The sequence below is a fragment of the Oncorhynchus nerka genome, linkage group LG10, assembly GCF_034236695.1.
Source record: "Oncorhynchus nerka isolate Pitt River linkage group LG10, Oner_Uvic_2.0, whole genome shotgun sequence".
NCBI classification, from domain to species: Eukaryota; Metazoa; Chordata; class Actinopteri; order Salmoniformes; family Salmonidae; genus Oncorhynchus; species Oncorhynchus nerka.
This window is the reverse complement of record NC_088405.1, coordinates 25,982,934-26,055,022: the sequence shown is the minus strand read 5'-3', so window position 1 is coordinate 26,055,022 and position 72,089 is coordinate 25,982,934. Positions and strand designations below refer to the sequence as shown.

The 72,089-nt window shown below is 43.1% G+C and overlaps 2 protein-coding genes and 1 long non-coding RNA gene across 11 annotated transcripts; 1 reads left to right on the top strand and 2 right to left on the bottom strand.

The window, feature by feature from the left end:
• Positions 1-7,860: 7,860 nt before the first annotated feature.
• Positions 7,861-16,246, bottom strand: LOC135573669 (uncharacterized). The gene is made up of 2 exons (XR_010464825.1): positions 15,872-16,246; positions 7,861-8,602 (listed from the first exon to the last, which is right to left on the bottom strand). It is a non-coding gene; the product is annotated as an uncharacterized LOC135573669 (long non-coding RNA).
• Positions 16,247-25,228: 8,982 nt separating this feature from the next.
• On the bottom strand, positions 25,229-33,146 carry vkorc1 (vitamin K epoxide reductase complex, subunit 1). Its single transcript, XM_029671919.2, has 3 exons — positions 32,859-33,146; positions 31,751-31,860; positions 25,229-27,896 (listed from the first exon to the last, which is right to left on the bottom strand). Exons 1-3 carry the CDS (start codon positions 33,044-33,046, stop codon positions 27,685-27,687), a joined length of 510 nt encoding a protein of 169 aa, XP_029527779.1. The 5' UTR covers positions 33,047-33,146; the 3' UTR covers positions 25,229-27,684.
• A 2,838-nt stretch (positions 33,147-35,984) lies between these two features.
• Positions 35,985-71,725, top strand: LOC115135063 (pleckstrin homology domain-containing family A member 1-like). Of its 9 annotated transcripts, none has more exons than XM_065023167.1 (13): positions 35,985-36,093; positions 52,311-52,521; positions 55,203-55,259; positions 55,368-55,413; positions 58,032-58,129; positions 58,510-58,641; positions 58,781-58,918; positions 59,041-59,109; positions 64,937-65,001; positions 65,106-65,169; positions 65,322-65,411; positions 65,794-65,864; positions 69,742-70,051. In XM_065023167.1, exons 2-13 carry the CDS (start codon positions 52,381-52,383, stop codon positions 69,965-69,967), a joined length of 1,197 nt encoding a protein of 398 aa, XP_064879239.1. In that variant the 5' UTR covers positions 35,985-36,093; positions 52,311-52,380; the 3' UTR covers positions 69,968-70,051. The 9 variants fall into 9 exon arrangements, with proteins under 9 accessions (XP_064879239.1, XP_029525164.1, XP_029525163.1 ...); XM_029669304.2 differs by having other exon boundaries at positions 58,778-58,918; positions 69,745-70,051; XM_029669303.2 differs by having other exon boundaries at positions 58,778-58,918.
• The last annotated feature ends 364 nt before the right edge of the window (positions 71,726-72,089 follow it).

Sequence of the window (72,089 nt, the reverse complement as noted above, 5' to 3'; positions counted from 1 at the left end):
CGGAGCTCTCTGATGTCCAAATGCCAAGATGTTATGTACCATCCTGTGCTGACCAACTGGGATCATGCCTGGAACTGCATGTGTTCTGTGACGCTTCGGAGCGAGCTTATGGGGCTGTTTCCTATCTTAGAGTGGAGGATAAGGCAGGCCACACCCATGTCTCCTTTGTCATGGCCAGGTCCAGGGTCGCACCCAAGAAGCAGTTGTCAATGCCTAGGCTGGAACTCAGTGCTGCCCTTTCCGGAGCCCAGTTGGCCTCTACCTTGCGAGCCGAGCTCACCTTGCCAATCCAACGGGTCATCTACTGGAGTGATTCGACCACTGTATTGACATGGCTCAAGTCGGAGTCCTGCAGGTATAAGGTGTTTGTCGGGACTCGCATTGAGGAAATCCAAGACCTAACAGAAGTCCAGGACTGGAGGTATGTTGATAGCATAAACAATCCTGCTGATGACGTTACTAGAGGTAAAACCCTTAAGGAATTGGCTAAACCCCATCGCTGGAGCTTGGGACCACCATTCTTGTCCCAACCAGAGAAAGAGTGGCCGACAGCCCCCAGGCGTGCGGCCCCTCCGCAACCAACTGAAGCTCATGAGTTAAGGAAGTCCACCCAACGCTACAGCATTTCTACGGAACCAACAACGGCTCTCCCTGACCTAACACAATCCCAAACACTGCCGGATCTGATCACAGCCACAAACCAGACCTCAGATGGGGTGGCTTCTATACCTACCTCCCTCGCGGCAGAGACACTACTCCTCCAGCAAGCACAAGCAGTTAGCTTCCCTGAGGAGTTAAAAGCTCTGAAAGCCGGTAGGGAAGTGGCTAAGGACAGCCGTCTTCTCTCTCTTGCCCCAGAATATGATCCAATCCTTGGAGTGATCAGAGTCGGAGGGAGGCTGCGCCAAGCAGAGGTTTTGGACCCAGATGCTATCCACCCAATTATCCTTGACTCCAGACACCCTCTTACCAGGCTCCTCATCAAGAGTTATGATGAGCGGCTTCTCCACCCAGGGCCAGAGAGTGTCTATGGGGAGATGAGGCGGAAGTACTGGATAATTGGAGGACGAGGAGCCATTCGTAAGCACCAATACGCCTGCGTAGAATGTCAGAGATGGCGGGCCGGAGCTACGGTGCCCAAAATGGCAGATTTACCCCTGCTCGCTTGCGCCTCCTTAAACCACCCTTCTGGTCAACAGGAGTAGATTGCTTTGGCCCCTTGATGATCAAGTTAGGTCGTCGTGTGGAAAAGCGCTGGGGCATTCTATTCAAGTGTTTGACAACCAGATGTGTCCACCTGGACCTACTGGAAAGTTTGGATACTGAAGCCTTCCTCATGGCCCTACGGCGGTTTATCTCCCGACGGGGGAAACCCTACGAGATTCTGGCTGACAGAGGTACGAACTTCAAGGCAGGAGAAGCCAGGTTGGAGGAAGCCTTCCAAGCCATGGAACCCAGCCTCCAGGATCAGCTGATGGACCAACAAATCTCATTCAAATTTAACCCTCCAGGCGCTCCTCATTTTGGAGGAACATGGGAGCGAGAGATCAAATCTGTAAAGACGGCCTTACGAGTCGTACTAGGGGACCAAACTGTCACTGAAACTGTCTTGAGGACCGTCCTGATAGAGGTGGAAGGGATTCTGAACTCCAAACCCTTGGGATATCTCTCTGCAGACATTGCTGACCCCGATCCGGTTACACCGAATATGCGCTTGATGGGACGCCGAGATGCGTCACTTCCTCAAGCCATGTATGCTGATACCAACCTCGTAGGCAGACGCCGGTGGCGACACAGCCAAATCTTAGCTGACCATTTTTGGGCCCGATTCATTCGGGATTACCTACCAAGTATACAGCACAGAGGGAAATGGCGGAGAGAAATGGCCAGCCTGGAAACTGGCCAAGTAGTAATGATGGTGGACCCTCAGCTGCCTCAAGCCTCCTGGCCAGTGGACCGTATAACTAAGACCATGCCTGGGATCGATGGTCGTGTTAGATCAGTGGAGATCCAGGTGAAGAACCGGACATATATCCGGCCAGTTGCCCGACTGATTCCTCTCCCTGAGATGACAGAGGACGGGGAGCAATGAGCCTTTTTTGAGGAGTGTGGAATTTAACAAATTTCCGGGGTGGCCTGGAAGCTGTGGCCCATGGAGTTGGTGGAATACTCCTTTAATTCATTGCCATTTACTCAGCTGGGCCAGGGGCGCTTTAATTAGGTCAGGTGGAAATGTCCGACAGATCTCAACTCCATAAAAGGAGGAAATTGCCATCGCCTGATCTCGCTGCTTTCTCTTCCTTAACTCCATCTCATCCAGAAGTTCTGTGCGTCCATGAATCCACGTAAGTCCACCGACTCTGTTACCTTTCTGAATTATCTGTGGCGATCGGGAGAGTGGGCCATTCAGTTACTGTTAATAGTTATTACCGCGGAGCGCGGCTTGGAGCGCAGCTTCAAACATATTGTGTAATGTGAATTGTCAATGATCACGGCCCTACAGATCCTCATAGGCCAATCACGCAATCGATATGGTTCATGTGTATTGAAATTAATTATATGTACACATGAAGACTATTGAAAGCGTGAAATGAGAAACGTCATTGTTTGCTAAGTGATTGACTTTGATCATGGGGATTATAGATTGTATAACCATTCACTGTTTGTATTCTTTCATGATTTATGATAAATAGTTATGAGCCTAAATGACTTGCGGATGATTACTATTGACTTCTTAATGAACTGGACTGTTGAATTCCCTAACTTATGTTAATAATGACTGATATGATTTGATCTTTGATTATGAATTTGATTGTATACATGTTATTTGTTTCCTTTGTGATGCAGCACAGACTACTCAGTAAATATACCACTTTATGGTTAAAGGAATTCCTGCCTCAGTCTCATCCATTCCTCTCTCACCTGACACGTGACCACCTGTTCACCTTCATTGTCAGTCATCCTACCTGTCCAGCTACCCACACAGATTCCACTAATCTTTCACCACCCATGAGGCCAAAGAGGGTGCTTTTGGTGATTGACTGCAGGAAAGGGCTATGTAACATAGATGTATTCAATCTAAGCACATGGTTATGTACTTAATTCAATAATACATGTTTTATATGTTTTGTGTAACTATTGATGGAAACATGGTTGAGGTCAGTACGTTAGTTTTAGCTAGACAAGTATGATGTGGAGGGTGAATAATGGTTTAATAATACAGTTGTGGTTTTTCCATCTAGTTTGCGAGTGTAATTCTCAAGAAACCGATTGTCTCGACTTCATGACTAATCCGCAGTGTCATTGTTTTCTCAACACGCTGACGGCATCACCCTTCTCAGGTTTCCTTTTGTGTTGTCAGCTGAAATATTCAAGGAAGCAGGAAGCATTTCTAAATATGTCAACTGCCCCTACAACAAGTTGTTGTAAAAACACACAAAAAGTATATTATTAACTTTTATTTGAAAGATGAGCTTTGTGTTGCTTCCATCTTTTTGTTATGTAATGTTAGTGTGAGTAAATCTAAAACTGAAAACAACAATCTTCAATTAATGCCAAGTAGCATGTTCTGAAAGGAAATAACATTAATACATTAATTCAACTAGAGGTTTCATAATAGCCTACCTTAATGCAAATGTTGGTGTCTTGGTAAGACTTTGTACAGCACTGTAATTCTAGCTTACTGCTAAGTCACACAATTATTATTTTTCACTCTATGGATCCCAGCTTTGATGCACCTGTAATGTGACACTGGCTGCTTTAGATGTCCTGGAATGGCAGACAGTGTGCCCCCTCTTGATATTCCTGTGGTTGAGGTAGGTGCAGTTGCCATACCAGGCGGTGGTACAGCCCGACAGGATGCGCGCAGTGGTTCTTTAAAAGTTTGTGGGGGTCTTAGGGGCCGAGAATAAATTATTCAGCCTCCTGAGGTTGCACCTTCTTCACCATACTGTCTGTGTGAGTGGACCATTTTCAGATTGCCAATGATGTGTATGCAAAGGACCTTTACGCTTTCCCCTTCTCCACTGCGGCGCCTTCAATGTGGATGGGTGCTCCCCGATCAGCTCCTTCGTTTTTTTGAGGGAGAGGTTATTTTCCTGGAAACACTCCGCCAGGGCCCTCCTCTCCTCCCTGTAGTGGAGGGGTTGCTTTTATTTAACTAGGCAAGTCAGTTAAGAACAAATTCTTATTTACAATGACAGCCTAGGAACAGTGGGTTAACTGGCTTGTTCAGGGGCAGTGAGGCAGATTTGTACCTTGTGAGCTCGGGGATTTGATCTACCAACCTTTCGGTTACTGGCACAACGCTCTAATCACTAGGCTACCTGTTGTTGCCTACGCTCACCCCCAGGGGGCAGCCCGTCAGGAAGATCAGGAAGCAGTTTCCCAGGGCGGAGTTCAGACCTTAATGATGAGCTTGGATGGTACCAAGGTGTTGGATGCTGAGCTGTAGTAAATTAACAGTATTCTTGCATAGGTATTTCTCGTCGAGATTGGATAGTACAGTGCAACGGTGATTACGTCATCCTTGGATCTATTGGGGCGTTATGCAAATTGCAGTGGGTTTGGGATATCGGGTAAGGTGTAGGTAATATGATTCTTAACTAGCCTTTCAAAGCACTTCATGATGACAGTAGTGAGTGCTACGGGGCGATAGTAATTTAGTTCAGTTAGCTTCGCTTTGTTGGGTGCAGGAACAATGGTGGACATCTTGCTTGAAGGAAGTGGAGACAACCGACTGGGATAGGGAGAGATTGAATATGTTCTTGAAACACTCCAGCCAGCTGGTCTGCTGTCTTACTCACCTCAGCCACAGAGAACGTGCGCTCACAGTCCACGGGAGCAGTGGCACTGTGTTTTCCTCGAAGCGGGCGAAGGTGATTAGCTTGTCAGGGAGCAAGATGTCGATATCCACGACGTGGCTGGTTTTCCCTTTATAATCTGTGATTGTCTGGAGTCCATGCCACATACGTCTAGTGTCTGAGCCATTGAATTGCGACTCCACTTTTTCTGTGTACTGACGTCATGCCTATTTGATTGCCTTACGAAGGCCATAACTGTACCGGACTCGGCCATATGCCAAGTAACCTTGCCATGGTTAAATGCGGTGGTTTGTGCTTTCAGTTTTGCGCGAATGCTGCCATGATCAACGTTTTTTGGTTTGGATAGGTTTTAATTGTCACAGTGGGAACAACATCCCCTATACACTTCCTGATGAACTCAGTCACCATGTCAGTGTACAAGTAAATGTTATTTTCAGAGTCAACCTGAAACATATCCCAGTTTGTGTGATCAAAACAATCTGATGCATGGATTCCGATTGGTCAGACCAGTGTTGAATAGTCCTTACCACGGGTACTCCCTGTTTGAGTTTCTGCCTATAGGAAGGGAGGAGTAGGGTGGAGGCGTGATCTGATTTGGCGAAGGGAGGGTGGGGCAGGACCTTGTAGCCATCCTGGAAGGGAGAGTAGCAATGGTTGAGAGTGTTTGATACGCAAGTGGCGCAGGCAATGTGTTGATAGAACTTCGGTAGCATTTTCCTAAGATTTGCTGTATTAAAGTCCCCAGCTACAATAAATGTGGCCTCAGGATATGCGGTTTCCAGTTTGCACCAAGTCCAGTGTAGTTCCTTGAGAGCTTTTGTGGTATCGCCTTGATGGGGAATATACATGGCTGTGACGATGACCGGACAGAATTCTCTCGGGAGGTAATGCGGTCGGTGATTGATTGTGAGGTCTCTTTGCTGATGAATGTGACTTTGAATGTGAGTTTGCGTGACCTCAGCCTATCAGAAAACCGAGCCTGCTCATCTTGGTAGGGAGACCGGCTATTGCCCACTGATCAGTCAAAGGCTCAATATAGATTAATATAACAGAGACCATTTCCAAACATAAACAAATAAAAATATTCTTCATGGGCTGCAAGCCATGTCACCTTTTTCAGTGTTTTCTTAGATATGTCTGTCTGTCTGTCTGTCGATGTCGGAAGTTTACATACACTTTGTTTTACTATTGTAACATGCAGTGATGAGAATTCTATTGTCCAGGGTTTTGCCCTAGATGGTATAGTTCTTGGTATAGTTGGTATACTTGGTATAGTTGGTATAGTTCTTGTCTCTTGACCACACGATCTTGATATTGCATTCTGCTACATCGGTTGGCTACATTGGTGAGCGGGGTGGGATCCTTTCGATACAACTATGGTGCCTGGCCACACAAATTCTCCTAGAGAGGGGGGGGGGGGGGATACGGAATCATGGATTGATGACAGTTCTACTGTCTCCATCAGCGGCTCAGGCTTTTGGCATAGATGGTAAAGCTCTCATTTCTGGACTGCAATATTGAGAGGTTGTGCACTCCATGCCACTTCTCTCTCTATATACATTGATTGGTAGGTAACACAATATTTAGATACTTAAAATACTGCCTGAAAAGCCTTTGCTGTTTGTCTCCGTAATGGTGAAACAGTAAATGTGATGATGTTCTTTGTTAGAATGTCTATGCATGAAACATGCTTCACACTCCATCATAGAGGGTAGAAGAATAATGGATTGGCAAGAATAGAAGGTTAGTTAGAAAGTTAGCCTAATCATTTAAATCACCTTAATATATTCACATTACTTGGTACAGCGCACGCGGCTCGCCTTGCTCCCCCCAACAGTCAAACTAACGGTGAGATAAAGATTTTTTTCATGAATGTATTGTCAAGTAACGCGTTACTTTTGTTAAATATAACAAGTAATATGTAATGTATTACTTTTCCAAGTAACTAATCCACACACTGGCTATTATGAATCCTCTGGTTGAATTAATGTGTTAATGTTATGACCTTTCAGAACATGCTACTTGGCATTAACTGAAGATAATGTAGTTTTCTTTAAGCAATTTAAGCAATAAGGCACGAGGGGGTGTGGTATATGGCCAATATACCATGGCTAAGGGCTGTTCTTAGGCACGACGCATCGTGGAGTATAATGAATATTTACTCACACAATTTTTACTAGGATTAAATGTCAGGAATTGTGAAGAACTGAGTTTAAATGTATTTGGCTAAGGTGTTTGTAAACGTCCGACTTAAACTGTATATTATTAAACCATTTTCACCCTCAATATTATACCTGCCTACATTCAATACATGTTAGAATCACCTTAGGCAGTGATTACAGCTGTGAGTCTTTCTGGGTAAGTCTCTAAAAGCTTTGCACACCTGCATGGTATGATACTCGCACATCATTCTTTAAAAAATTATATCTCTGTCAAGTTCTTCTGTTGATCATTGCTAGACAGCCATTTTCAAGTCTTGTCATAGATTTTCAAGCTGATTAAAATCCAAACGGTAACTCGGAAACTCAGAAACATTCATTGTCATCTTGGCAAGCAAATCCAGTGTATTTTTGGCCTTGTGTTTAATTAAGGTTATTGTTCTGCTGAAAGGTGAATTTGTCTCCCAGTATCTGTTGGAAAGTATCTGTTGAACTAGGTGTTCCTCTATAATTTTTTTGCTTAGCTCTTCCGTTTCTTTTTATCCTAACAGAAAACTCACAAATCCTTGCCGATGACAAGCATACCCATAAAATGATGCAGCCACCGCCATGCTTGACAATATGAAGAGTGGTACTCAGTGATGTGTTGTTGGATTTGCCCCAAATACAGGACATGAAGTTAACTTCTTTGTCACATTTCTTGCAGGTTTACTTCAGTGCCTTATTGCAAACTGTATGCATGTTTTGAAATATTTTTTTATTCTGTACAAGCTTCCTTCTTTTCATTCAGGTTAGTATGTTTGAAAATATGAAAAGTGGTACTCAGTGATGTGTTGGATTTGCCCCGAACATAATGCTTTGTATTCAGGACAAAAATATAATTTATTTGCCACATTTATTGCAGTATTATTTTAGTGCAATATTTCAAACTGTCAAGATGTTTTGGAATTTTTTTGTTCTGTACAGACTTCCAATCTGTCATTTACTATAGTGGAATTGTAAGGGGTGCTTACTGGCGGCAGAGAAGTCAGACGCAGGAGAGCAAAAACTGTGTTTCCAACGGCGCAGTTGAATAATAATAACCCACCGGAAAACAGAACAATCAATAAATGGGAACATAACCCGACGCACACCAGACAATACGTGCACAAGCACTTACAAGAAACAATTCCGGACAAGGACATGGGGGAAACAGAGGGTTAAATACACAACATGTAATTGATGGGATTGAAACCAGGTGTGAGGGAAGACGAGACAAAACCAATGGAAAATGAAAGGTGGATCGGCAATGGCTAGAAGGCCGGTGACGTCGACCGCTGCCCGAACCAGGAGAGGGACCAACTTCGGAGCCGCGCGCAGACACTGGCATCGGGGACGACCCAGAGGGCGAGGTGCAGGGCGATCCGGACGAAGACTCCTACAGCATTGTCCTCGACTGGAACCCAGCACCTCTCCTCCGGAACTATACCCCTCCCACTCCACAAGATACTGAAGGCCTCTCGCCCAGCGCCTCGATTCCAGTATGGAGCGAACGGAGTACGCCGGGGCTCCCCCGATGTCCAGAGGGGGCGGAGGAACCTCCTGCACCTCAGACTCCTGGAGGGACCAGCCACCACCGACCTGAGGAGAGACACATGGAAAGAGGGGTTAATACGGTAATCGGGTGGAAGTTGTAACCTATAACAAACCTTGTTCACTCTCCTCGGGACTTTAAATGGCCCCACAAACCGCGGACCCAGATTCCAGCAGGGCAGGCGGAGGGGCAGGTTTTGGGTCGAGAGCCAGACCCGGTCCCCTGGTGCAAACACCGGGGCCTCACTGCGGTGGCGATCTGTGTTCTTCTATTGGCGCATCATGTCCTGCTGAAGGTGAACACGGACAGCTTCCCATGTCTCCTCCGCGCGCCTGAACCAGTCGTCCACCGCCGGAACCTCGGTCTGACTCTGATGTCAAGGCGCCAGAACCGGCTGGTACCCCAGTACGCACTGGAAGGGAGAGAGGTTAGTGGAGGTGTGGTGAAGTGAGTTCTGTGCCATCTCAGCCCAGGTCACGAATGCCGCCCACTCCCACGGCCGATCCTGGCAATAGGACCGCAGAAATCTGCCCACATCCTGGTTTACTCTCTCCACTCTCATGGTGAAACCTTGAAGTAAGGCTAATCGAGACCCCCAGACGTTCCTTGAACGCCTTCCAGACCCTAGACGTGAACTGGGGACCTCGATCAGACACTACATCCTCAGGCACCCCGTAGTGCCGGAAGACGTGCGTAAAGAAGGCCCCCGGAGACCGGGCAGAGGGAGGAAACGATCCACAACGACCAGGATCATCGGTCAGAAAATCCACCGACAGGTGCGACCAAGGCCGTTGTGGAACGGGTAAGGGGTATAGCTTACCTCTGGGCAAGTGCCTCGGAGCCTTACACTGGGCGCACACCGAGCAGGAGGAAACATAAACCCTCACATCCTTAGCCAAGGTAGGCCACCAGTACCTCCCGATCAAACAGTGCACTGTCCGACCGATCCCAGGATGACCAGAGGAGGGTGACGTGTGGGCCCAATAGATCAATCGGTCACGAACATCAGACGGGACGTACAGACGCCCAGCGGGACACTGGACGGGAGCAGGCTCTGCACATAACACCTGCTCACCTGTCCGTGTCCAGCTCCCACACTACCGGCGCAACCAGGCAGGAGGCGGGGAGTATGGGAGTGGGATCCATGGTCTGCCTTCATGTTCTGGGAGCCTGGTCTGTAGGAAAGGGTAAACACAAAACGGGTGAAAAACATGTCCCACCTTGCCTGGCGAGAGTTCAGTCTTCTCGCCGCCCAGATGTACTCCAGATTACGGTGGTCAGTCCAGATGAGAAAAGGGTGTCTAGCCCACTCAAGCCAATGTCTCCACGCCTTCAAGGCTTTGACGACAGCCAACAGCTCCCGGTCCCCATAGTCATAGTTTCGCTCCGCAGGGCTGAGCTTCTTCGAGAAGAAGGCACAGGGGCGGAGCTTCGGTGGCGTACCCGAGCGCTGAGAGAGCACAGCTCCTATCCCAGCCTCGGCCGTGTCCACCTCCACTATGAATTCAAAAGAGGGATCCGGATGGGCCAGCACGGTAGCCGAGGTAAACAGAGCTCTCAGTTGACTAAAAGCCCTGTCCGCCTCAGCTGACCACTGCAAGCGTACCGGGCCCCCCTTCAGCAGTGAGGTAATGGGAGCTGCTACCAGACCAAAACCCCAGATAAACCTCCGGTAGTAGTTGGCAAACCCTAAGAACCCCTGCACCTCCTTTATCGTGATGGGAGTCGGCCAATTATGCACGGCTGAATGCGGTCACTCTCCATCTCCACCCCTGGGATGGAAATGCGATACCCTAGGAAGGTGACAGACTGCTGGAAGAACAGGCATCTCTCAGCCTTGACGTAAAGGTCATGCTCCAACAGGCGACCAAGCACCTTGCGCACCAGGGACACATGCTTGGCGCGTGTAGCGGAGTATATCAAAATGTCATCAATATACACCACTACACCCTGCCTGTGCAAGTCCCTGAAAATCTTGTCTACAAAGGCTTGGAAGACTGATGGCGTATTCATCAACCCGTATGGCATGACAGATAGTGCCCTGAGGTGGTACTGAAAGCCGTAAGCGCTCCTGAGATCTAGTTCGGTGAAGAAGCGCGCCCAGTGCAATGACTCAATAGCTGTGGCTATGAGCGGTAGCGGGTAACTATACCTCACAGTGATCTGGTTCAGACCACGGGCGCATACCTCCCTCCTTTTTCTTCACAAAAAATAAACTTTAGGAGGCGGGTGAAGTGGAGGACCGAATGTACCCCTGACGCAGGGATTCGCAGGGATTCGGAGGCATGTGTTTCCATAGCCTCTGTCTCCGCCTGTGAGAGGGGATACACTTGACTCCTGGGAAGTGCAGAATCTACCAGGAGATTTTCTTCCGCAATCGCCCAGTCGATAGGGTGGTAATTGAGTCGCCTTCTTTTTGGAGAAGGCAAGAGCCAAATCGGCATATTCAGGGGGGATGCGCACGGTGGAGACCTGGTCTGGACTCTCCACAGTAGTAGCACCAACAGAATCCCCTAAACACCTCCCTGAGCACTCTCACGACCACCCCGTGAGAGCCCTCTGTGGCCAAGAAACAGTGGGGTTATGACAAGCTAACCAGGGTAGGCCTAGCACCACGGGAAACGCAGGAGAGTCAATAAGGAAGAGACTAATTCTCTCCTTGTGACCCCCCTGCGTCACCATGCCCAGAGGAGCGGTGACCTCCCTAATCAACCCTGACCCTAATGGTCGACTATCTAGGGCGTGAACGGGGAAGGGCACAGCCACGGGAACAATGGGGATCCATCCCTAAACTATGGACGAACGCTCTATCAATAAAATTCCCAGACACACCTGTATCGACGAGCGCCTTATGCGGGGAAAACTCAGGGAAAGTGATATACACAAACATATGTGCAACAGACGGCTCTTGGTGAGACAAGACAAAACCAATGGAAAATGAAAGGTGGATCGGCGATGGCTAGAAGGCTGGTAAACGTGGATTGCCGAATGCCGCCCGAACCAGGAGAGGGACCGACTTCGGCGGAAGTTGTGACAGGAATAACTACAATGTTGTTGATCCATCCTCAGTTTCCTCCATTCAACTTTAAAGTCTTTATTGGCAACTGAGTTAGGAAGGATGCCTGTATCTTTGTAGTGATTGGGTGTATTGATACACCATCTGAGGTTATTAATAACTTCACCATGCTCAAGGGGATATTCAATATCAGATTTGTTTTATTTGTACCCATCTAGCAATAGGTTCACTTCTTTGTGAGGCATTTGACCTCCCTGGTCGTTGTGGTTGAATCTATGTTTGAAATCCACTGCTCTACTGAGGGACCTTACAGATAATTGTATATGTGGGATACAGAGATGAGGTAGTCCTAAACAAATCATGTTAAACACTATTTAAACACACATTATTGCACACAGCGTGAGTCCATGCAACTTATTATGTGACTTGTTAAACACATTTGCCATAGCAAAGATGTTGAAAACACATTTCAGCTTTTCATTTTTTATTCATTTGTAAAATGGTCTATTAACAGAATTTTACTTTGACATTATGAGGTATTGTGTGTAGGCAAATGACACCAAATCTAAATGTAATACGTTTGAATTTCAGGCTAACACAACTAAATGTGGAAAAAGTCAAGGGGTGTGAATACTTCCTTCAGTGGAATTGCACCCTCTGCATACACAGTGCATTCTTCCATCACATGTGCAGTGTACTCTACCATCAAATGTACAGCTGATTCTCGAGATCTTGCACACTAATGGGATGCTATTGAGCCTACACTACTAAGCTGTCTGAGCCCAGGACTACATGCTTTCTGATAAGTTTTGATAACAATACTGGGTTGGGTGAATATATTTTAGAACATACATTATTTTTAGTAAATAGTACCCTACAGCAAAGTGTTTTTAGATCATTTCTAACTTGTTAACTATTTATGCTAGTTCGTTTTTGCTACCATGTGGGTTTTAGATTGCTTGATCCTGCTATCTGAGGGGTGTTAATTCACCTGTTTCCATACATGTTTCATTTTAAAACGTTTATCAAATAGTATGTTATTATTTGTTTTACACCTTTTTTTATCATCTTTAAAGGAAAATGCCACAAGCACTATCTGATGTATGGAGTCATTTCACTGTAGCTAATGTAGAAGGAAAAGCGGTGTACGTTTGCAAATATTGTGCCAAATCATATGTGAAGAATGCAACAAAGATGCAGAATCATCTGGCCGAGTGCACAAAGTTCCCTCAGCGCTCACAACAAGCAACTGACAAAAGTCCCTGTACTTCTATTCAAGGTGAAAATGATGAATCACACACCTTATCGATAGCAACAGCTCATGGTCCTCCTGGAATCAGAAGGTTTTTTGACTCAATGGAGGAATGTAGTCAGAGAAATGCTGATGAATGTCTTGCCCGAACTGTGTATGCAACTAGTTCAACTCTGATGCTCACAGACAATGTGTATTGGAAGAGATTTCTGAATGTTCTTCACCCAGCATACACCCCTCCAACCAGACATGCTTTATCTACTCATTTGCTGCATGCAGAGTTCAACAGAGTTGAAGTAAAGGTCAAGCAAATCATAGAGAATGCAGACTGTTTTGCAATCATCTCTGATGGGTGGTTGAATGTTCATGGGCAAGGAATAATTAACTACATCTCCACCCCTCAACCAGTATTCTACAAGAGCACAGACACAGAACAGAATAACAACCTATCCCTCAATGTAACCAAGACTAAGGAGATGATTGTGGACTACAGGAAAAGGAGCACCGAGCACGCCCCCATTCTCATCGACGGGGGTGTAGTGGAGCAGGTTGAGAGCTTCAAGTTCCTTGGTGTCCACATCAACAACAAACTAGAATGTTCCAAACACACCAAGACAGTCGTGAAGAGGGCACGACAAAGCCTATTCCCCCTCAGGAAACTAAAAAGATTTGGCATGGGTCCTGAGATCCTCAAAAGGTTCTACAGCTGCAACATCGAGAGCATCCTGACTGGTTGCATCACTGCCTGGTACGGCAATTGCTCGACCTCCGACCGCAAGGCACTTCAGAGGGTAGTGTGTACGGCCCAGTACATCACTAGGGCAAAGCTGCCTGCCATCCAGGACCTCTACACCAGGCGGTGTCAGAGGAAGGCCCTAAAAATGGTCAAAGACCCCAGCCACCCCAGTCATAGACTGTTCTTTCTATTACCGCATGGCAAACGGTACTGGAGTGCCAAGTCTAGGACAAAAAGGTTTCTCAACAGTGTTAACCCCCAAGCCAGAAGACTCCTGAACAGTTAACCAAATGGTTACCTGGACTATTTGCATTGTGTGCCCCCCCCAACCCCTCTTTTACGCTGCTGCTACTCTCTGTTTATCATATATGCATAGTCACTTTAACTATACATTCATGTACACACTATCTCAATTGGCCCGAACAACCAGTGCTCCCTCACATTGGTTAACCGGGCTATCTGCATTGTGTCCCACCACCCGCCAACCCCTCTTTTACCGCTACTGCTACTCTCTGTTCATCATATATCCATAGTCACTTTAACCATACCTACATGTACATACTACCTCAATAAGCCTGACTAACCGGTGTCTGTATATAGCCTTGCAACTGTTATTTTCAAACGTCTTTTTACTGTTGTTTAATTTCTTTACTTACCCACACACATACACACACACACACACACACACACACACACACACACCTTTTTTTCACACTATTGGTTAGAGCCTGTAAGTGAGCATTTCACTGTAAGGTCTGCCTGATGTATTCAGCGCACGTGAAAAATAAACTTTGATTTGATAAGGGACAACAGACACACTGGTCTCTACATTGCAGATGAGCTGAAGGCAGGCATCAATGACCTTCGGACCACAGAAGGTATTTTCACTGGTGACAGACAATGCTGTGAACATGAAGGCTGCTTGGTCTAAAGTGGAGGAGTCCTACCCTCACATCACACCCATTGGATGTGCTGCTCATGCATTGAACATGCTCCTTTTTATTTAATTTTTTTTTTTTACCTTTATTTTACTAGGCAAGTCAGTTAAGAACAAATTCTTACTTTCAATGACGGCCTAGGAACAGTGGGTTAACTGCCTGTTCAGGGGCAGAACGACAGATTTGTACCTTGTCAGCTCAGGGATTTGAACTTGCAACCTTTCGGTTACTAGTCCAACGCTCTAACCACTAGGCTACCCTGCCGCTACTCAAGGACATCATGGCACTGAAAAGAATGGATAAACTCTACAGGATAGCCAAGGAAATGGTTAAGTATGTGAAGGGTCATCAAGTTATAGCAGCAATCTACCTCACCAAGCAAAGTGAGAAGAATAAGAGCACCACATTGAAGCTGCCCAGCAACAGCCGTTGGGGTGGTGTTGTCATCATGTTTGACAGTCTCCTGGAGGGGAAGGAGTCTCTCCAAGAAATGGCCATATCACAGTCTGCCGATATGGACAGCCCCATTAAGAGGATCCTCCTGGATGATGTATTTTGGGAGAGAGTGGTAAGCAGCCTGAAACTCCTGAAACCTATAGCAGTAGTCATTGCACGGATTGAGGGAGACAATGCCATCCTGTCTGATGTTCAGTCTCTGCTTGCAGATGTAAGAGAAGAAATCCGTACTGCCCTGCCCACTTCACTGTTGCTCCAAGCAGAGGAAACTGCAGTCCTGAAATACATCAAAAAGCGTGAAGACTTCTACCTGAAGCCCATGCATGCCACAGTGTACATGTTGGCCCCAAGTATGCTGTGTCGTGTCTCTACTATCAATAAATGTGAAGACTTATTTTATCAAATCAATTCTCTGTGTAATGACTACGTGATTAAACCAATCATGTAAACTTCAATGAACTAGGAAGTCAGGGCACCACGAAAAATGTGGAGATTACAAAGTTATAATATTCTGAATATAACTTTTCAGATATTTTAATATTTGAACAATTAGTCTTCTATTAATGAACTATTACCTGTTACCTTCAGTCAGTCTCATCTGAACGTCGTAAAATTCTTGGTTATCTGCAGAAACCCTAGTTTCCGTAATGAATCAGCAATATAGAAATTGGCTTAATCATTTAGTTAGTAAATAACTAAATAATCACGGAAATACATCACAAACAAAGAGTAGATATTGGTTACTAACAATGATAGCAAAGTCCCTAGTGGGCTAAGCGGATATGACGGCTTGGTAGACAAAGGGAAGTGGGTGTGAACTGCTCAAAAGCGGGAGATTCATAGCTGATAACTACACTCATAGAAATTGCTAATACTTTACATGAACGACCACTCATTCGAAAATAAATTGCAATTTACATATTTACGAGTATGTCTTGTTGTCTCTCTCTCTGGTTGCCGGTCCATCTGCTGGAGAGAGTTGACAGAAAAGTCTCTGATTGTTCCCCAAAAGTTGTGGTTGAAGATGTTTTAGAATGGATACTTCAGAGTACCATTCAAAAATGTTCTCATAAAATGGATTCTTCGGAGGTTGTCGGTGTTCTTGTTCTAGGTTTACGTCATTTCTAGCTGCAGACTAGTAATTTGTGTCATCTAGAATTGGCTCCTTCTGTAGTAAATCGATAGTCTGAGTGTAACCATCTCCAGCCGTGTAGCTAATGCTCCACGTGGGATGGTTTGTAGTCTCATGGTTTGCGTGGTCTTAACCATTTGAGACGTCCTGCTTACCGTGGGTCTCTTTGGTATAAATGTAAATTTCATCACGAGTGATTTTCTACTCTTCTGGGAAAAGGGGGCATTCCATGACGCCGTGTCATGTCTGTGCTCACGGGGGCTTGGCCACTGATTAGCAGAGACTCGAGTCACAAATATGATGACTTGCAACTCGACTTTGACTTTAACACCAATGACTCGTGACTTGACTTGGATTTGAGCCCTATGACTCGACCTGACTTGATAAGCCCAAATATTAAAAATGATGCTATTAAAAAAAGTGTGAAGCGCATCAACTCTTCATTTTACCTCTTAGAGCTACCCCCCTACTTTTTTCAATTTCCGCCTGAAGACATACCCAAATCTAACAGCCTGTATCTCAGGCACAGAACCAAGGATATGCATATTCTTGGTACCATTTGAAAGAATTGAATGTAGGAGAATATAACACAATAGATATGGTTTAGATAATAGAATAAAACAAAACATATGTTTTTTTCTTTTTATTGTTGTATCATAATCTTTAAAATGAACAAGATAAAACAAACATTCAGATAGGATGATGGGGACAATTTCAGTAAAAAACATAAGAGGGCAACAGTACTTGTGCAAAGTTTCAGAATGATAACTTCCAAAATGAGTGTGCTTACATGACATTTATCATGAATTCACCCAGGTGTCCCACACAAGTAGCCCAAATGTACCCAGGTGGCCAAATTGGTGAAGTTATACATTTTGAATGGAATAACTATATACAAAATACCAAAATGGTATTCTAACACACCCCCCAATTTTTTTCCGAAAAAACACGAAGAAAAATATATATACATTTACAAAATAACACTTTCAATATTTGGAAGACCCTCAGTCCTCTACACAATATTATGCTGCTGATGCTAGGTGCCATAGCACATCCATGCCTGCAGAAATACATTTGGGCAGATGACCACTTGTGGCAGGAGCTGGATGAACCAGCTTCAGTGGGGGATGGACACCTTGGCACTGGGGGCTCCCATTCGGAGTCAGTGTCACTGTGAAAGAAAATGTTCAGTTAGAATAGTTTCACATATGAGCCCTGTATCAACAGGTATAATAAACAGATATATATAGAGTACAGGGAACATAAGGTTGAATATATTATTATAGACCTGCTAGATCTACTGTCTCATTTATATTATGACATTTCAGCTAGATCTACTGTCTCTATTATACTATGACAGACCAGCTAGATCTACGGACTTTATTATATTACAACAGACCAGCTGTATCTACTGTCTCCATTTCACTTTGGCCATTGTTGTGGGCCTGCCCTCCCCTCAACAGCCTCAAATAGGCTATTTCACGATAGGCTATTAGCACGATCTACACCCAGAAAGGGCCACGTCATGACAGCTGGCAAGAGCATCCTGTCTTGTGCAGAGATCAACAAGGCCTATGGTGTCATCACTACCCTGTCTCGCCACTTTCACCTGGATGAGGGCAAGGTTCTTGGCAGTCTGGCGAAATACACTTCCAAGCAAGGGCTTAAGGATGGAGATGCCATATGGCAGTCGTGCCAACATATCAGCCACCTGTTGGAAGGGATCAGCCACCTGGTGGAAGGGACTTTGTGGATCTGAGGCTCTTTCCCCTTTGCCTCCATCATCCTCCAAATCCCACCAACATCAGCCGCCTCAGAGCTCAACTGGTCCTTGTTTGGGAACACAAACAGCAAAGCACGCAACAGGCTGACCAATACAAGGGTTGAAAAATTGGTGACATCTGGCAAATTTGAGGCTTTTTGAGCCTCACAACAAGCCATCTGTTGGAAAGTGACAGTGAAGATGAGACCTCAGTCTGATGTTCAAGCGATGGACATTGAGGTCCATGGAGAAGACATGGAAGCCTGAGAGGAAGACAACCAACACTTTAGTTTCTAGACTAACATTTTACAGATATATGTTGAAAAAGTTTTTGAGAGATGTGATGGATCATTGGGGATCACTCAATATTCCTTTTTGTTGTTCAGTGAAATCATCCCATACGAAGAGTCAACTCATTTAATTAAAGTTTGATTCATAACTAAATAGTTTTTTAAAATATCAATTGCAAGGATTTAATCATTTTCAATTGACTACTTATGATAAGGTAAAAGGTTTATGTTTCTGTCTCCATATGATATGGTAAATATATCCAATGCAAAAAAACATTGACATTTAATTTAATGGTATTAATATTAATTAGCATATATTTCCATTAATTCCCAAATATTCCCGTTAATTCCCACGGAAAGTTTCCACCTCTGAATATTTCGCAAAATGTGCAATGGGTCTAAAGGAAAATGTATTTAAATATAACTGATGTTGTAGGCCTATTCAAATTATTGTAAATAAATGATCCAGTGCATCATGGATATTTCACGAATATGACAAATATTTATCAGGTATTTTGTCAGTAGGCTAACCACTTCAGCAAAATAGACTAGGCTTAATAATCAAGACATTGATTTGACAAGGGAGAAAAATCCCGGAAAAATGGACTGGTGCCCAAAGAGGTAGAATATCAAGGCCTTTAAATATCAATCTTGAAGAGGATGATCTACAGCATTTAAAAAAAAAGCAATTTAAATCAACTTGATTATGAGAGAAATTTAAAGCAACGGTTTTCAAATCAAAATATTATATTTTTAACATGCTTTGTAAACAACAGGTGTAGACTTACAGTGACATGCTTACTTACAGGTCATTTCTCAACAATACAGAGTCAAAGATATAAAATAAAAGTAGAAATACTGACTCAAGTAATAAATACACTGTGAATAACAATAGTGACTAAAATGAACACGGCTATATACAGTCAGCACCAGTACCGAGCCGATGTGTAGGGATACGAGGTATTTGAGGTAGCTATGTACATACAGTTAGGGGTCAAGTGACTAGGCCAAATAATAGACAGTACCAGCAGCATATGTGGTGAGTGTCACGAGTGGCGCTCGGCGGTCGTCGTCACCGGCCTATTAGCTGCCACTGATTGTCTTTCCTCCCCCTCCTTGTATGTTTATTGGTAGCACCTGTTTATGTATGATTAGTTTGTCTTTATTAGACAGCCGGCCCGCCTGGTTGTTGTGCGGGATTATTTCAGTGTAACCTTCGGCTCTGTTGTAGAGGTACGTGTTAGTGCCTGGTCGTGACTTTTCCGTTGTACATTTTCATTCCCTGTGTTTGGGCCGTTACTATTGTGAGCACCCTGTGGTGTGTTGGTGCTATTAAAGACGCACAGCATTGCACTCTCTGTCTCCTGCGTTTGACTCCACACCCACGACACCCGGAGCATTACAGTGAGTGTGAAAGTATGTGTGTGTGTGTGGCGCCAGTATGCATGTTAGCGCTATCGGTCGCACCGTAATTGGGGAGGACGGGCTCATAGTAATGGCTGGAACGGTATAGAACACATAAAACACATCCATGTGTTTGATACTATTCACTCCATTCCAGCCATTATTATGAACCGTCCTCCACTCAACAGCCTCCGTGTGTGTGTGTGTGTGTGTGTGTTCGATTGATAGGCAGTTTTAAAAACTCTGCAGCTGTGGTTTATAAAAATCATCTTTAAATAGGTGACCCACAAAAGTAGCACTAGCCATAATAATGAACCTGCAGGGACCAGTGAAGAAAGATGGAGATGCAATTGATATGAATATATAATTCCGGTATATTAAGCCTAATACTGCCGCCTATATGCTGTAGGCTATGCTGCAGCAAATGTACCTGTCGCAAGAAAAAAGTTATGAGCTGATGAGATGATATACATGCATTGTGAACTGAGATGTGCGGTCTGTCCCTACGGTGGCATCAACGATATGCTTTGGGAACACCCTCACGCTGTGGTGATTGGCTTGTGATTTTTAGAGGAGTCCTAACCTAACGTAGCAGGTATAAAAAGAGCATGAGCGAAGTCACCACATACGTTTTTTTTCAGGGGAAACAGAAGTTAGTTTGAAAATACTGTATCCATGACCCCCGGAATCAATCGCTTTCTGCTACCTACTGCAGGCTGTTGTTTTCAGAAATCAGGATCCCCAATATAGTGAATGGGGAAAATGGCCATCTTCGTGTGCAATATTCATGTTAAAACTCATTCCTGTTACCAATCATTTATTCTATTACACCAGATGTATGTCCTTAAACCGATTGTTTTTTTCTATAAAATAAAAGCACACAAGAAGGATAGTTTAGTTACTACTGGCAGCCTGCAGTACACCGGTCGGCCTTCAATTTGAGATACTCAATGACAGGTGGCAGCACTGAGCTGGCCTGCAACGTCAACTCAAACTGCTCAAGAAATGTCCGCTGATGTACAGTGAATTCGGAAAGTATTCAGACCAAGTGACTTTTTCCACATTTTGTTACAGTACGTTACACCCTTATTCAAAAATTGATCCGGAAAATGATGTATTTAATCCATCTACACACAATACCCCATGACAAACGCGAAAACAGGTTTTTAGACATGTTTGCAATTTTATTAAAAATAAAATACACCTTATTTACATACGTATTCAGACTCTTTGCTATGAGACTCGAAAATGAGCTCCGGTACATCCTGTTTCCATTGATCATCCTTGAGATGTTTCAACAACTTGATTCAAATGATTGTACATTATTTGGAAAGGCACACACCTGTCTATATAAGGTCCCACAGTTGACAGTGTATGTCGGAGCTAAAAACCAAGCCATGAGGAATTTTGTCGAGGCACAGATCTGGGGAAGGGTACCAAAACATTTCTGCTGCATTGAAGGCCCCCAAGAACACAGTGGCCTCCAACATTCTCAAATGGAATAAGTGTGGAACCATCAAAACTCTTCCTAGAGCTGGTCACCCGGCCAAACTGCGCAATCGGAGGAGAAGGGCCTTGATCATTAATTGCACTATAACAGTGACAAACTGTGCTCACAAACTGTTAGGGCCTATATAAAGCTGTCCCGACAGCGTGGCTTTCTTTTCAGCACCATGGAGTGAATCCTTACCATTGCTACACCTGGCTATCAGTAGAGCCTTGTCTGGAAGCGAAACAGTTCATTCAGCCTCATTTACTGCATTTAACCAAGACAGAACTGTAGGATAAATAAAGGGGTATATAAGAAGACAATGAAAGCTCTTACAATATTCGATGCTGACATCTCCCTAAAACAGGCTATAGGCTACATGCACACCAGCAAGTCAGAACAGTAGGCTAAGTAATGAGGGGGGAAGGGACCCAATTATTAGGGTAAGGCACATGGGCTACTAACAGCTTACTACACAACATACACTTAGTATTACTTTCTTAGCTACAGTGTACATGTCTCCCTGTCATATTTAATAATTTATGCAGCAGCATACAAGACATTGTTGCTCACTTGAAGAGGAAGGTGGCGCGGCGTTCCTACTTGTGGGCAAATTTTGTCATGAAACTTTCATCAAAGTCTGTCATTCTCTGGATTTATGTTTTTTTCAAGACAACTGGGAAAAAAACAAGGTTGAATCATGATGTCAGTGATCTTCAGGTCAGAGCTCTAGAAATTCCAGAGTTCCCGACTTTGAATTCCGAGTTGGATGACCGTTCAAAAATGTATTTTCCCAGTCGGAGCTCGTTTTGTCTCGGACTCACTGAAGTCTGAGATTTCCCAGTTCTGAGTTTCCAGTTGCTTTGATCTTGGCAGAAATCATGCTGAATTGACAGCATGGCCAATGTATTCAACCTTTTCTGGCCCATGGTGTTGAGTGTGAATGTTTATCCTTTTTAGCTTGAAAAAGAGAGCCTTAAACCCAGACTTTGACCACACACCCTCTCCACCGAAGATCAAGCAGGGGAAGAAAAATAGTGATTGCTTTGAAAAGCTTGCATTTAGCTTGCACTGATTCCTTACAAACCACTTATTGTTGAATTTGCAATTTCCAACTTATGTCATGTTTATGGCCGATGAGGACTGATACATTTTAGCTACAATTTATCTTCACATGACAAGGATTGAAAGGGATTTGCCAGTAGATTGCTGACGTGATTCATGATGACTGCGTGTCAAGCTTGCTAGCTAAAATTTAGATTTTGACATTAGTCCAAGCAAAGCTACTGTAGATATTTTATTTATTTCCAATGACTTGAGCCTTCTTGGATAGGCACTTTTACTGTAAATCTATGGCAGCATCCAAGGGGGCTTGAACTTCTTAGCTCTCCTTGAAGATTTTTTGGTGACAGTGTCCCCATGAGTGACAGAACACTGAGCCAATCATGGTGCAACTAGAGAAGATTACCAACCCCTATGCTCTGTATTTTCCACTGGCTGCCCCTCAGCCACAAAAGGCACTGAGCTAGGCTGAAGCACCTGCATTTTGGAGCTGCCTTACTCAAGAAACCAAAAAAGAGACCATGTTTTGTAGGCGGCTTTATTAACTTGATAAAATATTTTTGGGATTGTTTGCAAACTGATATGTGACACGTATTAATTCCAAAATAACGTGCGAAACAGGCAACAACAAAAAATAATTAGAATTGTTTTTTTTGCTAAACGGGTGGGGCTCAAAACAGGTGGGGCTCTTCCCCACCTGCCCTGAATGACAGATCACCACCGCTCCATTGATGGCAAAGAAACCCCTCAACTTCAACCTGTTGTATAATGTTGTATGGATATTGTATGATACTGTTAGTTTTTCTGATGATTGCATGCAAAACATTGGCTCATTGAGGGCTGTGAGATGCCGGTGGGCAAGCTCCTGCTGAAAAGTGCCCATTGCCAAAAACCCGAGGATGGATAGCACTTGGAAGTGCACTGGAAAAGCAAGCATTTACTTTTCTAAAATAGGTCTTAAATCCTCGCAAAAATCCTAGGAGATTTTGTTTCCTAAAACCAATCTGTACTTTATGCAAAAAAGTCCCACCTGTCTCCAAAACCCTGCTCTCTGCAGAGTGTGCCAAATCCTACAACAGAGGAAGATCAGCCATCTCTCATTCGATTTCCCATTATCACATTGTTATAGTATTTCAACAATGGTTTGTCACTTTCACATGTGCCTCAAATTTAACAAATGACTGTACTTTGCATGGATTTAACGTAACAAATGCACTCACTGTGGTCAAATTATATGCTATGGCCTGTGAAGTTATATTGCATGAATTCACAATGGAAATCGAACAATTATTTCATTACTCTTACAATTTCAGAGATTTTCCACAGATACAGTATTTTCACCATTCTACGCTTGACAAGCAGTTCCCTTATTCCACTACTTGGCACCTGTGCATATTCATTGTCATGGCTGTGGGTAAATGTATGCACACTCTCAAGCAAATGTTCATATCAATAAATCTGCGAGGACTGCGGGTTCCTGCACAGGCGTGTCACCTGACTGTCTAAGGGGAGTATTGATGGGTGAGGGAGCGGTCGAACTGTGATCCCCTGGCTCTTCGCCCAATGCCTCAGGCCCCATGTGTGACTTGCTGGGGTTCTGTCTTTTGTCATGCGACCCCTATGACCATCAGGGTTCTGAGTAGATGCTGGCTCAGCAATCTGAAGGTCAACCCTGTTATGACAGTACAGTGATCCATTCACATCGACCAAGTAGGAGCTTGGTACCACTTTCTGTGCTCATCTCCACCCCCCTTCAGGTGTCGCCCATCTTCCCCTATGTATTTATACCTATGTTCTCTGTTTGTTGCCAGTTCGTTTGATTCGTAGAACCTACCAGCGTTTTGTTTCCCTGATCCCGCCTGATCCTTGCTCTTGTTTCCCGGTTTTGACCATTCTGCCTGCCCTGAGCCTGCCTGTCGTCCTGTACCTTTGCCCCACTACTCTGGATTACTGACCTCTGCCTGACCTGACCCCACTGTCCTGTACCTTACACCCTCTCTGGATTATTGACCCCTGCCTGCCTTGACCAGTCTTTTGCCTGCCCGTTTGAGGAATAAACTTTTGTTTCTTCAACACTGTCTCCACCTGGGTCATACCTTAAAACATGATACCTTTGAAAAGATAATCCATCTACCTGACAGGTGTGGCATATTAAGAAGCTGATTAAACAGCAATTTGCAGTTTTGTCACACAACACAATGCCACGTCTCAAGCGTGCAATTGGCATGCTGACTGCGGGAATGTCCACCAGAGCTTTTGCTAGAAATTTAAATGTTAATTTACTTATATACCGCCTCCAACGTTGTTTTAGAGAATTTGGCAGTAAGTCCAAACGGCCTCACAACCCCAGACCACGTGTAACCACACCAGCCCAGGACCTCCACATCTGGCTTCTTCAGGATCATCTGAGACCGGAAAGCTGACTGTCTGTAATAAATCCCTTGTGTGGGGAAAAACTCATTCTGATTGGCAGGTCCTGGATCCCCAGTGGGTTAAAATGGTTAATTGTTGCATGTTGCATTTACAGTTGAAGTCGGAAGTTTACATACACCTTAGCCAAATACATTTAAACTCAGTTTTTCACAATTCCAGACATTTAAGCCTAGTAAAAATTCCCTGTCTTAGGTCAGTTAGGATCACCACTTTATTTTAAGAATGTGAAATGGCAGAATAATAGTAGAGAGAATGATTTATTTCAAATTTGATTTCTTTCATCAAATTCCCAGTGGGTCAGAAGTTTACATACACTCAATTAGTATTTGGTAGCATTGCCTTTAAATTGTTTAACTTGGGACAAATGTTTCGGGTAGCCATCCACAAGCTTCCCACAATAAGTTGGGTTAATTTTGGCCCATTCCTCCTGACAGAGCTGGTGTAACTGAGTCAGGTTTGTAGGCCTCCTTGCTCGCACACGCTTTTACAGTTCTGCCCCCCAAAAATGTAAAGGATTGAGGTCATGGCTTTGTGATGGCCACTCCAATACCGTGACTTTGTTGTCCTTAAGCCATTTTGCCACAATGTTGGAAGTATGCAACCCTCAAAGGTGTTATGACTGGTTCATAAATAAACCATTTATACCTGTAAACATGTATTACAAGCTTGGCCAGCTGAACAGCGTAGAAGAAACATGCAGCTATGAGAGAACACACAATTTTATTCTATTAAAAGAAACAGACATTGAATGAATTGGCCCATTTATCTGTAACAGTCTGGATGATGTAAGTATAATGTGAATTGGTCAATAAAGGTGGATGGAATAACTGCTTTGACTTCAGAAAAGGGGTATGTAGTATCATAATTATAATGTACTCAACCCTTTGTACCAGTCCCAAGAGCACCCAATGCAAGAACAATACGGCTGATCTGTCACTGATGCATCAATGTCCTAAGTAATGCTAAACCGGGTCTGAAAGATTCCTATGCTTAATTTTCACAGGATCCGTTGAGCTTATTATCTTTGCCAGTAACCAATTTTTTGTACCCAATTCAACTGCCTGCAGCCACGTAATAAAATGCAGGGTGCATCTCAACAATGTTAAGTGGCTGCCTCACCTCATCTCCTTTCCTCACTGTACCACTGATTGGAAAAGGTTTGGTTGACTGGTGAAAAGCAATAAGTATCAGGTCTATTGGGGGATTTGCTTTCACCTGTCCAGTTCTTTTATCAGTCAAGATTAGTGCTGGTCCTGGGTGGCTCAGTAGGTAGTAGTGCATGGTGCTTGCAACCCATGGATAATGGGTTCGATTCCCACTGGGGCCAGCTATACACAAAATGTACGCGCGCATGGCTGTATGTCAGTTTGGATGAAAGTGTCTACTAAATGGCACATTGTAACTGTATACAGTGCATTTGGAAAGTATTCAGGGCTCTTGGCTTTTTTCACATTTTGTTACGTGGCCTTATTCTAAAATGGACAAAAAATAATCATTCTCATCAATCTACACACAATACCCCATAATGACAAAGCGAAAAAAGGTTTGTAGAATTTTTTACTAATGTATTCGGAGTAAAAAATATACCTTATTTACATAAGTATTTGCTATGAGATTCGAAATTGAGTTCAGGTGCATCCTGTTTCCATTGATCATCCTTGAGATGTTTCTACAACTTGATTGGAGTCCACCTGTTGTCAATTCAATTGACTGGACATGATTTGGAAAGGCACACACCTGTCAATATTAGGTCCCACAGTCGACAGTGCATGTCAGAGCAAAAACCAAGCCTTGAGGTCGAAGGAATTGTCCATAGAGATCCGAGACAGGATTATGTCAAGACACAGACTGGGGAAGGGTACCAAAAAATGTCTGCAGCATTGAAAGTCCAATAGAACACAGTGGCCTTCATCATTCTTAAATGAAAGAAGTTTGGAACCACCAAGACTCTTCCTAGAGCTGGCCTCCCGGGCCAAACTGAGCACTCGGGGGAGAAGGGCCTTGGTCAGGGAGGTTACCAGGTCTCTCTTTATGTAGTGTTGTGTTGTCTCTCTTGTTGTGTTGTGTGTTTTGTCCTATATTTATATTGTATTTATTTTTTTATCCCAGGCCCCTGTCCCCTGCAGGAGGACTTATGCCTTTTGGTAGGCCGTCATTGTAAATAAGAATGTGTTCTTAACTGACTTGCATAGTTAAATAAAAAAAACAAGAACCTGATGGTCACTCTGACAGAGCTCCAGAGTTCCTCTGTGGAGATGGGAGAACCTTCCAGAAGGACAACCACCTCCGCAGCACTCCACTAATCAGGCCTTTATGATAGAATGGCCACCCGCTTGGGGTTTGCACATGACAACCCGCTTGGAGTTTGCCAAAAGGCACATAAAGGACTCTCAGACCATGAGATACAAGATTCTCTGGTCTGATGAAACAAGATTGAACTCTTTGGCCTGAATGCCAAACATCACGTCTGGAGGAAACCTGACGCCATCATGCTGTGGGGTTGTTTTTCAGGGGCAGGGACTGGGAGACTAGTCAGGATTGCGGGAAAGATGAACGGAGAAAAGTACAGAGATCCTTGATGAAAACCTGCTCCAGAGCGCTCAGGACCTCAGACTGGGGTGAAGGTTCACCTTCCAACAGGACAACGACCCTAAGCACACGGCCAAGACAATGCAGGAGTGGCTTCGGGACAAGTCTCTGAATGTCCTGAGTGGCCCAGCCAGAGCCTGGACTTGAACCCGATCGAACATCTCTGGAGAGACCTGAAAATAGATGTGCAACGACGCTCCCCGTCCAACCTGACAGAGCTTGAGAGGATCTGCAGAGATGAATGGGAGAAACTCCCCAAATGCAGGGTTGCCAAGCTTGTAGCGTGATACCCAAGAACACTCAAGGCTGTAATCGCTGTCAAAGGTGATTCAACAAAGTACTGAGTAAAAGGTCTGAATACTTAAGTAAATGTCATATTTCCGTTTTTCTTAAAAGTGCAAAAATTTCTTAAATCGTATTTTTAGAATAAGTCTAACGTAACAAAATGTGGAAAAAGTCAAGGGGTCTGAATACTTTCCGAATGCGCTGTATATTATCAGTGCAGTAGGGTGGAAGGCAAGGGGGAAAAAAACTACTTAAGACTATTGAGATGCACACAAAGATAGCCTCTCAGCCAGTCTTTGTCTTGACTGCTTCCAGTCCCGTCCTCCTCTTCAGATTGGTGAAGAGCAGAAAAAAGTTAACCACATAGGTTGAGACGCAGACCACGCAGAAATCTCCCAGAATGAAGGCAAGTACTCCGGCTAGGTACAGCGATCCAGCCATGGACACCCAGGAGGCCAAGACCAGGAGGAACGCTGCCCTACTGGACACAGACTGACCTGTAGACACAAGAGACAGTGAATGTTGGTTGTGTGTCCCAAATGGTAACCTATTCTCTATTTGGTACACTATTTTTGACCAGAGCCCTATGGGCTGCCATAGGGCTTTGGTCAGATGTGTTGCAAAACGGGAATAGGGTGCCATTTGGGATGCAACCAGTGAGTAAGGAGACATTATAGCATCCCTGCATAACATAAAATAATCAAAATGGGGAACTGTCGTGGGTGTCTGAAAGGTTGAATAATCATATATGACAGGGTTGGGGTTAATTCCACAAATTACATTGTAATTCAATTCCCTCTCCCTGTAAATTCCATTTAAATTCCATGTCCGTCTTTGAATTCAGAGTGAATTAAATTCCCCTCAACTCCAACGTTAGGTAAACTCTAGTAATTCAAATCTACAAATTTGAATTCAATTGCCCGGGGCTTTCAGGCTGATCACGTCACTGTTCAGACAGCCTAGTTATACTGGAAATATAGAAATACAAGTTTATATAATTCAATGCAAATCCTTTAGTACATTTTGTTATACTAAGTGCATTAATTCAATTAAATTAATTAAAAAACTTTTTTACAAATTTAATTCCAATTCTAACAGTCTAATACCAATTCCATAATTGAAATTCTTGAATTTGCTCATTAAATGGAGAATTTATGTTGAGTTCAATTTGAATTTCAACCATCTTCAAATTCAAATTGAACTCAACGTAAATTCTCCACTTAATGAGCAAATTCAAGAATTGAAATTGAACCCAACCCTAGAAAGCACTTGATAAGAAATTCTTGTGTACGACCTAGTTATAATTCAAAATAATAACCACTCAAATATATATGGACCGCCAACCCAGTAAGATTAGCTGTCATCACGGTGTCAGCTAATGACAATCCAAAGGGGGGTGACAATTGGTCAGTTGAGCTGTATTGTGTTGGTCAAAAGTTAGCCTAAACAGACAACACCGCTACTCCTACTGCTCTCTCTTCGTCCGCCCACGTGCTCTCGCACACCCCGAGAGCTTCTGGTCAGCGGGGTGGTGGGACCGGGATCCTCATCTCTCCCAAGTGGTCATTCTCTCTTTCTCCCCTTACCCATCTGTCTATCGCCTCCTTTGAATTCCATGCTGTCACAGTTACCAGCCCTTTCAAGCTTAACATCCTTATCATTTATCGCCCTCCAGGTTCCCTCGGAGAGTTCATCAATGAGCTTGATGCCTTGATAAGCTCCTTTCCTGAGGACGGCTCACCTCTCACAGTTCTGGGCGACTTTAACCTCCCCACGTCTACCTTTGACTCATTCCTCTCTGCCTCCTTCTTTCCACTCCTCTCCTCTTTTGACCTCACCCTCTCACCTTCCCCCTACTCACAAGGCAGGCAATACGCTCGACCTCATCTTTACTAGATGCTGTTCCTCCACTAACCTCATTGCAACTCCCCTCCAAGTCTCCGACCACTACCTTGTATCCTTTTCCCTCTCGCTCTCATCCAACACTTCCCACACTGCCCCTACTCGGATGGTATCGCGCCGTCCCAACCTTCGCTCTCTCTCCCCCGCTACTCTCTCCTCTTCCATCCTATCATCTCTTCCCTCTGCTCAAACCTTCTCCAACCTATCTCCTGATTCTGCCTCCTCAACCCTCCTCTCCTCCCTTTCTGCATCCTTTGACTCTCTATGTCCCCTATCCTCCAGGCCGGCTCGGTCCTCCCCTCCCGCTCCGTGGCTCGACGACTCATTGCGAGCTCACAGAACAGGGCTCCGGGCAGCCGAGCGGAAATGGAGGAAAACTCGCCTCCCTGCGGACCTGGCATCCTTTCACTCCCTCCTCTCTACATTTTCCTCCTCTGTCTCTGCTGCTAAAGCCACTTTCTACCACTCTAAATTCCAAGCATCTGCCTCTAACCCTAGGAAGCTCTTTGCCACCTTCTCCTCCCTCTTGAATCCTCCTCCCCCTCCCCCCTCCTCCCTCTCTGCAGATGACTTCGTCAACCATTTTGAAAAGAAGGTCGACGACATCCGATCCTCGTTTGCTAAGTCAAACGACACCGCTGGTTCTGCTCACACTGCCCTACCCTGTGCTCTGACCTCTTTCTCCCCTCTCTCTCCAGATGACATCTCGCGTCTTGTGACGGCCGGCCGCCCAACAACCTGCCCGCTTGACCCTATCCCCTCCTCTCTTCTCCAGACCATCTCCGGTGACCTTCTCCCTTACCTCACCTCGCTCATCAACTCATCCCTGACCGCTGGCTACGTCCCTCCCGTCTTCAAGAGAGCGAGAGTTGCACCCCTTCTGAAAAAACCTACACTCGATCCCTCCGATGTCAACAACTACAGACCAGTATCCCTTCTTTCTTTTCTCTCCAAAACTCTTGAACGTGCCGTCCTTGGCCAGCTCTCCCGCTATCTCTCTCAGAATGACCTTCTTGATCCAAATCAGTCAGGTTTCAAGACTAGTCATTCAACTGAGACTGCTCTTCTCTGTATCACGGAGGCACTCCGCACTGCTAAAGCTAACTCTCTCTCCTCTGCTCTCATCCTTCTAGACCTATCGGCTGCCTTCGATACTGTGAACCATCAGATCCTCCTCTCCACCCTCTCCGAGTTGGGCATCTCCGGCGCGGCCCACGCTTGATTGCGTCCTACCTGACAGGTCGCTCCTACCAGGTGGCGTGGCGAGAATCCGTCTCCTCACCACGTGCTCTCACCACTGGTGTCCCCCAGGGCTCTGTTCTAGGCCCTCTCCTATTCTCGCTATACACCAAGTCACTTGGCTCTGTCATAACCTCACATGGTCTCTCCTATCATTGCTATGCAGACGACACACAATTAATCTTCTCCTTTCCCCCTTCTGACGACCAGGTGGCGAATCGCATCTCTGCATGTCTGGCAGACATATCAGTGTGGATGACGGATCATCACCTCAAGCTGAACCTCGGCAAGACGGAGCTGCTCTTCCTCCCGGGGAAGGACTGCCCCTTCCATGATCTCGCCATCACGGTTGACAACTCCATTGTGTCCTCGTCCCAGAGCGCTAAGAACCTTGGCGTGATCCTGGACAACACCCTGTCGTTCTCAAATAACATCAAGGCGGTGGCCCGTTCCTGTAGGTTCATGCTCTACAACATCCGCAGAGTACGACCCTGCCTCACACAGGAAGCGGCGCAGGTCCTAATCCAGGCACTTGTCATCTCCGTCTGGATTACTGCAACTCGCTGTTGGCTGGGCTCCCTGCCTGTGCCATTAAACCCCTACAACTCATCCAGAACGCCGCAGCCCGTCTGGTGTTCAACCTTCCCAAGTTCTCTCACGTCACCCCGCTCCTCCGCTCTCTCCACTGGCTTCCAGTTGAAGCTCGCATCCGCTACAAGACCATGGTGCTTGCCTACGGAGCTGTGAGGGGAACGGCACCTCAGTACCTCCAGGCTCTGATCAGGCCCTACACCCAAACAAGGGCACTGCGTTCATCCACCTCTGGCCTGCTCGCCTCCCTACCACTGAGGAAGTACAGTTCCCGCTCAGCCCAGTCAAAACTGTTCGCTGCTCTGGCCCCCCAATGGTGGAACAAACTCCCTCACGACGCCAGGACAGCGGAGTCAATCACCACCTTCCGGAGACACCTGAAACCCCACCTCTTTAAGGAATACCTAGGATAGGATAAAGTAATCCTTCTCCCCCCTTAAAAGACCTAGATGCACTATTGTAAAGTGGCTGTTCCACTGGATGTCATAAGGTGAAAGCACCAATTTGTAAGTCGCTCTGGATAAGAGCGTCTGCTAAATGACTTAAATGTAAAATGTAAAAATCAGAAACAGACATCTCAACTCACAAGAGAGTAGCCTACATAGAGTATTTGACCTACCCAGAGCCAGTTGCAATGTGTAGAAAATGATCCCCAACAGACTGTTGGGTTGATTCAGTACACTGTCTTTAGCAAAGAAGAACTGTACAAGCCCAAAACCACGTCCCCATCTGACAAAAAAAGAGGCAAAACACAACGGTTTGTCATGCATAATGTGATAAGTATGATACAAGCATGTCATTGTGTGACATCAGTTGCAGCTTTTAAATAAAAAGTGATTACTGTGACTGTGTAGGCCTATTTTTATAAATACTACAATGCATTGTTTGTCTAATCTGAATGCCACAATTTAATTCAAGATTCTACCAAAGACTAAACTACACACCCAAGCTATAGAAAATAATGAGTAGGCCATAACAGCGATAGAAAAATAGACTTTCTTTGGTATCATCTTGACTAAGATTCACCTAACAAAAAAAAGAAGTAAATAATTTAAAATAAATAATAAACTAAAAAAAAGGACCTGTGCAGTGCAATCAGTGCTGCCCAGATAAAAATATAGGCTGTACGTGGCATTGAGAGGGGGTGGAGATTCTACAGGAAGGGGCGAAGCTAGAGGTTTTACGAAAATAACCACGAAGTGAGGAATTTTTTTATTTGGTAAACAACTAATGTAATTGCTAATTTTCTACGTGAGGCTTATTTGATCGAATAGAAGGTTCGTAATGCTTCGGTTGTTACGAATCCCCTGATAACAAGACGCACGTGTCATTTCAGCAATTACAAAAAAAACTACTTTATATCGGAGTTGTGCCCCTTGTTCACTCGCGTATCTGCCCTGTCATTGGCTAGAATGGTTCCACCTGATCTCTCCTCCCGAATGCTTTCCATCTTCGAGGACATGTATTTCCATTAGAGTGGTCACTCGACTCTTTGAAATATAATAGATAATATTTATCTATGAATTATATGAACAACGTTGTCTATTCGTATGCTACGGAACTGCGATCATTGTGTTTAGCACGCTGGTTGAGTTATAGAAGTGCGTTCATTGCCCAACATCGCACAGATATAGGCCTAGGCTACTAATACATATGAAAACGGCTTCAAAACATACCAATAAACTATAGGCCTATGCATGAAGAAAATACATTCTCCACTATTTTACCTCGAGGTGAAAACTTTAGAGCAGCTCACAGAATCTCCCAGGTCGCACATCGCCCGATACTCAGGGTCCCTCTCTCGCGAAATCTCAACGTGCAGAGCATAGAATGACAAAAACAAACCGAAGATACAAAGAAACAAACGTGTTTTTCTCTCCCATTTGGGAACTCCACTGCAACTATTCGATGCCATGTTCTATTGCCTTTCAATTAAGTTATTCGAGCCTACTACGGACAACGTTTTCAATCCCGGCTGGTCGCCAGTCAGAGAGTCGGTGTGTGTCGTGAACGACAGTGTGAGCAACATTTTTGGAATCAACGGTTCGCCTTCAAAATAAAAGTCCCCCATTGAAACTGATGCAAACGGTGAGAAGTTGTGGAATCATGCCACAATTGGCCTAGATAATGTTGGAATGTTGTTATATAAATTCAACACAACTGTAAACAATTCAAATTCATTCAAGAGCTAATATTTGTGTAAACTATATACACTGAAAAAAATATAAACGGAACATGTAAAGTGTTGGTCCCATGTTTCATAGGCTGTCATTGTAAATAATAATTTGTTCTTAACTGACTTGCCTAGTTAAAGGTTAAATAAAACATAAAAAATGAGCTGAACGAAAATTGCAATTGGCGTGCTGACTGCAGGAATGTACACCAGAGCTGTTGCCAGAGTATTGAATGTTAATTTCTCTACCATAAGCAGCCCCAAATGTCATTTTAGAGAATTGGGCAGTACATCCAACCAGCCTCACAACCGCAGACCAACTTTATGGCATTGTGTGGGCGAGTGGTTTTCTTGATTTCAACGTTGTGAACAGAATGCCCCATGGTGGTGGTGGGGTTATGGTACGGGCAGGCATAAGCTACGGACAATGTACACAATTCGATTTTATTGATGGCAATTTGATTGCTCAATCCATAGGTTGGGCTGTACATTGCAATATGAATGTTCAATACACAGATTGACTGGTGAGCTTAATGTTGTTAATTTCAGTAGTTTTAGAGTCCCACAATAAGAGCTAAGGCACTAATATTTGTGTCAACTCTACACAGTTGTGTTCTGTGAGTGTCACTGAGTAGGCTGATACCCCATTTCATGCACAATCCATGTTAGGCTGTACTGTAACCCTTCCTGGTTAAATAAATAAAGTATGCCCCCAATGCAAATATGTGAGATTTCAACTGATTTGTACTTTTCGGTGGGTCAAATTAACACATAATTGTCTTGTTAAATGTATATAACATCTAGTCCAATTGTGGCATGATTCTGCTATTTTTATCCGTTTGCATCAGTGGGGACTTTTATTTTGAAGATGAACCATCGATTACACTATAATATTGTTCACAACACACTGGTCAATTGGACGGCAATGCAGATGTTACGCCAGAGGTGGTACAGAACTCCACAAAGAAAATAAACATTCGCGTGCCATGGCCTCCAGGGTGCGGACTTTGATCGCTGTAGCAGAGATGTGGGCCCCGTTTACACAGCCTACACTTCGTTTGTTTTTCACATGGGGGGGACACAGCGCAGCCAACTCTTTTATTCGGACACAAAATCATTGATTGGCTCTTACGATTTACGGATTAAATGATTAGGTGTAGTTGAAGCAGTATTGGTGCATAGGTAAAATCACTGAAAAAGCCAAGCCAGGAATAAAACCCGTCTTGTGATAATTGCATTGTTTGCTCTATAACCTGTTACTTCATATGCCATGACACCGTGATATATAGGCCTAATGCCGAGACAATAAGAAGACACAGTGGCAGAATAAATTAAACCACAGCTTTGTTTCTTCACTAAACCGGAGAGCAACATCAGTCGGTGAAGTCCACAAAACATATTTATTGTAACAAACAGTTTACATGACCTACAGTATGGCCAAGCAAGTTAATGTTTCCGAGATTTTCGGCCAACTAAACACCTATTCCTGCGCCATTTCAACTGCAACATCATCTAATCACCTATGCTTAGTTTAAAACAGTGAAAAAACTATTTAGTCCAAACAAAGCTAAATATGACGTTGCTGTCCATGGTACTGATTTCTGTATGCACAGGGAGTGTTGACTCACCCTACTTGTAGAGAAACGTCAATGCCATCCTCCTCTTTCATGTTGCCTAAAAGGTCTATGACTATGTCATACAGTACACACTTTTAGTTTTTGTTGTCCAAGGCTACCTGCCTATAATGCCAGGCCAGCTAGTTTATTTGTATTTTTGTACCTTTATTTAACTAGGCAATTCAGTTAAGAACAAATTCTTATTTACAATGACTGCCTACCATGGCCAAACCCTAACGATGCTGGGTCAATTGTGCGCCACCCTATGGGACTCACATCCAGTTATGATACAGCCTGGAATCGAACCAGGGTCTGTAATGACGCCTCTAGCACCGCTGTGCAGCTCGAGAGTTAACATTAGCCTACTACATCTAGCTACATGTTGAACTTCAAGCCTTTCAGGCCAGGGGCATAATGTATGTATTTATGGTTGGATCCGAATTGCCATTATAATCATTGGCCAGTACAGAGAATGAAGTCCAAATATCTATCTCCATCCACGGTTAAATGTAGGAAAGGGACAAAAGGAGATGCAACAATTCCATTTTTGTCTGTAAATTACATTTGGATTTCGGTGTGATGTGAATGGTGTGAAGCCAAATCCAAGCTGTCTTCCCTTGACACTTTTTTTGGTGCTCCAGGACCATTCACAGTTGAGTTCGCTCAGTTTAGCTCAACACTGATTGGTTATTTTATTATTTTTTATCAAGGGAGGCCAAACGCTCACCGGCTTCCCTTTATTCAACGCTATGGGCGCCAGCAATATCATATCATTTTTCACCAGACAGCACCCATTCAGCCTCTTGCGAATTGAAGGAAAATTATGAAGCACAGAGACGAAATATACATTCTTTTGTTATTTTTCGGGTCCATCCATGAATACACGCCACTTAGTTGATGTGACGGCAATTAGATCAGGCAAAGGAGCTACGAGCGTACTTTAGCGGGAAATTATGCTGAATATAAAGTTTTCGCCTTGCAATTGTTTATTTTATAAAAAGCTGTTCTGATTTTGGCCGCTAGATGGGGCAAAAGATCCATGTTTAACACACACAGTAGCAGCCTAAAGTTAGTAACACTAGCTACGTTTTATACAGTGAGTGGGAACTCATCCAACCTAGCATAACAAGAGGAGAGGCTGAATCAATGAGCTCCTGTGTGAAGAAAACTTGAGTAAGTTGCACTGGTTGCAAGCCGCCAAATATACATGTAAACGTTTATTCGAGACAAAGTTTTGGTAGCTAGCTAGCTATAGTTAAAGCCTTGACGTGAAGCTGGCGAACAGTTGAAATGCGTTTGTTAGCTAACGTTTACCTTTCGAAAACCCTTCTGATCCGTAGCAGTTAGCGTCTATGAATGGGTTAGCTACAGTTATGCTAACTAGAGCTAGTTGTCAGAGCTCATTCTGTGCCAGGCCAGTAACGTTAGCTAACTACGTTAGTGAAGGAGAAAAAAGTCCGTCCGCTGCATTCTGTGTTTCACTAGTTAGGTAAAGCAGTAGTTTGCAAAGTAGAATTATCACTACACGAGAAGTGTGTTGTGTTTTTAGCTGCTAACTAGCCTTATACTTCCTAAATAAAAGCCACAATTCGTTATAACGTTTGTTTAGCCAATCGACTACTACCTCTTCGGTGGGGTTTATCGGTGGTTGGCATCCAACGTCGTTTTTAATTTAACTAGGCAAGTCAGTTAATAACAAATTCTTATTTACAATGACGGCCAATCCCGGACGACGCTGGGCCAATTGTGCGCCGGTTATGGGACTCCCAATCACGGCCGGTTGTGATACATTTTGTATTCGAACCAGGGTGTCTAGTGACGCCTCAAGCACTGATATGCAGTGCCTTAGACCGCTGCGCCACTCTGGATTACCCCCACCTACTGTACTGGATTGTGGGCCAGAGACTGGGAGATACTAAATCCAGCCAGCCCCATTTCTTTAAAAAAATATAACAAATATTTGAAACTGTATCTAATGACATTCTACTCAGTATGCTCCTTTATACAAGGCGTGGGTCTAATCCTGAATGCTGATTGGTTAAAACCGCATTCCAGCTGGTGTCTATTCCACAAGTTACCACCTGCTAAATCTATGACCTTAAAATGCCTATTTACTCTGTTCCATCAGACTGCGCAATCTACTGTCTCGTCAGCCCCACCCAGGCACTTTATAAACTTGATCTCCACTATAAAAAGCATCTGGACATTATCTCACATTTCTTTTAGACTAACATTTAGTTTTCAACAGTAGAGATTTGTATAAACCTTATTGTCTGTCTCCCCGACATTTGCAACATTGTTTCAATATTCAAATTCGATCTCCAGCTGTCCCATAGTAATGAACATGTCGGGACAAGAAAGACTGGCAGCGTTTCTTAGTCGAAATCATGAATCAGCTGTCATCATTTTTATGAATCATAAAACATGGGACGAGATGTTAAAAACTGTCCATTGTGCCAATAGATGGAATGCACTCACATGAGATTTGCCGTGATGTTGACAGAGTGGCATGGGAGGTTTATTTCTTAGACTGGGTTAAGATGTCAATTTTGGGACACATCCTCAGTAGTGTGCCTTCGAATCAGTGGGTGTTTCGGCCTTTAATCACTAAACACCCTCATCAAAGGTGGCCAGCTAAAGGGTGATCAAGCCTTAGCTTGTGTCCCATGCCCAATTAAGATGTCCCACGGGACTATGCAAGGCAGGGGCGTCCTCTTCCCTGAGCCAGCCCTACAGCTGACCGCATACCTCATATGCCCTCCTCAAGTTGGAGGGATCTGAATTGGGTTCTCAGGTGGGGGTGGGGGGGTCATGAAGTTATAGCCCAGCAAGGGTCCTTCCGTTTGATCCAGATCCATTGGCTGCCTCTTTCAGCTGCTTGAGAAACTGCTCTGACGGTCTGCCGCAGAGCCTGTCCATGGATTCCAAGTTCTTTATATAGATATACAAAGAAATGTAATTTGAAAAAAGGTAAAATGAAACAGTGCAGCTAGTTTGCAGTTTTTCCAGCTTCAGTTTGAAGTGATTGTGTTAGCTGTGTTGTTGGCTAGTTCCTCTGAACAACAGTGTCCTGACGAGTGAGCACATTTTCTAAACCAGGCGAAATTACACCTCATTAGCTCCACACACATGTCACTAGAAAACAGCTTAAACAAATGCAAATGTGGCTACTTTGCTGTTATTATGGCTGTACTTTATGACGTGACTGTAAATTAGCCGTAGTTGCCTAGCTAGAAAGCATGGGATAAGAACTAGAGGTTGATCGATTATGATTTTTCAACGCCGATACCGATTATTGGAGGACCAAAAAAAGCCGATACCGATTAATTGGAAGATTACATTTTCTTTTACATTTTTTAACAATTATTACTATTATTTTTTGTTGTTGTAATAATGACAAATACAACAATACTGAATTAACACTTATTTTAACTTAAAATAATACATAAATAAAATCAATTTAGCCTCAAATAAATAATGAAACATGTTCAATTTGGTTTAAATAATCCAAAATGTGCCATGTAAGAAAGCTAACGTTTAAGTTCCTTGCTCAGAACATGAGAACATATGAAAGCTGCTTGTTCCTTTTAACATGAGTTTCCAATATTCCCAGGTAAGACGTTTTAGGTTGTAGTTATTATAGGAATCATAGGATTATTTCTCTCTACCATTTGTATTTCATATACCTTTGACTATTGGATGTTGTTATAGGCACTTTAGGATTGCCAGTGTAACAGTATAGCTTCCTTCCCTCTCCTAATAAGAACGTTGCCAGCCATTATGGGAATGGAACATTTAGAACGAACAACTGGGTCGCGTCTCTAGCAACCGAACCGATAGAACGAACGACCAGCCGGCTTAGGTAAAAACCCTAGATTTGGGTCGGGACTATATCTTGTGGAAGGATGAAATATTATGAATAAATTAATCAAAATGTTCAATCATTATTTGAATATGTTGGTAAACCGTTGTATAAAAGTGATACAGCCGTTGTTTGGAGGATATTTTGGCACAGTTTGCCGGTCACACTTTCCTGTTGGATGGTTTCCTACAAGTATAACATTTATACATGCTCCACTGTCTCTGTTTCCTGGCAATAATCACAATTTCCTGTTGGATGTTTTCCTATAACATTTAAAGTCTTATTCAACCGGCTGTGTCCCACCCGTAGTCTTGTAAAAATAGCCTCCTCTCTTCCTGCCGTCCTCCCCTCCCTGACTTATCTCTGTATTTGGGATATATGTTTTCCCTTAGTGTCCCTATTCCACTGCTCCTGCCATCTCTGTACCATCACTGTCCATATCAATCTTTTTGCCTTGCTCATTGAAACTACAACATCCCCACTACTAAGTGCTTGTTTAGCCAGTACACCAGCTACCTCGTTCCCCTCCACCCCCACATGGGCTGGGACCCAAGAAAACTTGTCTGCATACCTATCTGTCTAACCCTGCCATGGGTTTGTAGTACCTCATACAGCAGGTCTTGTCTGCTACGTGAGCTAAAGGACTGCAGACTCATCAACACTGCACATGAGTCAGAGCAAGTAACTACTCTGTCTAGCTTGCCTTCTTCCAACCACTGCAAGGCCAACAGTACACCCATCAGCTCCACCATATATACAGCCAGGTGATCTGTAATAGGTTTCCTGACCGCCACCCCACTTTCCTGCACTACAAATGCTGACCCAGTGTGTCCTGTCCTAGGATCTTTTGAGCCATCAGTGTAAATGGCCACAAAATCCTGATATACAGTATCCAGATGTCTATTAAACAAATCAGATGGATCAAACCACTCACTATCTTTCCGTAGTCTCTCCAACACTTCTAGATCAACTACTGGAGGTGGGAGTAGCCATGGTGGGTTCACAGGAATAGTTACCGTGAGGCTAAACTTCCTTCCTTACAGTCCCGTCTCTCTTTGCCTGAGTATCACCCATCCACCCAAAGCTCGTGTTCGTTCTGTCCTTGCTCATGTTCCCAGCATGCCTGTAGAATTCCTTTTGCAGGATGAGACACCCAATGTCCCTGTAGGTTGACCCAATAATTCATTGCCAGCTGCTGTCTCCTAATCTGCAATGGCATATCCCCCATCTCAATCTGTAGTCCAGACACTAGGGAGGTCTGAAACACCCCACTACATATTCTGAGTCCTTGCCCCTGTATGATATCTAGTCTTTCCAGTGAGATCTGGGCTGCCGAATTATACACTATACTGCAGCAATCATCAACTAAATTCAGTAGCGGGACAATTTTATTATTATGTCTTCTTGAGTGGATTGTCGGGGGTCCGGATGATAATAATTACAAATAATTTGTAGACAGCAAATTGACCGATAGAAGCACAAAGGATATGTTTGACTAAAACTTAATCATTTCAAACCTTGCTTACATTTCTATATGATCACACGTTTCTCTTTATTATCCATGGGAATACTTGAACAGATTTCTTAAATTAAAATCACTTGGAGCTGATTTCTTGGTGTTTTTAAGTCTGCTATATCCAACAACAAAACAACAACAAAAAATACAACTACAAAAAAAATACAGCTACAATAGTCATTTACAACATGAACAATGTCTACACTGTATTTCGGATCAATTTTATGTTATTTTAGTAGACTTTTTTTTGCTTTTCTTTCAAAAACAAGAACATTTCTAAGTGATTCCAAACTTTTGAACGGTAGTGTGTCTGATACAGTTGAAGTCAGAAGTTTACATACACCTTAGCCAAGTACATTTAAACTCAGTTTTTCACAATTCCTGACATTTAATCCTAGCAAAAATTCCCTGTCTTAGGTCAGTGAAGATCACCACTTTATTTTAAGAATGTGAAATGTCAGAATAATAGTAGAGAGAATGATATATTTCAGCTTTTATTTCTTTCATTGCATTCCCAGTGGGTCAGAAGTTTACATACACTCAATTAGTATTTGATAGCATTGTCTTTAAATTGTTTAACTTGGGTCAAATGTTTCGGGTAGCCTTCCACAAGCTTCCCGCAGTAAGTTGGGTGAATTGTGGCCCATTCCTCCTGGCAGAGCTGGTGTAACTGAATCATGTTTTTAGGCCTCTTTGCTCACACATGCTTTTTCAGTTCTGCCCACAAATGTTCTATAGGATTGAGGTTAGGGCTTTGTGATGGCCACTCCAATACCTTGACTTTGTTGTCCTTAGGCCATTTTGCCACAACTTTGGTAATATGCTTGGGGTCATTGTCCATCTGGAAGACCCATTAGCGACCAAGCTTTAACTTCCTGACTGATGTCTTGAGATGTTGTTTCAATATATCCACATCATTTTCCTCCCTCATGATTTAATCTATTTTGTGAAGTGCACCAGTCCCTCCTGCAGCAAAGCATCCCCACAACATGATGCTATCACCTCCGTGCTTCACGGTTGGGATGGTATTCTTCGGCTTGCAAGCCTCCCCCTTTTTCCTCCAAACATTCCTTTTGGCTACATTCATCCTGGTCCCTCGGCATCATTCAGGCACACCAGGTATTTGATTTCTATCAGATTTTCAATCACTTGGCCATTTCCATCCACCACTAGCACCCCTCCTCTCAGCCACACCCCCACCACTACCACATTGTCCTGTTCAATACCCTTGCCCTAGCATCCTGTAATGAAGTCCTTACCCCCTGCCCCTACGAACCACTGCACACAGTGCATTCACAAAGTATTCAGACCCCTTGACTTCCAAATTTTTTTTACATTACAGCCCTATTCTAAAATGGATTAAATTGTTTTTGATCCTCATCAATCGACAATACCCCAAAATGACAAAGCAAAAACTGGATTTTTGAAAATGTATTACAAATAAAAAAACATACCTTATTTTGAAATATCTTTTACATATTGTAGATACTTTTTTACCTTGTCTGGATTACAACCAAATTATGCTATTGCGTATTGGATCACAAAAAAATGTAACTTTAACATTATTGTGTAGTTTTCCAAGTGTACATACTCGGTACTCATATCCCAAAATAGATAAATGATCTCACTACAAAACATTTTTAATAGAAAGTTAGAAAAAATAGATAACACCTTGCTACCATGGATATGAAAATACCTGTCCTTTGGTGGAAACATCTTCACGATTTAACTCTTTAGTCTTGTCCCACTTTACCTATTTGCTTATGGCCTACACTTAACAACTTGTTTATTTAAATTATATGAGCAAAAAATATTTGTAACGTTAACTAGCGAGCCAGCCAGCTAACGTTAGCTAGCTAACAGTACACTTTAACTTGACATTAGGCTTATACAGTTTTATTACGCAATACATTTTTAAAGCTGCATTAGACAGGATTACCTAGATATACTGACCATCTCAAATAGACAGAATGGTGCTAAATGGCAAACCAATCCATACTCATCTCTCAGCATGTCCAGCCCACTCATTATCTCAGCCAATCATGGCTAGCGGGAAGTTTAGTCTTTTTCTGTGGCTAAACCAACTAGGCTCGTAATTTAACCATTTTATTCGTATTTACAAATGACATACACGTTTGTAATTAAGGCACATAAGTTCACGTTCGAGAACGCATTTCTGCCAAAAAAACACATTTTGATAAAAAAATAAATAAAAAGGTTTGTTCAAACGGCTTTCCTGTGACGTAGTGACCCGCGACAAGTGCCTACTTTCCTGAAACGGGTCACATTTAATCAATTCTTTGAAAGCTAGCCAATGTTAGTTTGACTAGTTTAGCCAGATATTTAAATGTCAATTTACCTGCTCAGGAGGCTAGTGTTTTATTAACTTTCTCTGTCAGTGAATCACATTTTTGAATCATGTTTATGCATGATTGTCTCATTTCAAGTCACTAGCTGCAGGCTCAAAGAAACATTCAATCATATACTTTGCATAGAAACCCAAATAAAAGTATGAAGATAAAAAGATGTGTGTCATGAATGCTAGAGTGGAGGTTTAAAAACCTACAGCTGCATATGAATATGGGCCAACACAGCATATCCTGCACGTATATGTAGGAATCAACAAGGTGTTAATCAAAACAAAATATATTTTATATTTGAGATTCTTCAAATTGCCACCCTTTGCGTTGATGACAGCTTTGCACACTCTTGGCATTCTCTCAACCAGCTTCAACTGTAATGCTTTTCCAACAGTCTTGAAGGACTTCCCACATATGCTGAGCTTGTTGGCTTGTTGGCTGCTTTTCCTTCACTCTGCCGTCCAACTCATCCAACCCATCTCAATTTGGTTGAGGTCGGGCGAATGTGGAGGCCAGGTCGTCTGATGCAGCAATCCATCACTCTCATTCATGGTCAAATAGCCCTTACACAACCTGGAGGTGTGTTGGGTCATTGTCCTGTTGAAAAACAAATGATAGTCCCACTGCGCAAACCAGATGAGATGGTGTATATATGCAGAATGCTGTGGTAGCCATGCTGGTTAAGTGTGCCTTGAATCGGATGTCATAAGGTGAATGCACCAATTTGTAAGTCGCTCTGGATAAGAGCGTCTGCTAAATGACTTAAATGTAAATGTAATTTTAAATAAATTGCAGTGTCGTCAACAAAGCACCATCACACCACCTCCATGCTTTACGGTGGGAAATACACATGCAGAGATCATCTGTTCACCCACAGTGTCTCACAAAGACACGGCGGTTGGAACCAAAAAATCTCCAATTTGGTCTCCAGACCAAAGGACAAATGTCCACCTGTCTAATGTCCATTGCTTGTGTTTCTTGGCCCAAGCAAGTCTCTTCTTATTATTGTTGTCCTTTAGTAGTGGTTTCTTTGCAGCAATTCGACCATGAAAGCCTGATTCACGCAGTCTCCTCTGAACAGTTGATGTTGAGATGTGTCTATTACTTGAACTCTGAATAATTTATTTGGGCTGCAATTTCTGGGGCTGATAACTCTGCTGCAGAGGATAAGTTCAGTAGAGGCAACTCTGGGTCTTCCATTCCTGTGGCGGTCCTCGTGAGAGCCAGTTTCATCATAGCGCTTGATGGTTTTTGCGACTGCAATTTTCCATATTGTCTGTCCTTCATGTCTTAAAGCACATATGTCAGAGTCAAGGCCCGCGGGCCACATCCGGCCCGCAAGAAGGTTTTTTACGGCCCCTGGGATGATCTTGATTTATTATTAGAACCGGCCCGCAGCAAGCCGGCAGCCCGCAGATCTTTTACACGCACCAATACTACATTTCCCACAATGCAAAGGTGACGCACCGAGCAGTAGGCTGCTTCATTTCAATATTTATTGGCACAGCAGTCGTCAGCATCACAGTAAAATTAACTTTCAGATACCCATCAAAAATGGCAAAACGGAAGGTGGATACTGAGAACCGGGGGTTTCAAACAAGGTGGGAGTCGGAGTATATGTTCACGAAGGTAGCTGGAAAACCTGTGTGTCTTCTGTGTGGAGAAAGTGTGGCGGTACTGAAAGAGTATAATCTGAGACGACATTATGAAACGAAACACGCGGACAAAAACAAGAATATGGACATGGAACAAAGGCTACAAAAGGCAGAGGAATTAAAACGAGGCCTCAAATCTCGACAGGCTCTGTTCAAAAAAGCCAAATCACAAGGCCAGGCTGCTGTCAAGGCCAGTTTTATTTTGGCAGAAGAGATCGCTAAATCAGCCCGGCCATTTACGGAGGGGATTTCATCAAAAACTGCATGATTAAAGTTTGTGACGAAGTTTGCCCAGAAAAAGGCAACTCTTTTTAAATGTGAGTCTGAGCAGAAACACCATTGCCGAGAGAGTAGACCAGTTGTCCATCAATCTAAAAGAGCAGCTTGTGAAAAAGGGAAAAGATTTTATTGCATATTCCTTGGCTGTGGATGAGAGCACCGACATTTCTGACATTGCCCAGTTGTCAATTTTCATCCGCGGAGTGGACTCCAACCTAAGCGTGACAGAGGAGTTTTTGGCTTTACGTCCTATGCATGGCACAACTACGGGGCATGATTTGTATGAAGAGGTGTCAAGATGTGTAAATGAGATGGAGCTGCCTTGGGAAAAACTCGTGGGTTTGACAACCGACGGAGCACCTGCGATGTGTGGACACAGGAGCGGACTGGTGGCGAAGATACGGGAAAAGATGCAAGAGGAAAACGCGACAGGTGAGCTGACAGCTTATCATTGTATCATACACCAGGAAGCGTTGTGCGGTAAAGCCTTGAAAATGGAGCATGTAATGAGCATCATCACGCGCACAGTTAACTTTATCAGAGCCAAAGGTTTGAATCACCGCCAGTTCAAGGCATTTCTGACGGAGTTAGAAACGGAGCATGGTGATTTGCCTTATCACACAGAGGTGCGATGGCTAAGCCAGGGAAAGGTGCTTCAAAGATGTTTCGAGCTTCGTGAGGAGATTTGTCTGTTCTTGGACAGCAAAGGGAAAGACACAACACAACTCCGAGACGAAATGTTTCTGTGTGAAATGGCTTTTCTGTGTGACATTACGAGTCATCTGAATGCAATAAACTTGCAGCTGCAGGGTCGGGATCGTGTCATCTCTGATATGTACAGTACAGTGAAGGCATTTAAAACCAAACTGACTCTGTGGGAGACGCAGATGCGGAAAGAAAATTTGAGCCACTTTCCCAGCTGCCAGACCATGAAAGAGAAGCTCTCTACCAGTGCGTTCCCGAGCACACAGTTGGCTGATAAAATAGGTATGCTTGCCGCTGACTTTCGACGCCGATTTGCTGACTTTGAAGCACAAAAAGCAGGTTGGAACTGCTCGGTAACCCATTTGCTGTTGACGTGGAAAGCTCACCACCAAACCTCCAAATGGAGTTGATTGACCTCCAATGCAATGATGCACTGAGGGCAAAATATGCGGCAGTGGGTGCTGCGGAGTTCGCCCGTTTCCTCCCCGGCACAATGCCCCAGCTGCGCATCCAGGCTGCTCAAACGTTGTCTATGTTTGGCAGCACATACCTGTGTGAACAACTGTTTTCTTTGATGAACCTGAACAAAACATCACACAGAAGTCGACTTACTGCTGAACACCTCCACTCAATTCTGAGGATTTCTTCAGCTCAGAGCCTTACCCCGAACATTGATGAACTTGTGGAAAAGATGGGACACCACCAAGTATCACCCTCAACCTCAAACAAGTGAACATTACTGTGCAATCACATATTTAGAGTTTTTACTCAGTTCAAGTTTAAAAGTTAAAATTTAATATTTGTTTTCACTGCATGTTACTTCTCCTTAAACAAAGTGTTGTTTTTGATTAATAGATTTTTGCACTTTATTTTTTTGTATTTCAATCCAATTATATTTTAAAAATATTTCAGTTGAGTGGATGATAGAAAATTGCTATTATTGTTTTTTCTTTGAAGTAAATTTAGCCCACTTTTGCTAAAATAGAAAATATAGTCTACTGATGGTGCCTTGAATACCGGTTTCTTTCATTTAATGTTCATGTTATGGGGATATTTATATAAAGGAAATTTGTCTTTTGTGTCTGTTGAAAATTAAAGATTACTGACAGAGCCATAAGAAAATATTGCTTTATTTATCTGATCATATTGTAATATATTTGTTAGGTTTTCAGTAGGTTCAATTAGGTTCACTAGACTATATGCGTCATTTAAAAATTTTTCAATGAACATTCGAACAGTCCGGCCCTCGTCTTGTAGCTGATTTTTTTATTTGGCCCTCCGTCCATTTGACTTTGACACCCCTGTCTTAAAGTAATGATGGACTGTCATTTCTCTTTCCTTATTTGAGCTGTTCTTGCCATAATATGGACTTGGTCTTTTACCAAATAGCCCTATCTTCTGTATACCACCCCTACCTAGTCACAACACAACTGATTGGATCAAATGCATTAAGAAATTCCACAAATTAACCTGAAACAAGTCACACCTATTAATGGAAATGCATTCCGGGTGACCTCATGAAGCTGGTTGAGAGAATTCCAAGAGTGTGCAAAGCTGTCATCAAGGCAAAGGGTCGCTATTTCAAGAATCTCAAATATATTTTGTTTTGTGGTTACTACATGATTCCATGTGTTATTTCATAGTTTTGATTTCTTCACTATAGAAAATAGTCACAAAAAAAATAATCCTTGCATGCGTAGGTGTTCTAAAACTTTTGACCAGTAGTGTAGCTTGCATTACAATCTTTTCTAACAACTTGGCAAAATGTATACAATGTGCTATGCAATAAACCAGAGGAGTTCTCAAAAGTCAGCAGTTGCCTAACCTTCTAAAAGTTGACTGCCAAATTATTTCAAATCCATTATGAGTGAGTGTGATGCATATTTTCCATAATGTATGTTTCATGCAGGGGTTGGCACCAAAATTATTTTTGATCAGTTCCACTGTTCCGACCAACAAAATAAGGTTCTAAACAATTTAGAATAAAAAAAAATACCGGTTTATATCGTTCCTTTTTAAACCTCTGCATTTTTAATTTTTTAATTTTTTTTTACATTTAGCTTGACGTTAAATTACTTCACCAATCAGTGTGGATAGAGCAGCTAGTAAGCGATAAAAAAAAAAGGTAAGCCGTTAACAGCAAATTGTATTTTGCCGTAACAGCATGATTTAATCATAATAAAAGAGAAACAGGCAGTTTGCTGCCAGTCACAGTGTACGAGCTGCAACAAATGTTGAGGGTGAAGAGGGCGATGGACGCTTGCCTTGAAGCGCTGGGCATATTGTTATGACATACATTATCTGAATTAGGCCCACAGAATTATACCTACGGAGAAGAGGCTTCTATGGAGGAACTTTGAATGTCTTTGAACTTCTTGGTTTAACGTTGGACCAGAGCAAACGTTAGCTAGCTAACAAGCTTGTGTGTTCAGAGCAGGACTAGAATTAAAAACATTTTGTAATTGTAGTAAATAAATCCAAGGCGACGATACAGCCTGACCGGATGATGCAGTTGGTGATACAGCCCGACAGGATGCTCTCAATGGTGCGTCTGTCAAAGTTTGTGAGGCTCTTAGGGTCCAAGACTAATTTCTTCAGCCTTCTGAAGTTGGACAGCTGCTGTTGGGCCTCCTTCACCGCACTCTGTGCGGGTGGACCATTTCACATTGTCAGTGATGTTTAAGCCGAGGAACTTGGAGCTTTTCACCTCCACTGCTGCCCTGTCCATGTGGATGGGGGCGTGCTCCTTCTGACTGGGCTTTGCTTGGAGGGCTTTCAAACATCCTCTTACACTTGTGTTGTGTTGCCTAGTATTAAAACAATCCAATATAACTTCTGTTGATTTAGTGAGAATACTACCTTTTCTGTTTCTATAGCTAACACTAACCAACGTGTTAGGCATGTGATGTGATGTAGCCTACTCTTGCATCATATGGTCTTGCATCAAGTACTGCCTAGTGTTTATGATGGACCACGTCATCCAATTTACAGGGAAACTGTGTATCAAACAGTGTGCAAAGCCCAGGCCTTTTGTAAAGCATGGCAAAATTCAAACCAAGCTAGCTGGCAAACAGAATAGAATTGACCTGTACATGTAATTTATACAGTGGAGTGCCAAGCCACAGATATTGCAGATGCAAATTGTCAACTCGGGATGTCAATTTTCCTGCTGACTTACCAACTCTCATTAACCGGTTAACAAACGGTTGAATTTGTTCCAAATATTAAAATGGTGACCAACATAAAATACTATGCGTGCATACAAGAAACATACTTTTTCCATTATAGAGCTTAATTGAAACATACAATAGCATCAAGCCAATTGTCTCACAGCCGAAAGAAAGGCTAAGTTATTGAAAATACAACTACTGTAATAAGCAGCCAATGTAAAACATAATTTCAAACATTTGGCAAAATGTAATTCTCTGTTCTACGTGGGGCACCTGATCCATATGTGACAGATAAATCTCCTTTAGAAACTTAAAGAGGGGGAATAAAGATGCAACAACTAGGATGGGTTGCTAACATGATAAGGATTTGTGCCTCTGGCTTCTGGACAGCTAAAGAAAGTTGATATGAAAACCAATAGAACAGGAGAGAAATAGTGGTTTCTATGGTTGGATTTGGCTAGGCTGGCTATTTTGATACAATGTAAGACATGCCTCATAATATGAAGTAAAACGTCCAGGTTTCAAACAATGAAGTATCCTGTATGTTTTCAAAATGCATGCTGCCTCCAATTTTAAGGTGGTGGGTGACATGCGTGCCTACCGTATTGCCTATGCACTAGAATAGCTAATGGATGACGGGCTTCAATTAGGAGTTGAGAAACAAAAATGGTAGCTATATAAAGCTGGGATCCTCTTGTTAACCCTGGCTATGTTTTTAACACGCGATTGCATTTAGAATTGTTGCGCAATGACTCAGCCTATCCAGCTGTTCTGTCCTACAGGTGATATTTTTCCGCTCAAAGCCTCAGGAATTCACAAGTGCATACTGACACAAACACACTATGGCAGTGTAATGTTGTTATAGTTTATTTTGAGACTGGCCGGCTATGGTTTTAACAATATTTTGTGGGTGGACTGAAGTGCTTGACTTGGTTGTTGGTCGATTCCTGTGTGAAACCCCACCAAACTGCAGATAATGGTGCATGCCAGCAGGAGCGTGACCAGGCTTGTCGGTAGCATTGTCTTAACTGTCTGTTAGTTAATTTGTGGACCTTTTGGCCTGACTTCACCAGGCGTGCTGAGACTGAGCATATCGTGAAGGAGAGGCAAATAAATATTTTAAAAAAAATATTGCCTAAAAGGCCTAGTCTGAGCAGACCGGCAGAGTGAGAGACTGGTTATGAGATCGTTCCATTTTATTTAAATCACTCTTTGACCGCACCTCTTTTGATTTGAATGAAACTTGCCGTACATATTTGCCCGTGGTAGAAGTGGTCAGAAAATGACTTTTTGTACCTGGATGCCAAAACATTCAAGAGCATGCTGTGTGTCAACTGATGGCGGGCACAACACACAATCACCTCAGATGATGTAAATTAGGATCTAAGATAAAATGTAGAATTTTTCAAGAAATGATCAAATAGTTTGACAAACCTGAATAAGCTTTTAAACGATATCAAACACAACCGTTGATCTTTTCCAGTGATGAAGACATGGATGTCTCATTGTATGGCTGGGAATGCAAAATGTGTGAACTTTCAGCACCTCTATCTAATGAATGTTTTGGCATTCAGGTTCACAATGTCACTTTCAGGCCACTTCTACCATGGGCAAATATGTATGTGAAGTTTTGTTGAAATCAAAGTGGTACGGTCAAAAAGTATTGATATCGACAGTCAAACATTGAATAAGATTACTTCCCAAGCAAAATCCAATTTCTTTAACTCCTTGACTTTAGAAGGTCGTAGCTCATAGAGACAAACCAAAGATATTCCAATGTGCATCAGTTGCATCTTCCTAGGGCATTTTATCACTTGTTTCTAGCCTAAAAAGCATCATGGATTTATGCATTGTTTTAGATCAGTATAAACATTTTTATTACATTTTTTACCCCTCAAATCAAGGAATGACCCCCCCAGTTGGACTAGTCTCTTCACTGATTGCTCTGCTAGAACGCAGAGTAGGTGCCTGGGACAAGAATCTTTACTCTTAATAAATATTAGGCTTGTCTGCCGTAATCTTAACAAACTCATTGCAGAATCTTTTTGTGAGACTGGAATTAATTTGACCTATTCGAACTAGTGAAGAATGTTTAGATGAAAGTCGCACAAAATTGACCTTCGCCCTCCCTTACTCATGATGACACAGTAGGTAGCCATTGTTCTTCATCACAAGCCCCATCCCACTTCACTCCCTTACCGTTTCCGTCATTCTCCTGTCTCACTTCCCCAATGATCTCTCCTTCTTTTCTGTCACTTTCTTTCTCCCTCCCTCTCTACACCTCTCCTTTTGTTCTGTTTTATTGCCCAGCCGTTGGTTGCCAGTGGTGGACAAAGCCGCTCTCTCGCATGATACGAGGAATGAATGTGGACACTGATGTTTGAGTTGGGACCAAGCCCATAGTCCATGATCTGCTTCACCCCCCCCCCCCCCTTGACCTTCTCTTATTTGACCTTTCTAACATGGTGGTTCTGTAGTCTGTTGCTTAACCCCCTCTTCTCTGTTTTTGAGCTCTCTCTCGTCACACATGGAAAGCCTACTTTCTATGTTGCCTGACAGTCAAAGTGTCAGTTGGATTTAGAGGCTTCGCATGTTGCAATACTATAGAAATCTCCCCCTGAAAATCTTAATGCACTCTTGTGTAAGTGTGGACGTACACATGCTCCAGTCACTGTTGACCAAGATTCATCTCCAGCTAGTCTGAACCTCCCCTTCATACACTCTTTAAAATCAATGTTTAGTTTAGTTTAGTTCATTTTATTTTTACAGGGACAGTGCACATTAATCAACGTTTCAGTAAAAGTGCCGGTTTTAGCCAGCCGGCTAATTTTCAACCGCAGTCCCTGGGCAGGTTATTAAAAACAATTACAATATAGACAATAGCACCATAGAACAAGCAAGACATAGCAACATAGGACAAGCAAGACATAGCATACAGACAGAGCAACATAGAACAAAAAGCAGCAAGACAAGGATCAGCCCTGACAATGTTTCGTCAAGCGTCTGTGCGTGTGTCTACTGAATGACTCCAGGGGCTGCGGGGGCTAGCCCTGATGTCGTCAGCCCTTTACACAATGCACAACAAGCAGGCCTTTTGTCCCAGCTTTGCCCCTATCCTCCCACACAGTGCTCATAATGTCCCAGCCTCTTTATCTGAGGCAGAGGTAGGGAGAGAAAGAGGGTCCTTTATCGTGGACTCAAAGGTCTGTTAATAACTCCAATTCCTTCAATCAGAAATTACAGCAATGTATACAGTATTATGCCCCCACAATTTTTACTTTGAACTGCATGTCTTAATCTTTCACTAGTCTTTGAGTTGGAGAGCTGATATCTGTAATACAATTTTATCCACCAGGAGATGTCAGTGAGTTAGTTGGCTGGCTGCTTAGTCTTTGGGTTAAATATTGCTCACCCCAGCTCCTCAGAGAATTTGATTGTTGTGTTGATGACTGAGCTCCTGGACTGTACTGTAAATGAAATTGTGTTCTCAGTCCGGTTACCTTCTAGGAAATTAATGAATAACTTAAGTAGACCTGGGCTAATAATTCTCAGCTCTGATTTTGTGGAGGTAAAAGAAGGAAAGGCTTGGGAAGACTGCAAAGGCTTACCAGATGTGAATGAAGAGCCGGAGGGAGGAGAAAAAAGGAGCAAGAGGGGGATGGTAGAATGGGTGACAGAGGGAAACTGATTAGGCTAGATGGAAAGGGATAAAGGAGGCGGGGTTGAAGTTTGTCACATGATCCCGAGTGTAGCCAGTACCAGGGGGCAGAGTAGCAGAGAGGCAGGCAAGGCTTTCTAGCACTAGACCGCAACTCTTCAGTACCCTCTCTCTCCTCCCTCCAGGCTGTCCTCCATCTACCCTCTTCCCCTCCTCTCTCCCGGCCCCTGGGCCAGGGAATGTGCCGGCTGGGAGATGCCTTACGTGGATCGGCAGAACCGGATCTGTGGCTTCCTGGACATCGAGGAAAACGAGAGCAGTGGGAAGTTCCTGCGTCGCTACTTCATCCTGGACACCCAACCGGGCAGCCTGGTGTGGTACATGGACAACCCTCAGGTAACACAGTACGATTGATGGCTAGCATTAGCTGGGTCATTCTCACAAAACTGTCATTTTTCACTACTGAGATTAGCATATGTTCTTATCTATTTCATAATTATGTTTATTGATCAAATAATATGCATTTGACCATAATTTCCACAACATTGTCATTACTGCAGCAGTCCAAAAAAGTAATACACAAATCAAATTCAAATATTTTTCAACATTGCTCCCCTAATGAAAAGACCTGAGGTAAACATAAAACCAAATAAAATAATAACATTATTATAACTTTAAATCAGACTTTTTCCCGAACTTGAGCTTCTTTGCCGTTTCGGTAATGAGTGTTTTGAACATAAGAACCCCATTCTGAAGGCATATAACCAAATAAAACAACTTTTACTACTCTAGATGATACCACATAGGTGAATAAAATGTTATTTAAAAACTGATTGGGGTTTTTACAGGAACTTGTAAAAGTGTTACGTAATGAGACTCATGTCCTCAGACAAGTGTTTGTACCAGGGTTTCCATTAGCCGGTAATAAAAATGAAAAGCAGATCAATTAAACTGCCACTGACCAATTGTCCGCTATGAGGGGGAAAAAATCCCATTGCAAAATAATGCTTTGTAGCCTATTCATTGATGGAAATACCAGTCAATAGAAATACATTTGACCGGTCATGCTTATCTGTCTATAGGTTAATCTCTGTCACATGAAACCGCGTGTATGTGCAGTGTGGTTTTGACTACAGTGTTTTCCCGCTAATTGCATTATGGAATGAACATTTGTGTGTAGTCTACTGCCTTGTGCGCATTGCTGCGCTTATAATGTGAAGAAATAAGTTGAGCAACATTTTCAGCAAAATGTTCTGATCGGTTGTGTCAGCCTCATTTGCTCATTTGCTGATGTTGCCATGGCCTACTGCTTGTATGAATATGGGATCTATTGTCATATCAGTCTGTTTGGAATAGGCTATTTTCTTGCACAGATCAACTAGGTACAATGCAATTAGCGGGAAAATACTGTTGTCAAAAGCGAACTGCACATACAAGCGGTTTCATGTGACAGATTAAAATATCTGTTTGAAATTTAGAAAGAGGGGAGCTCTAAAGATGCAACAACGAGCATGGGTTGCTAATATAACTAGGATTGAGAAAAATAGGGTACTGGATTCAACATGAGAATCACCCAGGTCTGTGGATGTTACTTGTAGGGATGGGCATTTGAAATAATCTCTCTCTTTCTCAACTCTCTCTCTCTACTGAATTAAAATATAAACGCAACAATTTCAAAGATAGAGAGAGTTTAAAAATATATATATATATTTTACTAGGCAAGTCAGTTAAGAACAAATTCTTATTTTCAATGACGGCCTAGGAACAGTGGGTTAATTTAACTGCCTGTTCAGGGGCAGAACGACAGATTTGTACCTTGTCAGCTCGGGGATTCGAACTTGCAGCCTTTCGGTTACTAGTCCAACGCTCTAACCACTAGGCTACCCTGCCGCCCCAGGGTAGCCTAGTGGTTAGAGCGTTGGACTAGTTACAGTGCATATCAGGAAATCAGTCAATTAAAATGAATTCATTCGGCCTTAATCTATGGATTTCACATGACTGGGCAGGGGTGCAGCCATGAGTGGGCCTGGGAGGGCATAGGCCTACCCACTTGGGAGCCAGGCCCAGCCAATCAGAATGAGTTCTTTTCTCCACAAAAGGAGTTTGAGATAGAAATAGTCCTCCAGTACATCAGCTGTCCGGGTGGCTGGTCTCAGAAGATCCCGCAGGTGAAGAAACCGGATGTGGAGGTCCTGGGCTGGCGTGGTTGTGAGGCCGGTTGGATGTACTGCCAAATTCTCAAAAATTACGTTGGAGGCAGATTATGGTAGAGAAAGGAACATTCAATTTGCTGGCAATAGCTCTGGTGGACATTCCTGCAGTCAGGATGCCAATTTCACTCTCCCTCAACTTCAGACATGTGGCATTGCGTTGTGTGAAAAAACTGCACATTTAGAGTGGCCTTTTTTGTCCCCAGCACAAGGTGCACCTGTGTAATGATTATGCTGTTTAATCAGCTTCTTGATATGCCACCCCTGTCAGGTGGATGTATTATCTTGGCAAAGGAGAAATACTCACTAACTGGGATGTAAACAAAATTGGAGAGAAATAAGCTATTTGTGCGTATGGAACATTTCAGGGATCTTTTTGGTTTCAGCTCATGAAACATGGGCCAACCTTTTACATGTTACACTTTATTTTTGTTCCGTATACATATCATTTTGAGTATTTTGGTGTGAAACGGGGCTGAATGCAAAAAAGTTAGCAGTATGCCATTATTCCAATTACTGGTGGTTCTGAAAATAACTTAATATATTTCCACTGCACTGACACTCCACAAACATTAAACACATCTTAGAGTTTGAAATTCTGTTAGTGCTTATAAATTGAACCTGCTAAAAAATTGAACCTGCTAAAAAATGTTGTTCTTGTATTAGATTATCAACAATGGAATAACCTTGAATTGATTACTCAAGTTCTCACCCCCATCCAGTCCCCTCCAACCACCAAGTCGCTCTTCTTTAGAGTAATCCAAATGCATAATATGAGAGCACCCCACATATTATAAGGTCAGGGTTTGCAACAATGGACAGTATTCAATGGTATCTAATAGTTCCTCACCCACATTTTTCCATTAGAACCTGCCCATCAGTGCGGACTGTGTTGGCTCACTCAAACTCACCTACATCTCCAAGGTAAGAGATTTGCTGAAGAATTTGCAAATAATTGATTTTATAGGTGCTTGTTGAAAAAGGGATATTAAATTCATTATTTTAGGTTTTTGTACTTCTCTTGCCTCGTAGGTCAGCGACGCCACTAAGCAGAGACCCAAGGCAGAGTATTGCTTCGGTAAGATTGAGGACAACTATTCTCTTTCCTCTCAGTTCCTCTGCTCAATTAATAGGGAAGTGGTTGTAACTTGGCTCAACTTTTTTCATGACCTTCAGTATTTATAAACTCATACTAAACCACAGCTATAGATATACAGATTTCAGCAAACTTAGTTTCTAGATTTAGAATGTTAGTGAACACCAAAAGTTCCGTTATTTATATGGCCATGGGCTCTTTTTCCCATTTGCATGAGTTGAAATGACTAATGATATTGGGGGGTAGGTGAGTCCATGTTTCTGTTCAGCAATAAATCCAGCTTTTTTTCAGGATTGACATGTCCGTGACATCTCAAAGAGCCAGTTCGAGGTCTGCCCTGACAGATGCCACCATGTACACAAGGCTGGGTCGTTTAGATTGACTTGAACCTAAGGGAGGAATGCATCCTTCTTGCCCTTCTCTCACCTCTATCACCTCAGCTTGATTTTACTGTGGCTTGTCTCCACGCTACGGACAACCCTGCATAGCTTCAGCTGTTTATCCAAAAGAGACATGCAGGATAGCAGCTGATCAGGGTACTGTACATCAGGGGTCATCAACTGGCGGCCCACGGACCAATTTTATTTTTTTCTGTTCCCAAGTACTCCCACGAACAAAAAAAACAGACATAGGCCTATGTGATCATGTCTCAATATAATAAAAGGTTTGAAATTATTATTTTAAAATACAATCTCTTTTTGGCCTGTGTGTGTGTGTGTCAGCATTCCCCCCTTCGCCCTCAATAGAAGGAAACACAAGTCTGTGTGTGACAGAACCGACCCCGTCATCACCACACTGTTGTGTGTGTGTGTGTTGGGGTTTTGACAGGATGCTGGCATCTGAATCGGAACCCATTCTCAAAAGTCTGGGGTATTTTTAAACCACTGTTTGCATGCCATGTTTTTGTTGATTTCCACATTTATTACCATCGCACCCCTTCCTAACTCCCATGTCTTTTAAAAGTAGCTCTTAATTGGTGTTTTCAGGAAAAGTCATTTGGGAAAGCCTGTCATACTTCCAGATGGGCTTACAGTAAAACAAGGATCAGTGGCAAGCTAGGATTCCTGTCCGTGTGTGTGTGTGGCTCTGATGCTGCGGCCCAGCTGTGTGGCTCAACAACACACATGTTTTGTGTGTGATCGCAGCTGTGAGTCAGATCTTAGATATCGCCCTCCCAGCTTATTATTCACTTCCTTTGAGAGCCCCCACCACCCTTGGTCTACACACCCCTTCAGCCAGACTTACAGTTTATAGTGGGGTAAATTGTACGTGGTAATGTGGCATACACACCCGTGTATGCCACATTGGTACGATTTTGGTTTCTTCTTGTTTCAATTCTGTCACTTTTGGATTGATTTATAACCTCGTCTTTCTTTTTCCATGATCTCGTTGTCAGTAGGTTTAACAAAATGCCCATGGCATGACAGCCTCTTACTAATCACCTCCCACTCATTGAGTCACTCATTCATTCTAACACCATTAATGTTCAGTCAATGGTCACGATGTCTCCTTTCAGTTTCCATCACTGCGGTTTTTGTGTGGTCAGAACAAGTGGGACTTAGGGATGGTTATTCGAATATCCAAATGGACGTTGGTATTCGAATAGTTACGAGAATAAAAAATGGATTGATTTTGAATGGAGTTGTAGACAAGGACGGGAAGTGCATCAAAATAGCCTAATTTCGCCTTGGTAGCAAGCGAGCTAGCTGGCTAACATAGCTGGTTATCTTAGCTAGCTTCATTACATCGATTTGATGCGGTCAAGACCGGCACGACCAGATGGAATGATAACCTATGGCATGTACAAGTTTGACTAGCTAGTGTGAGTCTGTTTGGTCACTGGTGCAAGCAACACACGTGCACACCCACACTCATAGAAACTAAAAAGAATGATGGCCATTGTGTCACAAAGTTCTAGTGCTTAGAGCTATTCGCTGCACCATCACCCAGGCTATAATGCAATGTAATTTAACCCAATGATCTGAAAGCGAAAGCGGGAAAGTGAAGGGAGGGATAAAATAATTAAGAGATAATGAAAGATGGCGACAGGAGCACTCTGTGCCAGAATCACTGGTTCAGAGCTAATCTGGCTTTGACCTAAAAACCCTTTGTCATTGGTGTGTGTAATTTGTAATAGTCTTGAGCCCCTTTTGTTAACATATTGGTGGAAGGTCATTAGAATGGGCTGATGATTGCCTTGATGCAATTCTCCACTCTCATATAATGGACCCAATGCTCCTGTTATGCCCTGTCCTATTAGGAACAGCATACAATCCAACCTGGTCAGAGCATTTTCTATTATTTGCCTTAAGTAACCTGTCTTATGTAACCATACCAAATGGAAAATCTCATACTAATTTTAGTGTCCCGGATTTACATTTGCTATGTTACGTGTAGTCTGAGAGCAGGCTGGACAATCCACTCTATTTCCTCTCAACCAGCTCTAATTAAGCTACAGCCTTTTAACTTCTATATTGTCACCAGGGACCCAATTTTATTTTTTATATGTATATATATATATTTGTGCTATTTTTTTCTCTTTTGAATGTGTCACTCCCTATTAAGCCTATTTTCGATGTCTTTCCCTTCCTCTTTCTCAGTCATCAACGCTGGCATGAGGAAATTCTTCCTCCAGGCCAATGATCAGCAGGACCTGGTGGACTGGGTGAACGCTCTCAATAAGGCCACCAAAATCACTGTGAGTCTCTCACTAAATGCTGCACTGTCTTTTATTGCTGAGGACTTGTTTCACACACAAGAATACACAGCCTAGTCCTCTTTAGAAAATTGACTTCCTGTTAATGACTGAAGTCATAGACTCCTAGTAAAGTGAGTAAAATCTCAAGATTTCCCATGTGTGGGATAGTCAAGAGGGTGACTGGCAGGATGGTTATTGTTAGGAGAGACCTTTCTGGGCAGCAGGTTGCCTAACGGTTAGAACGTTGGGCAAGTAACCGAAAGGTCGCTGGTTCGACCACAGAGCTAGAAGCAGGAGTAATCAGTAGAAGTAGTAAAACAGGAGGAATCAAGGTATCCTGTACATGTTAGGAATGTTTTTCACACCATTTTCTCTTGCAGGTGCCAAAGTCCTATGATGGCCAACATAATGTGGAGACCCAGAAAGCTCTTCTGGACAACCTGGGACCCAAGAAGCAGGTCTCCTACAGGACTGACATCATCGGGGGAGTTCCCATCATAACTCAGATGCAGGTAGGCAAGGCTAGCCCCCATATCTATCCCTAACCCTAGTTAGTTCATTTTCAGTGGAGTTGCAGTTGATAGTTTGAGCATCTACAGACCATTTTTAGGGGACTACACAACTCATGTATACCCCCCAACCCAAAAGCAGGAAAGGGGAGAGGGCCAGGAGGGTTCCGAGCGAGAGTTGCTGCAGAGATCCCACAACCAGCTGCCATACTTCCTGGGCAGGCCGACCCAAGACAAGACGGTCATCAAGTCTGGCTATTGTGTGAAGCAGGGAGCTGTGGTGAGTGCAGGGGACTATAGTGGGTTACAGTAGGGGGGCTCTTAGTTTGAGGTCTGGAGTGTTACAGTAGGGGGGCAGTAGAATGAAGAAGGAATGTGTGTTTTTATGCTCTTTTTTCCCAGATGAGGAATTGGAAAAGGAGATATTTCTTACTGGAGGAGAACTCAATGAGTTACTTCAAATCAGACCTGGTAAGTCCTTTTCATCAACACTGGAAAGCATACTAGAATGACTTATGACTCACACACTCGCTTGTCCTGGCATGCTCCACCTCATGTTCCTGGAATCTTGTGCCTCTGCTACACATGTCCTAGCATGTCCTTGTCTATGTGCCCTACTACACACACACTCCACGAAGAACTTCCATGCTTGCCCATATTTTTCTCCAGCATGTGTCTATTTATCATCAACAATGCCCAAGGACAGTCTTTCTCCCTTGTCTCCTTTACGTTCCAAATAATACTGTATCAATAAGGCCTTGAAAGTTGGTTTTGCTCAACAAAAAGGAGTCCAAAAGACCCGTGCATTACATTTAAAAAAAAAAAACAATTATTTTATTTTTTATAATAATTGTCCAAGGTGCACTTTGAAGTGGCTAAAACAGTCCACATTTACATTTCCTCTGCAAACAAAACAAATAATGAATAGAAAAATCAGACATCCCCATTTTAAAATAGTTTATCTATTTACCTAGTCAGCTTGTGTGTGAGAGAAATATTCCTCTCGAGGAGCATTCAAGTTAAGAGTGCCATAGGGAGGGAATTCCCAGAGTCTAATATACAATGCATTCAGAAAGTATTTAGACCCCTTCCCTTTTTGCCCATTTTGTTACGTTACAACCTTATTCTAAAATTAATTAAATAACACATTTTCCTCATCAATCTACACACAGTGCCCCATAATGACAAAGTGAAAACAGGTTTTTAGAAATGATGGCAAATTTATATAACTAAAAAAAAAACATACCTTTTTTACATAAGTATTCAGACCCTTTGCTATGTGACTTGAAATTCAGCTCAGGTGCATCCTGTTTCCATCGATCATCCTTGAGATGTTTCTACAACTTGATTGGAGTCAACCTGTGGTAAATTCAATTGATTGGACATGATTTGGAAGGGCACACACCTGTCTATATAAGGTCCCACAGTTGACAGTGCATGTCTGAGCAAAAACCAAGCCATGAGGTCAAAGGAATTGTCTGTAGCGCTCCGAGACAGGATTGTGTCAAGGCACAGATCTGGGGAATGGTACCAAAAAATGCCTGCAGCATTAAATGTCCCCAGAACACAGTGGCGGGGCCTCCCGGGTGGTGCAGTGGTTAAGGGCGCTGTACTGCAGCGCCAGCTGTGCCACCCGAGGCTCTGGGTTCGCGCCCAGGCTCTGTCGTAACCGGCCGCGACCGGGAGGTCCGTGGTGCGACGCACAATTGTCATAACGTCGTCCGGGTTAGGGAGGGCTTGGCCGGTACGGATATCCTTGTCTCATCGCGCACCAGCGACTCCTGTGGCGGGCCGGGCGCAGTGCGTGCTAACCAAGGTTGCCAGGTGCACAGTGTTTCCTCCGACACATTGGTGTGGCTGGCTTCCGGGTTGGATGGGCGCTGTGTTAAGAAGCAGTGCGACTTAGTTGGGTTGTGAATCGGAGGACGCATGACTTTCAACCTTCGTCTCTCCCGAGCCTGCACGGGAGTTGTAGCGATGAGACAAGAGAGTAGCTACTAAAAACAGTTGGATACCACGAAATTGGGGAGAAAAAGGGGGGTAAAAAAAAAGAACACAGTGGTCTCCATACTTCTTAAATGGAAGAAGTTTGGATCCATCAAGACTCTTCCTAGAGTTGGCCACCTGGCCAAACTGAGCAAATGGGGGAGAAGGGTCATTGTCAGGGAGGTGCTCAAGAACCCGATGGTCCTCTGTGGTGATGGGATAACCTTCCTGAAGGACAACCATCTCTGCAGCACTCCACCAATAAGGTCTTTATGGTAAAGTGACCAGACGGAAGCCACTCCTCAGTAAAAAGGCACACCCAAACTCTTGGGAGTTTGCCAAAAGGCACCTAAAGGACTCAGACCATGAGAAACAAGGTTCTCTGGTCTGATGAAACCAAGATTGAATTCTTTGGCCTGAATGCCCAGTGTCATGTCTGGAGGAGACCTGGCACCATCCCTATGGTGAAACGTGGTGGCGGCATCCTGCTGTGGGGATGTTTTTCAGCGGCAAGGACTAGGAGACTAGTCAGGATCGAGGCAAAGATGAACGGAGCAAAGTACAGAGGGATCCTTGATTAAAACCTTCTCAGGACCTCAGACTGGGGTGACTGTTTACGTTCCAACAGGACAACGACCCTAAGCACACTGCCAAGACAACGGAGTGGCTTCGGGACAAGTCTCTGAATGTCCTGAGTGGCCCAGCCAGAGCCCGGACTTGAACCCGATCGAACATCTCTGGAGAGACCTGAAAATAGCTGTGCAGTGACACTCCCCATCCAACCTGACAGAGCTTGAGAGGCTCTGCAGTGAAGAATGGGAGAAACTCCCCAAATATTGGTGTGCCAAGCTTGTAGTGTCATACCCAAGAAGACTCATCGCTGAAATCGCTGCCAAAGGTGCTTCAACAAAGTACTGAGTAAAGTAGAGGTCGACCGATTATGATTTTTTAATACCGATACCGATTATTGGAGGACCAAAAAAAGCCGATACCGATTAATCGGCCTTTTAAATTGTTTTATTTGTAATAATGACAATTACAACAATACTGAATTAACACTTATTTTAACTTAATATAAAACGTCAATAAAATCAATTTAGCCTCAAATAAATGATGAAACATGTTCAATTTGGTTTAAATAATGCAAAAACAAAGTGTTGGAGAAGAAAGTAATATGTGCCATGTAAAAATGTGTGCCATGTAAAATGTGCACCATGTAAAAAAGCTAACGTTTAATTTCCTTGCTCAGAACATGAGAACATATGAAAGTTGGTGGTTCCTTTTAACATGAGACTTCAATATTCCAAGGTAAGAGGTTTTAGGTTGTAGTTAATATAGTATTTATAGGACTATTTGTCTCTACCATTTGTATTTCATATACCTTTGACTATTGGATGTTCTTATAGGCACTATAGTATTGCCAGTGTAACAGTATAGCTTCCGTCCCCCTCCTTGCCCCTACCTGGGCTCGAACCAGGAACAAGCCACACTCGAAGCATTGTTACCGATCGCTCCACAAAAGCCGCGGCCCTTGCAGCGCAAGGGGAATAACTACTCCAAATCTAAAAGCGAGTGACATTTGAAACAGTATTAGCGCACACCCAGCTAACTAGCTAGCCATTTCACATTGGTTACACCAGCCATTAGGCTGATAGGCTTGAAGTCATAAACAACGCTGTGCTTGCGAAGAGCTGCTGGCAAAACTGCTCTATCAAATCAGACTTAATTATAACATAATGACACACAGAAATACGAACCTTTGGTCATTAATATGATCGAATCCGGAAACTATCATTTCGAAAACAAAACGTTTATTATTTCAGTGAAATACGGAACCGTTTGGTATTTTATCTAACGGGTGGCATCCCTAAGTCTAAATATTCTTGTTACATTGCACAACCTTCAATGTATGTCATAATTATGTAAAATTCTGGCAAATTAGTTTGCAATGAGCCAGGCAGCCCAAACTGTTGCATATACCCTGACTCTGCGTGCAATGAACGCAAGAGAAATGACACAATTTCACCTGGTTGCCTGCTAAACTGGATCAGTAGTTATAACTAGTGATTATGATTGATTGTTTTTTAATGCTAGCTAGCAATTTACCTTGGCTTCTACTACATTCGCTTAACAGGCAGGCTACTCGTGGAGTGCAATGGTTAGAGCGTTGGACTAGTTAACTGTGCGGTTGTACAGTTAACCCACAGTTCCTAGGCAGGCATTGAAAATAAGAATGTGTTCTTAACTGACTTGCCTAGTTAAATAAAAGGTATAAAAAATAATAACAAAATTATCGGAAATCGGCACCCAAAAATACCGATTTCCGATCGTTATGAAAACTTGAAATCGGCCCTAATTAATCGGCCATTCCGATTAATCGGTCGACCTCTAGAGTAAAGGGTACTTATGAGTACTTATGTAAATGTGATATTTTAGATTTTAATTTGTAATACATTTTCAAAAATGTCAAATTAACTGTTTTTGCTTTGTCATTAAGGGTTATTGTGTGTAATTTATTTTAGAGTAAGGCTGTAACGTAGCAAAATGTTGAAATAGAAGCTACATTGGTGTGTGTGGGGAGGGGGGTTGGTTTTAGTAAAATCCATCACCGTCTCCACGGTAACCCTGTAAATAGCAGGAATGGGCAGATGAGGTTAAAGCCCAGTGTACTCAAACATTTCTTCTTTTGTTTTATATATATATTTAAAAAATATATGTCCACACTGAGTTTGGTATAATATTGTGAAAATTACAATAATGCCCTTTTAGTGTAAGAGCTGTTTGAAAAGACTGCTGGACATTTCAGGCTGTTTTGGTGGGATGGAGTTTTGGCCTTCTTGGTGACATCACCAGGCGGTTAATGAGTTAATAGACCTATAAGAAAGAGTTCCACATCTCTCTGCCAGTAACAGATAGTTTTCAGTTTTTCCACTGGACGAAAAGGGTCATTATCAGGGATATACTAACCCTTAGTAAGGAGCTCAAAACGAGTCTTCTTCAACTTGGAATCCTACGGGGGAAAAGGACAGCGAGGCGGTAGGAAATCCATTCTTAAGCATTGGAAATCCACACAGAACGTTATGTCTCCCTCTCTTCCCCCTCTCGCGACTGAATGTCGTGGTGTTCACCTCAGTAATTGAATAACGTTGCCCAAATGCCCAGCCAGCCCACTCCAGTCACCTGGCAATTTAGATATTTTTAATACTCGTTCCCTGAACAGCAACAACCCTGTTTTCTGAATGTAAAATACAGACCCAGTGATCCTCTATAGGAAGACAAATTGTTGCCCCCGTAATATGGGTCAGATCGGCGCAATTTGTTTTAAATGTATGGCTCACTCACGGGAACATGGGTATCCGAACAGATGCAGGACTCTACTAATGATTAGCCCAGTGTAAATGCAGATAGGCAACCCCATGCTTCAGCCTATTTATTTATATTAGTGGGGCTACAGGTGATAATGTTTATTGCTAATAGCATACCTGACAATATGGACTTAAGGTTAGAGGGTAGAGGTTGGTCCCCCTCCTATGTTATATATTTTTACAAATACTTTAACCCAAAACCAATTGCTCCTTTGGCCGCCTCTCCTTCCAGTTCTCTGCTGCCAATGACTGGAACGAACTACAAAAATCTCTGAGGCTGGAAACACTTATCTCCCTCACTAGCTTTAAGCACCAACTGTCAGAGCAGCTCACAGATTACTGTACCTGTACATAGCCCACCTATAATTTAGCCCAAACAACTACCTCTTCCCCTACTGTATTTATTTATTTATTTATTTTGCTCCTTTACACCAGTATTTCTACTTTGCACATTCTTCCACTGCAAATCAACTATTCCAGTGTTTTACTTGCTATATTGTATTTACTTCGCCACCATGGCCTTTTTTTTGCCTTTACCTCCCTTATCTCACCTCATTTGCTCACATTGTATATAGACTTATTTTTCTATTGTATTATTGACTGTATGTTTGTTTTACTCCATGTGTAACTCTGTTGTTTGTATGTGTCGAACTGCTTTGCTTTCTTGACCAGGTCGCAATTGTAAATGAGAACTTGTTCTCAACTTGCCTACCTGGTTAAATAAAGGTGAAAAATAATAATAATAATAATAATATGTTCTTTAGCTCGATTCTGGAGGTGGACATTATATTTTAGATCGTCGGCATTTCCGTCATTTTGGAGTAGAATGTCCTTTTAAAAAGTCACCAGAACTGAGCTACAGCATGTTAAAACAGTTTGTTATTAATTTGGGGTTCTTAAAATAGAATGTAATTACTTATCTTCCTCTTGACCCCCCCTCTCTCCAGGAGAAGGACCCTCTGAGAATTATTCCATTGAAGGAGGTCCACAAAGTTCAGGAGTGCAAACAGAGGTACTGCACAACTCTCAGCATTATCATGGTTGAAGGAAGCCTCTACATCCACATATATGGCATGTAACTTTAATTTTGATCACTGTTTATATTTGTATTTCCAGTGACATCATGATGAGGGATAATCTCTTTGAGGTTGTCACCACTTCTAGGACCTTTTACATTCAGGTGGGAAGAGATTAAACATATTTATTTTTTCTATGACATATGTCTAGATTAATATTAAGAAATATCCCACTCAGTATATGTATTTCTCTCACCTCTGACTTTCCCCCTTTACAATCTGCCCCTTTTGTCCCCTGTCTCCTCTCTCCCTGCAGGCTGACAGTCCAGAGGAGATGCACAGCTGGATCAAGGCTGTCTCTGGGGCCATCGTAGCCCTGCGGGGACCTGGGAGATCTGCAGCCACAGTACGTAACCACCCACCACGTCACTGGGATTATAGGGCTACTGCATGCCCTCTGGCTCTTCAGTCTCCCGTCTGTCTGGTCCTTAGTAGAAACACATTGATCTGTTCTCTATTTGTGTCACGTGTTCATGGCAGCCCAACACACACAAACAGTGAGGATGCAGGGAGGAGTGTAAAGTATGTGTCACTTTCTGTACTCACTACAGAGGGTAGAGGTTGGTCCCCCTTCCACTGTAGGTGTTAGCCCCCCTGGCATAGTATGGGTAGTGCAGTCGCCACATCTCCTCTTTTCTCTTCCACTCCCTCTCTTTTCCCCCTGTACTGTGGGCAAGCCTGGCCCTTCCCAACCTGCTCTAATCCAGCTGTCCACTGTGTTGTTGCAGATGCGGCAAGCCAGACGGCTGTCGAACCCCTGTATACAGAGGTATACGGCCCGAATCGGGGAGTGCAGCACGTATGTCAGCTCCTGTTCCCCAAAGCTCCTTCTCTGTACTATTGTTTTTCACTAACCTTTGGTCTTTGATGTCATGGTGTGGACTGGAGAGTCACCACTCTGCATCCCTAAAAACCAAACTGTAAATGACCTCCCTGTGTGGGCTCTAACCTCTCCATCCCGCTGCCCATTCTGTAACTCCAACTCAGACCTTCTCTCCTCTACCTATGCTTCTTTGCTTTTCCTGTCATCCTGTTCATGCTCTACCTCAGCTCTGGGGTTAGTCCCATGAACTCATTCCCTTGACTTAATGTAGCTTAAAGGGATACTGCGAAATTTAGAGTCCGATGAACTTGTTGATACATTTTTAGATTTCTGTGTGCTGAGTTAGGGACGTTAGTGGTAGTTTCGCAATGCTACCGTACCTGTAGACTTTGTCATTACAACTAATGCAAGTTAGCATTGGCTCACAATGCTAACTAGCATTGCTAACAGCACGCAGAGACATAAACATGGTATCCAAGAGTTCATCTTACTCTGAGTAAGTAGAACCAGTCTCCCAGTATCCCTTTAACTTCCCTGGACCTCTGCAGCTAGTCACGGTCTCCCATTCACTTCCACACCCACTCATCCCGCTCTTAACCGCTGGTAGCCTAGCGGTTTAGAGCATTGGGCCAGTAATCGAAAGGTCGCTAGGAGCCGTCTAGGTGAAAGATTTGTCTTTGCCCTTGAGCAAGGCACCTTAACCCTAATTGCTCCTGTAAGTTGCTCTAATTGTCCAAGGGGTGTATATTGGAGCCAGCCTGATTTGAATCTTACCTTAGTGTGCACTTGTTCACTTCCTCTGATGGATTTAAAAGTAAAGGACAATATGGTGGAAACACCCAATTCTTTTTAAATGCGTCGTAGGGAGGGAGTGTATGAATGCACACTTCATGAGAATTGGGACGCTACCTCGCTAAGATGTGCTGCAGTGTTGTGTAAAAAATGTTGTACAGACCTGTTTCCTGTTTCTGTCTATATCACTTCATATGTGCTCTCACACTCTCCTTGTCTCTCTTTCTCTCTCTGTGTCTCTGCAGTCTCCTGCGGCTGTATACCTGTCTTAGACGTCTCACATCCTGCCTGTCACTAGTTCTACTTCCTGTCCGCTGCCTGTATTTCTGTTTACTCTCTCACACCGTCGACTTGCATAACCCAGTTAACTTCAAACTTTATTTATCTATCTTTGGGAGCTAAACCACAATCATCTTCACATAAATAACTGTTTTAGCTGTTTATGTTTGTGTTGTGTATGTTTTGTATGATGACATCCACTGTATATATACACTTGGAAGCTCATGAACTAACCGACCTAGCATACCTGAAGAATCACGTAGCCCTTTGTTTGCTCTCACACAGGCCGTTATGGTGTAGGTGTTTCTGTTGAATGGTCTACTTCAAGTCATGTAATTAAACTGCTCTTTCAGTACCAGTCAAAAGTTTGGACACACCTATTCATTCCAGGGTTTTTCTTTATTTTTACTATTTTCTACAATTGTAGAATAATAGTGAAGACATCAAAAGTATAAAATAACACACATGGAATCATGTAGTAACCAACAAAGTGTTAAACAAATCCAAATATATTTTCTTTTTGAGATTCTTCAAAGTAGCAACCCTAGAATTTCTTTCCTTCTTAATGCATTTGAGCCAATCAGTTTTGTTGTGAGAAGGTTAGGGTGGTATACAGAAGACAGCCCTATTTTGTAAAAGACCAAGTCCATATTATGGAACAAACAGCTCAAATAAGCAAAGAGAAACAACAGTCCGTTACTTTTAGACATGAAGTCTAGTCAATCTGGAAAATGTCAAGAACTTTGAAGTTTCTTCAAGTGCAGTCGCAAAAATCATAAAGCACTATGATGAAATGCTCTCATGAGGACCACGACAGGAAAGGAAGACCCAGAGTTACCTCTGCTGCAGGTACCTCTAAATGCTTCACAGAGTTCAAGTAACAGACACATCTCAACATCAACTGTTCAGAGGAGACTGTGAATCAGTCCTTCATCGTCTAATTGTTGCAAAGAAACCACTACTAAAGGACACCAATAAGAAGAAGAGACTTGCTTGGGCCTAGAAACATGAGCAATGGACGTTAGACCGGTGGAAATCTGTCCTTTGGTGTGACATGTCCAAATTTGAGATTTTTGGTTTTCTATGTCTTTGTGAGACGCAGAGTAGGTGATGATCTCCGCATGTGTGGTTCCCACCATGAAGCATGGAGGAGGTGGTGTGGGGGTGTTTTGCTGGTGACACTGTCAGTGATTTATTTAGAATTCAAGGCACGCTTAACCAGCATGGTAACCACAGCATTCTGCAGCAATACGCCATCCCATCTGGTTTGGGCATAGTGGGACTATCATTTGTTTTTCAACAGGACAAGGACCCAACACACCTCCAGGCTGTGTAAGGGCTATTTGACCAAGAAGGAGAGTGCTGCATCAGATGACCTGGCCTCCACAATCACCTAACCTCAACCCAATTGAGATGGTTTGGGATGAGTTGGACTGCAGATTGAAGGAAAAGCAGCCAACAAGTGCTCAGCATATGTGGGAACTCCTTCAAGACTGTTGGAGAAGCATTCCAGGTGAAGCTGTTTGAGAGAATTCCAAGAGTGTGCAAAGCTGTCATCAAGGCAAAGGGTGGCTATTTGAAGAATATTAAATATAAAATATATTTAATTGTTTAACACGTTCTTTGGTTATTACATGATTCCATATGTTATTTTGTAGTTTTGACGTCTTCACTATTATTCTACAATGTAGAAAATAGTAAAGGAAAACCCTGGAATGAGTAGGTGTGTCCAAACTTTCGGTTGGTACTGCACATTTTTACATGTTCTCTTTCCGGCTGCATGTTTGAATTAATGGTACAGAATTATGATGACTTTGATGTTTTACATATCATTTCGAACTGATTGGGGGGGGGGGGGGGGTTTGAAATGCCATCATGGGCAATCGGGCGTTCTTTTATTTATGGTCACAAACTGTTTTTGCTGGGTGAATGGATTGGGTTAACATCTAATAAGTGCTACTTGGCTTGCTCCCTCCTTAACGACCTCCACGGGACAGTTGAGCTAATGTAGGCTAATACCATGAGGTTGTACATTTCCCAGGACATTGACATACCTGATATTGGCAGAAAGCTTAAATTCTTGTTAATCTAACTGCACTGTCCAATTTACAGTAGCTATTACAGTGAAATAATACCATGCCATTGTTTGAGGAGAGTGCACAATTTTGAACATAAAGTTAATAATAAAGAAATTAAGCACATGGGCAGTCTTGATACAATTTTTTAAACAGAAATGAAATGGTTCATTGGATCAGTCTAGAACATTATCTTTTACCAGATCTATTGTGTTATTCTCCTACATTCCTTTCACATTTCCACAAACTTCAGTGTTTCCTTTCAAATGGTACCAAGAATTTGCATATCCTTGCTTCAGGGCCTGACCTACAGGCAGTTAGATTTGGGTATGTCATTTTAGGCGAAAATGTAAAATATATATTTTTTTAAAGGGGCAGATCCGTAACAACACCACCAACTGGCCACTGACATGGTCTTTCTTTATTCCTCACCCCCTCTTGTTTTTACAGAGAGTGAAATGACAGTGAAATACTAACTTTAAAAAAACAAGCACTACTGCTACTACTACTGCTTGCACTACCACCGTCACCGCTTTACCAGCACTTCTACTGTCTGCTACTAGTACCACCGCTGCTGCATCAGCCGCTACACCACAAGTCTGCCACTGGCTCTATTCACAACTGTTTTCCAAATTAGATTTTCTTCACCACCCTTGGTGCCTGTCTGACTGTGATTCTGTGGGACACACCCCTCTGTCCTCTCTCAGCAGGAGCACTGTGGCTGTTCCTCCTCTTCCACATTCTACAGCAGCCACCCGGGGCCCCCCGTCCCTCGCTCGCCCATATCTGCAGTGCCACCCTACCCAGAATGCCCTGCTGTCACGGGCGGCGCACGCCCGGAGCCTGGCGTGGGACAGCGAGCATTTCATGAGCCTCCTACCACGACCCAGCCATGCCCGACTGTCACTGCAGGAGACACGCCTGTCCAAGTGACTGCTGCCACCACACTTGAGTCGCCATGGAGACGGTGCAGCACCTTTGAGGGCTACCCACCAGAACCCCCCCCTTGACTTGGACCCTACCGACCTGCCAGTCAGTGAAGTCTGACCCCTACCAACAAACTAGGAGATGATGTGTGACAACAGTGATAATGGAGGAAATGAGAGGAGTGCTTTTGAATAACCGAGAGAAGCAGAACCAGGGGGTTGCTGGTCTCCTCCACCAAACTGACCAGAAGTCATCTGGATAGAAATGGCAGAAAGCAGAAACTGGACTCCATGCCAAAGTGAATGACTGTATAATATGTCTGACCTCCATCCATCTCGTTATCTAACCCAACTAGTCAACCCTGGTCAGATATTAGAGTTGAAAGTCACTCAGGGACAGAGGGGTTGCATTCTCTCCCGGTGTTTCATTGTTAGTCATCTGCTCAGTTCAAGTTGAGGCCTGTGTACACATGCATAAAGTCATGCAATCAGGTGTGTGTGTGTGTGGGGAGGGTGGGATTCACACTGAGCTCTATGCCAAAGATACGCCATTTGCCATTTTCTCCCACCTCAGATCAAACGTTAATGTTCGCCTACACATTTAGATTTAAAATGCAATGAAGAGTTTTACCTGCAACTCCTGACTACACACAAAGATTCATTCAACAATTTGTGTGCTAGTGAGTGTATATTTTAAGGGAGCAAGCTATATTGTCTGAGGGAATAGTTGTCAAGCTACAGAAATAATCATGCCTGGTCATTTCATACATTCACTGTTGTTCTTATTGAACATTGTCTTTATTGTTTTACTTTACTGTATGGTGTATGACCCAAATTATTCTCACAGACATTTTCGTCATCTGATTTTACAATCCCACTCAAGATCCACACCATAGTGTTACAGTTAGAAAGTTGTTGGCACACACTGTGGACTGGTACGAGAGGACTGTGCAGCTCCAAAGCAAGCCATGTGGGTCATTCCACCAATTCGGTGCCTTTTTGAGAAGTATAAAGTGGTAAAAAAATAATTTAAAAAAATCACCTTAATTAGCATTCTGTCATAAAGAGCACATTTTCAACTTTAGCAAGTCTTTATACAGATGCAAAAAAATCTGATTTATTGAATTATTTGTGTTGTCTATATTAAAGGCTACTTCATTTAATGTAACAGACTTAAATGTGTTGTTGGTGCACAATTTTTACTTAACATATCAAAGGGAAGCAAAAACACTCATTTTGTGCAACGATCCATGGATGTTTGCCTAATCCTGCAGGGTACTGTTTTGGGGTTATCTTCGGACTTGTACCAATAGGAGCTTAGTGGGGGAGTGAGTCGAGCGACAGAGTGAGGTGGCTTCAGTACGGGACCAAAGTCAACAGCAGTCACTACTAGGGAAGGGATGGCCAGAGTGTCTTGCAGAGATGATGTTTAAATAAATACTGGTCACCAAACCTGCCTGACCTCTTCAGACCTGTGTACTGTACAGTGGCTTCAACCATTTTAATGACTGCTGCCCTATTTGTTGAGTTATGACAATGACAGCTGCTGTTTTGTGCGTGTGATAACATTGGTTTATGTTGTAAAATGATGTGGTAAGATGTATATTTCCGTTTGAACTTCCATGTGCCTGTATTGCCAGGTAGTGGAGGTTAACCCAACAATACTACTCAAAAGTATTTTTTCAATAGCTCTCAGTAGTGGTTTTGCCAAACCATATAGCTGCTAAAGTGCCATAAATTCTATAAAAATAAAATGTTATTCTAATCCTTTTTGTCTTGTGTACTAGATTTGAATTGTGTTGCTATTTATTACGTGGATGACTTGAAAGAAATACTTTGATAATGTTAATGTGTTGATTTAATTATTGCAAATCAGTTCAATCAAGATCAGCAGCTGCTCATACAACTCCCACTAGTCATTAACACATTTTGAGATAAAATCAAGGACGAAGTCCAGATAAAGCAGACAATTCTATGAATGCATAAAAAATGGAATAAACTGCTAAATACTAAGAAATGGTTAAACTGCTCTTACGTAGCCTCACACTTAATTGTATGACCACTCTGCCCCCTGGTGGTGAAATGTACACGGTTAACTTTCTTCCCAGGGTAGAAATGCCACTACATTT

Excerpts from the sequence above, each read along its gene's own strand:
- vkorc1 (XM_029671919.2), bottom strand. The coding sequence starts at position 33,046 with ATGGCATCGAATAGTTGCAGTGGAGTTCCCAAATGGGAGAGAAAAACA. Across the intron at positions 31,861-32,858 it reads TCTAAAGTTTTCACCTCGAG|ATGGGGACGTGGTTTTGGGC; the intron begins GTAAAATAGTGG and ends TTTTTTTGTCAG. Across the intron at positions 27,897-31,750 it reads CACATTGCAACTGGCTCTGG|GTCAGTCTGTGTCCAGTAGG; the intron begins GTAGGTCAAATA and ends TTGTGTCTACAG.
- LOC115135063 (XM_029669301.2), top strand. The coding sequence starts at position 52,381 with ATGCCTTACGTGGATCGGCAGAACCGGATCTGTGGCTTCCTGGACATC. Across the intron at positions 52,522-55,202 it reads GGTACATGGACAACCCTCAG|AACCTGCCCATCAGTGCGGA; the intron begins GTAACACAGTAC and ends TTTTTCCATTAG. Across the intron at positions 58,130-58,509 it reads ATAAGGCCACCAAAATCACT|GTGCCAAAGTCCTATGATGG; the intron begins GTGAGTCTCTCA and ends TTTCTCTTGCAG.